General features: G+C 44.3%; 1 long non-coding RNA gene across 1 annotated transcript; it reads right to left on the bottom strand.

The window, feature by feature from the left end:
- Positions 1–2,418: 2,418 nt before the first annotated feature.
- Positions 2,419–44,127, bottom strand: LOC126268097 (uncharacterized). The gene is made up of 3 exons (XR_007549089.1): positions 44,043–44,127; positions 28,668–28,785; positions 2,419–2,655 (listed from the first exon to the last, which is right to left on the bottom strand). It is a non-coding gene; the product is annotated as an uncharacterized LOC126268097 (long non-coding RNA).
- Positions 44,128–60,948: the final 16,821 nt, after the last annotated feature.

Here is a 60,948-nt window from a genome sequence, read left to right as displayed (position 1 = left end):
CAATGAACTGTTGCAAAACGTCTAAGTAAATGTTACCGGCAATGGATTTTTCCGCGAAAAAAATGGCCCAAAAACCTTCTTATGTATGAGGCCGCACCAAACATTCACTTTTTCGCTGTCTCGCTGTAACTGTACAGTAGTATGTGGAGACTCTGAACCCCCATATACGGAAATTATGCCTATGTACCTTTACACTGACATGAAATGTGGACTCATCGGTAAAGCATATGCGACTTAAGAAATCATTAGCACCATCAATCCTGTTTAGAATATCAGCTGCAAATTCAGCACGTGCTGCAAATCATTCGGTTGCAAGGCCAGCACGATTTGCACTTTGTAAGCCTGCAACTTGAGCCTTTCATGAAGAATCTTCACCACACTTGCTTGTAGTATTTGAAGTTCACGTGATGCTTGACGAGTTGATTTAGAAGGACTCCATTGAAACCATTACCGAACACAATCAACAGTTGCATCACTCACACGAGGCCTGCCACTTCGAGGACGATCTTCAACGGTTCCTGTTTCGTTAAAATTTACATACCATTGCTTTATTGATTTAACGTCAGGAGGGATGAGTCCACAAGAAGCCTGAAATTTACGCTGCACACTGATAGGAGATTTCGTTGCCGGCTTTTGTGGCCGAGCGGCTCTAGGCGCTTCAGTCTGTAACCGCGCGTTCGCTACTGTAGCAGGTTCGAATCGTGCCTCGGGCATGGATGTGTGTGATGTCCTTAGGGTAATTCGGTTTAAGTAGTTTTAAGTTTTAGGGAACTGATGACCTCAGATGTTAAGTCCCATAGTGCTTAGAGTCATTTGAACGATCCTTTAGATTTCGTTTCGTGAAACCAAAGCACACATTGCGCTTTCTCCTGCTTCGACGCCATATCGCCGGCAACTAACGTGACCTAAAAGACCGCGACGGTATTTTGGAGCACTAGCGCCATCTATTGGTAAAAACAACTAGTAACACTAACTTATGTAACGGCATCAATTGTAACTTGTTATGTCAAACAGTTACTCTGTTATAGATTTTCATAATCAGGGCTAGACTTTGTGCTCACCCTGTATATAATTGTGATATGTACACGGACAAGATTCAAGAATTAGTAAATGTTATTTGATTGCTGTTACCACATAACTTCAGACCGAACAGCACCGAAATTAAGTACACCAGTCAAAACACCCTCTCTTCATCCAGACAGGAGCCACGAAACATTACAAGAGGGCACAGCCACAACAGTAACACTTGCAGCCATCGTCGTACATTTTCATCTGACAAACAACAGTTGCCAGCGTGCACTGCATAACAGTTACACGGTCGAATAACTCGGTAACTTGGCGTTTTAGGACCCTCGTTGATACAGCCATTTTTTTCTTCTTGTTATATTAGGAATTCATTCCCGAAATTTTGCTACTGAGTTTTGAAAAACCATGTATACATAATTTAGGTACTGTAGTTGTTCTTTTTCGCTTCCATTGTGGATTATAAAATTGCTAGTAAGAATAACCGTTCATCTATGCGCAATTCCATAACAGAGAGTGAGTGCCAAATGCTAAATGAAATCAGTATCAAACATTTTGGTAACTGAATTATTCTGGATTAAAGCAAGTCTTCAGTGTGTAAGACTCAGCATAACTTAAAATCATTCAAAATTTTAGCCATCACTGTAGATGGCTAAAACCCTGAACAGCTATTGACTGAACAATGGGCATCGAAACCAACTTTCAAATGCGTTGCTGATTTATTCAGACGGTCTTTGCAATTGGTCTTTTTGGTAAGCCAGCAAAATTTTTAGCGAAAATGAATTACTGTTCCGTAAAAATCTCTTGTTACAGCATAGTTAATTTTATGTGTTGGCGTCGAAGTGAATGAATCTGTCAGGTGTTTCACAAGAAACAAGTTTCTCTGTGCAGGATTATAAGTGTTCTAACTACTGCTTTTTACTGAAACAAATATATTCTATGACTTAATTGGTGATGAAGAGCGACACTTGGGCAGATTAAGTCCAGCCACCACTGCATAATCATTTCCCTAACAGAATACTGTATCAACCAATTATTTCTGAGACTACCATAAGTAAATTGATGTACTTATTTGGGTGCTAATATATATATCTGCAAAGTTCATTACTGAAAAGCTTTAAAAAACTAAATTAGAATTTAATTGTTAGTTAAGAATAACAGCTCATGTACTGACAACAGTGACATGAAAGCACTTATATTCTCGATCAAGTGTAACCAAGTTTTACGAACTTCATCTGTCCTTCTTATTATTTTCTTTGAACACTGTTGTACATTCTCACAAATTCAAGGAAGGAAAATTGGAAGTGATCATTTGGCTGTATGGAAATAGGTTAATGAAGTTTCATTTTACTGAACTTTGTCATTTCAATTTCATTTCAGTAAGACATGTTCACCTATTAGATTTCATTTTTAATTACAATAATGACAATCATTATATTTCTGTGGCGTTGCAACATTACCGAGATTTGAAAATAATGTCATAAGGTTTTGGTGCAAGAGTAACGCCCTCAAGACTAGAGTACTTCAGGTTAATACCATCAGCTGGAAGAAGTTGAAATTTTTGCAAGATTCCGGTAAACGTTTGAAATAAACAACATTTTGCCAAATGCTCTCCCAAACATCGACGACGACCTGAAAGAGAAATCGAAGCTGTCAGGTATTGATCACAAATTACTTTACCATAACAATTACATTGTCAGTAACTCACCAAGACCAAATGGTAAGAACGCATCATCGTCTCTAAACTTTCCAGCTTCAGTAATGAAACGCTCTGGTCGATACACTTCGGGATCACCCCAGTGGTCTTTATCCATATGCAGCGCCCATATATTTATCAGGACAACAGTATTCAGCATAAAAAAACAACAGTTGCTTCAAGTTAACGTCTGATTAAAGTTAGAAAGCAATATAAACTTCTGCTTTTAAGTACACATAAGAGACAGCACTGTTACTTTTGTTGATATTATTTTTCAGCCTATAAGTACCAGTATAACTGAATGTTTTGAATTTAAAAATTTGTACCCAACTTTCTTTATATATATACCCAACCTTCTTTGAAGGTATATCAGGACTCTTCCACACATTTCAGTTCAAAATAACGTTAGCACTGCACATTTACAGGATATGGTCTGTTAGAGGTAGGTCCATAGTTGTGTATTAGTAATGGTTGTCCATGGCTCAATGTAGCATAGCAGTAAGTTTGTCAGCAAGTGGTCCAATTCTAATTAATGAAGTTCCGGCGTGTTGACCTTCCAGGAGGTGTTTTATTATTTTAATGCTTTTCTGAGCATTGTAAAAGTGTAAATAGAACGTTTATTTTGCATAATTTCAACGGCAGGAAAATTTCTATTGAACCACATCTGATATTTTTCGTAAGAGGCACCGATTCATATCGTCGCCCACGAGCGTACACACGCACAAAGCAAAATAGAAACAGTACACTGACCAAGTGCGAGAAGTTCAATATAGAGCAGTCTGCAACATCCAAGGTGTCGTGATTGAATGGTTACGGTGTTGAACTGCAAAATAAGTGATCTCTGTTCAAAGCTCCGTCACCCTAATTTTTTCCCCCTGTTCGCTGTATTCAAATTTGTGTCTGTGTCGTGCTGTAACGTCCGTTTGTAAGGGTGAGGTAGGCCTATACGAAAGGGACCTACAATGAAAGTTGATTCTGCACAACTACTCGGTTAGCTGTCGAAAGAAAGTGGCTTTCGAACGGGAACTTCAAACTTTTGATGACAACGCGACAATTCAGCCGAATACTCCACCGGACAACACGTCTGATGTGCATACATGGCGTTAGTGACAGTACGTGTGTCACATGACAGAAGTCTCTTATCGAAGCACCTAATTTTTACGCCTGGTGACTAACTGAGATACGCCTCCTTGTCTGAGTTAGGTGTTCGTATGAATGTGAATGTGATCATTTTTAATGAAAATGATTAAAACATAATAGTTTGTTACATAAGCTGCAACAAACGAATGTCGCAGTTTCACAATCACAAAATTTCTCTCTGCGCTGTCGAAATATATGTTTTTAACGTTTTTGAAGTTGTATTCCGTTTTGGAAGTTTTGACTCTTGAATTCCTTTGTTGTAACATAGTTCACACCCGTCTATTTGTTGTTTTCATTTCTGTGAGGCGTCTGCGTGGTATCCCGCCTGTTCTCACTATTCATCACATTTGTTTGCGACGGTAATGTATTCTTACCACTTCACTCATATTCCATAACCAGTGTCTAGAATGACAACAGCCAAGTCCACAGAAAAAGAATAGATATCTGAATGACAGGAAGGACAGTTCATAAGATTGTGGGAAAAAAAAGAAAACAAATCGCATGATAGAGTTTCGAACACGGCTCGTATTCTTTTCAGTCCACCACCGTGACCCCTTAACCACGACGCCGTTGCTTTTCCAGTTCGCTCGATGTTTCACTTGTTAAGCTAGGACAGTTCACTGTTTCTACTTTGCTTCTTTTTACCGTTCAGTACACCTTCTTCCCGTTTTCATGCTTCACCTATTATCAGTTTTTAACGGACTATCCACTGTGCCATCTCACCTATAAATCTGAAGGAGATGGGAATTTTCCCTTGTAAGTATGGAATCAGGTGGTTAATTTTAACCTGTGGGAGATTCAAGAATCATTGCTCTTTCTCAACTTCCCGATGTCACATTTTATAAAATATTCCCCATTCCCTTTGTACAGTTTGAACGATTGACCCCTTAAGTTTAGAACCCAACAGTTCACTTTCCCTAAGTTTAAAGTGGTGGGGTATTCAGAAATGTAAATGTCCTAAATTTAAAATGGTAAAAAATTAAAAAAATCACTTGTCTTAAGTTTAAAATGGGGTGGAGCTCCAAAAGAATCACTGTATACACATATCGGTGGTGCAACCTGCACGCTTATCAAATAGGTGTAACTGTTTTTCAAGCATTTTACACTTGCGCCGGTCCGCTTACAGAACTTGCACTGTCAAGTCCACCAGGTGCCTCGTCTGCACAGTGCTGTTGCATCTCATGCCGAGGACAGCTTCCGGGGCAGTACCTGGACGAAATTTATCTTCGGGAGTCTAGTGTGGAATAACTGAAAGGTTACGAGAGCAGCCGATGCACCGTGTGACATCACGTGGAGCAAGCATACCGAGCCGATAAACAGGAGCTTGCCTATTGTGATGTGTCTATACCTGAAGTTTGGAATGCAGTGTCCGATATGGGCTGTTCCCCCCTACACAGTCGGTTACATGATTTCACACTCAGCCATACACTAATTGTAGAACAGGATGTGACTGTTGTGCTAGAAGGACATGGTGTTGCGATGAAGTCTATGCGACGTTTGTGGGAGCTAATTCAAATCTTTCAGTCCTCTGGAATGCGTCGCTATTAACGTTCCAATGTAGCAAATCTATTTCCAGCACCTGTCACACCATCACCTAGGAAGGGATTTCAAGGGGATGAAAATGCAGCATGAAAACCGTATAGTGACTGCTATGAGTAACTGCAGTTTTGGTATGCCTTTTAGATCCAATACATAGCTGAAGCCCACCTCGGGGAAGATCAGTTTGGATTCCGTAGAAATACTGGAACACGTGAGGCAATACTGACCTTACGACTTACCTTAGAAGAAAAATTAACGAAAGACAAACCTACGTTTCTAGCATTTATAGACTTAGAGAAAGCTTTTGACAATGTTGACTGGAATACTCTCTTTCAAATTCTGAAGGTGGCAGGGGTAAAATACAGGGAGCGAAAGGCTATTTCCAATTTGTACAGAAACAAGATGGCAGTTATAAGAGTCGAGGGACATGAAAGGGAAGCAGTGGTTAGGAAGGGAGTAAGACAGGGTTGCAGCCTCTCCCCGGTGTTATTCAATCTGTATGTTGAGCAAGCAGTAAAGGAAACAAAAGAAAAATTCGGAGTAGGTATTAAAATCCATGGAGAAGTAATAAAAACTTCGAGGTTCGCCGATGACATTGTAATTCTGTCAGAAACAGCAAAGGACCTGGAAGAGCAGCTGAACAGAATGGACAGTATCTTGAAACGACGATATAAGATGAACATCAACAAGAGCAAAACGAGATTAATGGAACGTAGTCGAATTAAGTCGGGTGATGCTGAGGGAATTAGATTAGGAAATGAGACACTTAAAGTAGTAAAGGAGTTTTGCTATGGAATGCTGAGGGAATTAGATTAGGAAATGAGACACTTAAAGTAGTAAAGGAGTTTTGCTATTTGGGGAGCAAAATAACTGATGATGGTAGAAGTAGAGAGGATATAAAATGTAGACTGACAATGGCAAGGAAAGCGTTTCTGAAGAAGAGAAATTTGTTAACATCGAGTATAGATTTAAGTGTCAGGAAGTCTTTTCTAAAAGTATTTGTATGGAGTGTAGCCATGTATGGAAGTGAAACATGGACGATAAATAGTTTGGACAAGAAAAGAATAGAAGCTTTCGAAATGTGGTGCTACAGAAGAATGCTGAAGATTAGATGGGTAGATTACATAACTAATGAGGAAGTATTGAATAGGATTGGGGAGATGAGAAGTTTGTGGCACAACTTGACCAGAAGAAGGGATCGGTTGGTAGGACATGTTCTGAGGCAGGAAGGGATCACCAATTTAGTATTGGAGGGCAGCGTGGAAGGTAAAAATCGTAGAGGGAGACCATAGAGATGAATACGCTAAGCAGATTCAGAAGGATCTAGGTTGCAGTAGGTATTGGGAGATGAAGAAGCTTCCACAGGATAGAGGAGCATGGAGAGCTGCATCAAACCAGTCTCAGGACTGAAGACAACAACAACAACAACAACATAGTTGATTCAGCGAGACACAAACACTGACGCATATGGCATAAGATGGAATTCACACTAACCTCTAGAAGTTGAAAATAGGTAGTCAGTAAAACGTGTTTCCAGGTTTGTGATAAAAGCACTGAATTAGCGCCATCCAACAATCCTTAGGTCGAAATGTTAAAGTAAAATCAACAGACCAGTACTACAATGGTCTGCTGGAAACACGCTTATAAGCACTGTAGAGGTATAGATATTATCCTCATAACATAGATGAAGCTTTGTGTGTGTGTATTTGATGTTTACGGGCGCTAAACAGCCTGGTCATCAGCGCCCAAGCACATAAAAACAGGAACACATGCAGTGAAGGGACTAAGCCGAAGAGCGATCCTAGGAGAATGGTTAAAAGACGCAGACCTGACGCAGGTCCAAATCCCCACATACAGAGGCAAAACAAGAGGGGAAGGAACACACTAAAAAAGGAAAGGAAACACAAGGAAAAGAGAACAGAAACCGAAGAGAAACAAGGAGGTAATCGTGACTGGCGGACCTCTTACCTAAAACCTGGGAGAGCCAGTTACCCAGCAGCACATTAAAACCCTCTCTCTAAAATCCGAGGCAACAAATTGGACAGGACACAGAATCCTAAGACCTTAACCACAGTCGTTACGTCGTCTTGCAAAATAGAGGGCCAATCCGGTGGAAAAGAAACACCGCCCTCTGGTAAGAGAATAAAAGACAGTCAAGTAAAATGTGGCGGACAGTAATCTGGACGCCACAAGCACTGCAGATTGGGGGGCCCTCCCGCCGGAGTAAAAAACCGTGCGTTAAGGGACTGTGCCCGATGCGGAGCGAGTGAGGAGAACCTCATTCCGCCTGCATGACTGGTAGGACGTAGGCCGCGTAGTGGCCTTGACCAGACGCAGCTTATTGTCACCAACTGCCAGCCACTCCTCTTCCCATTGACGCATAACACGAAATCGTAAAAGGGAGGTAACAGCATGGAGGGGGACAGCACATTCAACAACGTGAGGGAAGGAACATGCATCTTTGGCAGTCACATCCGCCAGTTCGTTTCCCCTAATACCCACGTGCCCCGGCACCCAGCATGAAGAAACCTCCTTCCCCTGCCGTTGCAAGTGGAGTAGGGCATCATTCATGTTCTGGACGACCGTATCCGCTGGGTACAAGTGTTGCATGGTCTGAAGGGCACTCAGAGAGTCAGAACAGATGAGGAACTTACGACTGGGAACACATCTCATCTGCTCCAATGCCCGCAAGATGGCAAACAATTTTCCATCAAAATGATAAAGCCGTAACTTGACGACTCGATCAGGGAAAACAACAGGGCAACCAACAGAGTCCCCCTGTTTAGTGCCATCCGTAAATACAGCTACATGGTCCGGATGCTGATGTAATAGATCGTAAAATAAGGAGGTAAAAACAAACGCTGGAGTGTGGCTCCTCCAGTACTCCGACAAGTCTAGAAGGATGCTGGGCCTCTGGAGCAACCAGGGAGGTAGGCGAGTAAGACCTTGTCGTTGGGGGGCCACACGCTCCACACCAAGGGACTCAAGTAAATGCTTCGCACGAATCCCATATGGTCTTGTTGCCCTGGGACGACTGCAAAAGAGACGTTCCATAGGCGTTCAGGCAACGGTAGGGTACGCAGGAGAGGTAGGACAGGGAAGGAAATGACACACCCGTCGCACCATGAGGAGTTTCCGCCGGATGGCGAGCGGCGGTTCCCCTGCCTCAGCACACAGGCTGGGGATGGGACTGGTACGGAAGGCACCAGTGGCCATCCTGATATCCTCATGGTGTACTGCGTCAAGAATCTTCAGATAGGAAGGCCTTGCTGACCCATACACGGTGCAAGCATAGTCAAGACGCGATCGGACGAAAGCCCTATAAAACTGCAGCAGACGCGCCCGATCTGCTCTCCAGGACCGATGGCTCAGACACTTCCAAATATTCAGTGCCTTCAGGGTCCGCACCTTGAGGTCTTTAAGGTGAGGCAACCACGACAACTTGGAATCAAAAGTGAGGCCCAGGAACATCACAGTGTCTCTAAAAGGAAGAACGGTGTCCGTCAGACGCAATTCAGGGGAGGTAACAGGACGCCGAGAACGATTAAAATGAACACACACACATTTGTCTGCAGAAAAGGTAAAACCCGTCTTTGCAGTCCATGCCTCTAAGCGCTTTATCGTAAGCTGCAACTGCCGACTAGCAGTGGCAAGACTGGAGGAAGAACAGAAAACAGCAAAATCGTCCATAAGCAAGGAGCACTGGACAGGACACCGGAGAGTGGACGTGATACTGTTAATGGCGACGGCAAAGAGGGTGACACTTAAAACGCTGCCCTGAGGATACACCATTCTCCTGCACGTGCAAATCAGATAGCACATTACCAACCCGATACCGAAAGAGGCAGTGAGAAAGAAAGGACCGAAGTAAGATGGGGAGGCGGCCACGAAAGCCCCACTTATGGAGTTGATTGAGGATAAGGTGGCGCCAAGTAGTGTCACACGCCTTATTAATGTCAAAGAAGACACCTAGATAATGCTGGTTACGTAGGAAGGTCTGCTGGATGGCCGCATCAAGCAGGGTCAAGTTGTCTATAGTGGAACGACATCTCCGAAAGCCACACTGAGAGGGGCTAATGAGCTGCCTGGTCTCGAGCAGCCAAACCAGGCGACGGTTGACCATGCGTTCCAACGTCTTCCCGACACAGCTCGTCAAAGCAATACTCCGATAACTACTGGGATGCATTCGGTCCTTCCCTGGTTTGAGGAGGGGAATCAAAATCGCCTCCCTCCACGAGTCAGGGTACGTGCCGGATAACCATATCATATTAAAATAGTTCAGGAGAACTTACTTGGATGGCAGCAACAAGTGCCGCAGCATGCTGTACGGGATTTGATCATGACCAGGCGCAGTATCATGAGCCACAGACAGCGCCGAATCCAGTTCCCACATTGTGAAGGGGCAGTTGTAGGGTTCAGAATTTAGAGACCGGAAGTCCGAGTGACCCCTCTCGATGGCAGTGCGGTAGCGGCAGAAATCTGGATCACAGTTAATAGTGGCGGTAGAGTCCGCAAAATGCATGGACAGTGTCTGGGCAATGTCTCTCGGCGCCGTGAAGAGACTTCCCTGATTTAGCAATGCCGTGACAGGTAGTTGGCTGAGTTTCCCGGAAATCCTCCTGATGGCTTCCCATACTTTCGTAGAACTAGTGGAGCGAGAGATGGAGTTCAAGAACGATTGCCATGACCGTCGTTTGCTCTCTTTAGTCACTCGCCGCGCTCTGGCCGCAAGATTGTCAGCTGAGGGACGGCACTTGAAGCGGCGCAGAGCTGCACGGCGGGCTCTGATGGCTGAGCGGCACTCAGTGGTCCACCAAGGGACAGGACGCCTCTTGGGATGACCGGATGAGGGTGGGATTGACAATTCAGCAGCATGGGAGATGACATCTGTAACATGGTCTACCCATTCGTGGACTCTGGCACGGTGTTCCAAAACAGCCAATTGGCTGAAAAGTATCCAGTCAGCTCTGCAGAGGTGCCACTGAGGCGGCACTGGTAATCCCACAGCCTCATCCAGGAGGCGAATCCAAAGGAGGAAGTGGTCACTAGAATGGAGGTCAGCAGGAGCCTCCCACAGAGCAGAATCCGTGAGTGCTGGAGAGCAAAAGGAAAGGTCAATAGCCGATGACGACCCGGAAGCAGTACACAAATGAGTGGGAGCACCAGAGTTGAGGATTCAGTTCTTCAGACATCATGAGGCTTTCCAGAATGCGACCCCTAGGGCAAGTAGTCGGAGAGCGCCATAAGACATTATGAGCATTGAAGTCCCCCAGAACAAGAAAGGGGCGGGGGAGTTGGCTAATAAGGTCTGTGAGAGCCTCAGAGTCTATTGCATCCTGAGGCGGTAAATAAACTGAAAAGACTGTGAGCCTCTGACCCACAGGAATGTCAACTGTAACAGCTTGCAAGTCGGTAACGAGAGGGAGCTCAGATGAGGGGTGCATGTCACGGACAAAAACCGCAACTCCAACCCTTTGCCCTTTTCCCCCTCAGATCATCTTTTCGATATACGGTATAGCCCCGTAAAGAAGGACCACCAGTGGCCCGAAAATGTGTCTCTTGGAGACATAAGCACAAAGGGCACTCTCGTACAAGGAGTTGTAATTCGGCCACATGCGTCCTGAACCCATTCAGGTTCCATTGTAATATGGGAGCCAGTGATCAGGGTGGCTGAACTTTCACCCTGCCTCTGTGCTTTGGAGGAGAGCCCGTACTGGAGGGAGATTTATTCCTGGGGCGAGAAGATCGCCCCAATGTCCATAAACTCCGATAACGACCCACGGGAGATGTCAGACAGTACGATGGCCTCGTCATCGGACCGACTAGTCTCCTCAGGTGGCAAAACCTTCACCTTCGGCGTCTTTGTCTTGGGGGGCTTAGAATGCAGAGCCTTGTCAACAGTTGGAGCTTCACTCGCCTGAAGAAAAGGCACCATATGGGGAGAGGCAGGAAGTACCCCAATGTCAGCAACCACGGCCTTGTCCAACGTAGTGGGGAGAGCCGCAGGCTGCAAAACAACCGCAGCAGCACAAGGGCACTGGCAAACGCAGGTATTAGTGCTAACACTAGCAACCTCCGTTTGGGTAGCAACAGTGGTCATTTGTACCGGTTTTTTCAGAGCAGAATCGAAAGATGTTGAAAACACAGGAGGTCGCATGGCCATAAAGAGCTTCTTGGCCTCACCATAGGAGATGCGCTTAGATGTTTTAATCTACTGTACCTTCCGTTCTTCGAGATAGATGGGGAAGATCCGGCTCCAGACAGGGTGACTCCCAGAGCAATTCACGAACTTCACAGGCGATGAACAATCGGCTCCGTCATGGGCAGGCTGACCACATTTACCACACTTGGCTATCCCATTGCACCCCAACGTAGTATGCCCAAAGCGTTGACATTTAAAACAGCGCATTGGTTTGGGAAAATATGGCCGTACTGGCAAACGTAAGAACCCCGCTTTAACATGCTCTGGGAGTTTCGGGCAACTGAACGTGAGAATAAACGAGTCAGATTTGACGAGGTCCCCATCGACTCGTTTCATAATATGCTGCACGTCAACAATACCTTCGTCAGTCAACTCAGATATTAACTCGTCTATGGGGATATCCACCAAGTCCCTACACGTCACAACACCCTTACTATAATTCAAAGTGGAGTGGAGCTCGGTCTTGATAGCGTACTCTCCTAGACAGGTTGCTTTCCGAAGGGAAGCGACTTGACGGGAACTAGAAATCTCAACTGACAGAGTCCCATTGCGCAGTCGCTTCACAGATTTCAGTGTTGCTGCAATTCCCTCAAGACCCTTGTGGATGTAAAAGGGAGAAACCCTCTCAAAGCTACACTTCTTCCGTTTAATAATCAAAAACACATTCTGATTATCAGCATGTGCTCCGTTACGACAGTCTGTTAAATCTCTAGCAACACCAGGCGCTGGAGGACTCTCAGCGCGTAGCCGCTTTTTCGATGGGGTGTGTTTTCCTACCCAAGCCACTGGTAGAGGGAAACGTAGAGGTCGAAGGGTCCATTGCGGTCCCACGAACAGCTAGGGAACGAAAGGTCCGCTCAGACAGAGCCCCGCGTGCCTGAGTAAGCCTTATACAACTGGGGTGTGGCAGGTGCCCCAGAGGTTGCCCGCTTTCGACTGTTCCACCGCAACAGCCATGCATCGTCTAGGCGCGGAGCACACCGAAAGATTGAGGTTTTTTTTATAGAGGTTGGCCTTCCTCGCAATCCAGGCGGTCAAGCCAAGATAACCATTCCCCGTAGCACACAACGTTCCACCGCCGCGCCATACGGAGGTTGCTGAAGCATATCCGGGGGTTACGGTGACAAGAGACTGGCGGCGCTGACCAGTCCTCAGCTCAGGACCCCGGGGTCGCCAAGCCCGTACTCAGCAAATGAATGCTGAGGCCTTGGGGGGATAGATGAAGCTACTTGACAGAGTACGTGGCTGGTTATACAGACACCACATGATGTCATTTGGTGCATTGGCTGCTGTCGTGTGGAACAGGAAAGCTGTTCTGAAACATGTGTTGTGTGAAGACTTGTAGCGCATCTATGTAGATTCGATTCTAAAATAGAAGCTGGTAGTGACACTGACACGAACGCACCTAACATCAAAAGTCAGAGCACATAAAGAAGACAACTAATATGGCAAAATATCGCGGGCAAAGTAGAATCTTTTGTACAGAAATCCGAAACCGATATATGCCTTCCACATCGCTGGCAACGGGTTCTACACAACGCTGGCGACTACTATGAAGCACAGTAACAAGTGCAAACATGTAACTCTTTTGTTTCGGTTGTGAATAAATAGTTGCCACTATTTAAGTACTCCCGCGGAGGTTCGAGTCCTCCCTCGGGCATGGTTGTGTGTGTTGTTCTTAGCATAAGTTAGATTAAGTTCGTTTAAGTAGGGTGTTATCCTAGGGACCGATTACCTCAGCAGTTTGGTCCTTTAGGAATTCACACATTTGAACATTTTTGAAATATTTAAGTGCTAGCCCTCGTATGTACATCCTCAAACCAATGTAACAAGATTCGATCGTTAAACCAAAGACACCGATCCTGCTGGAAGTATGGAGCATACATACAGTGAAATTTACTTTTTTATCCCACAACTGCAATGATGTTCTGTAGGTGTAAATAGCAAAATCTAAGAAACAACGCTATTATCACCAAACAGGGAGGCATCATTTGAAGACTGAACCTAACAGTATTCTGTCATATTGCCCGTAAGCTTATTAGTATGACAGACTCCAAAGTCAACAGGGAAGTAACTGGAATTTTCAGTTTGGTGCCTAAATCAAGGAATTTAACGTTGGGAAGTTTTTCCAGAGTTCTGTATCCAACCTAAAGCAATCACAGTCCGTAGAGCAGCATTCATAAGTTCACAGTTTGTGGCTTAGCAGAAGTAGCGTGAAAGTCTCACACTTACAGATATTGCAGGTAGTTCTAGACGAGACAGATTAGCATCTTTATGGGCAGAAGTCCTGCCCTGCCGCGAACCACAGTTGACAAATCATGGGATACCTCCTAAATCGTGTCGGATCTCTTTTTACTCGGCGAAGTGGAGGAACTCGACGTGGCATGGACTCAACAACTACAAATGGTTCAAATGGCTCTGAGCACTATGGGACTTAACATCTATGGTCATCAGTCCCCTAGAACTTAGAACTACTTAAACCTAACTAACCTAAGGACAACACACAACACTCAGCCATCACGACTCAACAAGAAGTTGGCAGCCCCTGGACAAGTATAGAGCCATCCGTAATTCCGGTGCATGATTCTGTATACGAAGTGACCTCTCAATTATGTCCCATACATGTTCGATGGGATTCATGTCGGACGATCTGGGTGGCTAAATCATTAGCTCGAATTATCCAGAATGTTCCTAAAAATGGCTCTGATCACTATGGTACTTAACTTCTGCGGTCATCAGTCCCCTAGAACTTAGAACTACTTAAACCTACCTAACCTAATGACATCACACACATCCATGACCGAGGCCAATGTTCCTGAAACCAGTCGCAAACAGTTGTGGCCTGGTGACATGGCGCATGTAATCAATAAAACTTCGATCGGTATTTGGGAATATGAAGTCAATGAATGGCTGCAAATGGCCTCTAAGTAGCCGAACATCACACGGACCCGTTCGATTGGACTAATACAGTCCATACGATTATGGAGCCACCACACCTTGCACAGTGTCTTGTTGACAACTGGTGTGCAAGGCTTCATGGGAGCTGTGGCATCCTCGAGCCCTATCAAACTGAAAGCGGGACTCATGTGACCAGGCCACTCTTTTCCAGTCGTCTAGGTTCCAACCGATATGGTTACGAGCCCAGGTGAGGCCCTGTGAGCGAAGTCGTGATGTTAACAAAGTCGCTCGCGACGATCGCCTTCTGCCATAGCCCATTAACGCCAGATTTCACCACATTGTCTTCACGGATACGTTTGTTGTACGTCTACATAGATATCTAGGGTTATTTCACCCAGTGTTGCTTGTCTGTTAGCACTGACAACTCTATGCAAACGCCGCTAGTCTCGGTCATCAAGTGGAAGCTGTCGAAGCTGCGTTGCTTGTGCTGAGAGGTAATCCCTTAAATTTGGTATTCTCGGTACACTCTTGACATTGTGGACATCCGAATATTGAACTCCCTAACTATTTCGGAATTTAAGTGTCCCCAACGTCTAACGAAACTACCATTCCGCGTAAAAAGTTTGTTAAAAACCATCATGCGACCATGACCACGTCTTCACTGAGTACAAATATCCGCTCAGCCAATGCACTGCCCTTTCATACACTGAAGAGCAATAGAAAGTACACTACTGACCATTAAAATTGCTACACCGAGAAGAAATGCAGATGATAAACGGGCATTCACTGGACAAATATATTATACTAGAACTGACATGTGATTATATTTTCACGCAATTTGGGTGCATATATCCTGAGAAATCAGTACCCAGAACAACCACCTCTGGCCGTAACAACGGCCTTGATACGTCTGGGAATTGAGTAAAACAGAGCTCGGATGGCGTGTACACGTACAGTTGCCCATGCAGCTTCAACACGATACCACAGTTCATCAAGAGTAGTGACTGAGGTATTGTGACGAGCCAGTTGCTCGGCCACCATTGACCAGACGTTTTCAATTCGTGAGAGATCTGGAGAATGTGCTGGCCAGGGCAGCAGTCGAACATTTTCTGTATCCAGAAAGGCCCTTACAGGACGTGCAACATGCGGTCGTGCATTATACTGCTGAAATGTAGGGTTTCGCAAGAATCGAATGAAGGGTGGAGCTACGGGTGGTCGTACATCTGAAATGTAACGTCCATTGTTCAAAGTGCCGTCAATGCGAACAAGAGGTGACTAAGACGTGTAACCAATGGCATCTCATAACACCACGCTGGGTGATACGCCAATATGGCGATAACGAATACACGCTTCCAATGTGCGTTGACGGCGATGTCGCCAAACACGGATGCGATCATCATGATGCTGTAAACAGAACCTGGATTCGTCAAAAAAAATAAAGTTTTGCCATTCGTGCACCCAGGTTCGTCGTCGAGTACACCATCGCAGGCGCTCCTGTCTGTGATGCAGCGTCAAGGGTAACTGCAGCCATGGTCTCCGAGCTGATAGTCCATGCTGCTGCTAACGTCGTCGAACTGTTCGTGCAGATGACTGTTGTCTTGCAAACGCCCCCATCTGTTGACTCAGAGATCGAGACGTGGCTGCACGATCCGTTATAGCCATGCGGATAAAATGCCTGTCATCTCGACTGCTAGTGATGCGAGGCCGTTGTGATCCAGCATGGCGTTCCTTATTACCCTCCTGAACCCACCGATGCCATATTCTGCTAACAGTTATTGGATCTCGACCAACGCGAGCAGCAATGTCGTGATAGTCTACAATCCGACCTTTATGAAAGTCGGAAACGTGATGGAACGCATTTCTCTTACTTACACGAGGCATCACAACAACGATTCACCAGGCAATGACTTCAACTGCTGTTTGTGTATGAGAAATCGGTTGGAAACTTTCCTCAAATCAGCACGTTGTAGGCGTCGACACCGGCGCCAACCTTGTGTGAATGGTCTGAAAAGCTAATCATTTTCATATCACAGCCTCTTCTTCCTGTCGGTTAAATTTCGAGTCTGTAGCACGTCATCTTCGTGGTGTAGAAATTTTAATGGCCAATAATGTAGTATACCTGCGTAATATTGTGCAGGTCCCCCGCGAGCACACAGAAGCGCCGCAACACGACGTGTCATGGAGTCGACTGAGGTCTGTAGTAGTGCTGGAGGGAATTAGCACCTTGTATCCTCCAGGGCTGTCGATAAATCCGTAAGAGTACGAGGGGGTGGAGATTTTTTCTAAACACCACATTGCAAGGCATCCCAGATATGCTCAATAATGTTCATGTCTAGGGAGTTTGGTGGCCAGCGAAAGTGTTTCAATTCAGAAGAGTATTCCTGAAGCCACTCTGTAGAAATTCTGGGCGTTTGAGGTGTTGCATTGTACTGCAAGAATTGCCAAAGTCCGTCGGAATGCACAACGGACATGAATGGATGCAGGTGATCAGACAGCATGCATAAGTACGTGTCACTTTCAGAGTCGTTTCTAGACTTTATCACGGGTTCCACATTACTCCAACTGAACAAGCCCCACGCCATTACAAGGGCCACCTCCAGCATGAACAGTCCACTGCTGACATGTTGGGTCCATCGATTCATGTCATACCCGTACACGTTCGTCCACTTCGTACAATTTGAAACGAGACTCGTCCGACCAGCAACATCTTTCCATCCATCAACATTCCAATGTCGGTGTTAACGGTCCCGGGCGAGGTGTAAGACCTTGTGTCGTGCAGTCATTAATGGTACACTAGTTGGCCTTCGGCTCCGAAAGCCGATATCGATGATGTTTTGTTGAATGGTTCGAACGCTGACACTGGTTGATGGGCCAACATTGAAATCTGCAGCTATTTGCGGAAGGGTTGTACTTCTGTTACGTCGAACGATTCACATCAGTTATCGATAGTTCCGCTCTCACTGGATTTTTTTTTTCGGCCATAGGGACATCGGAGATTTGAGGTTTTACCGGATTCCTGATATGCACGGTACATTCGTGAAATGGTCATACGGGAGAATTCCCACTTCGTCGCTACCTCGGAGATGCTGTGTCCCATCGCTCGTGCGCCGATTATAACACCACTTAAATCTTGATAACCTGCCACAGTAACAGCAATAACCCATCTAACAACTGCGCCAGACACTTGTATTATACAGGCATTGCTTGCCGCAGCGCCGTAGTCTGCTTGTTTTGATATCTCTGTATTTGAATAAGCATGCCTATACCAGTTTCTTTAGCGCTTCAGTGTACCTTGTGTACGCGATAATACTACCATCTGTATATGTGCATATTGCTGTCCTATGACGTTTGCCGGCTCAGTGTAGATGAAGAGTGACCAGTGTCATAAGATCGAAGAAAATGTGCAGATTTGTGGTCGATACGCATCGAGGGAATGTATCTCACGCAAAGACGAGAATGACCGGCGATGCGTGATGTCAGAAGACGAAGTTTTCTTCTGTCTCTGGAAGAATGTAGCGTCATTATTCACATGAAAGCGGTTGTCATACACGTCAGTAGTATGGAGTCTTGACCCAGTAAATGTTGAGTAAGGTTGAGAGACAATGCTACTGCGCATATGTCTACCAGTCGGATCAGAGTTGATACTACAACTGTCACTGAACCTGCCGCCGTTAATAGTCCATAATATATCAGACCTAACAGACATCAAGAAGGGTTAAATAGGAGACCATCGTCAAATATCTGCTACAGCCATATACAGATACTGTATCTAGTGTTATAGCAACATACACAGATTATAGGCGGATCCATATGTTTAATTTAGTACAAGAAGAATAACTGAAAATCACTATCACAGCATGCAGACAGACGCCCCGATACAGCGTCCGACGTATTGGAGTAGTGCACAGAACTATTTTCAGATAAGCACCATTGGAGGAGGACACTTGGAATTGTTTCCAGACTTTGAGTTTTCATTATCTCCAGCGTCAGACCACTGTTATTGCATAGTACACCAATTAATGTGGCGTTATTCTCTGCAACGTTAAATCCCTTCTTATGCGATGTTCTCAGAACGAGAGTTCGATGTACTGTTAATTTGTGAAAATCCACGAATTACTGACATGAATGTTGTGCTGAAAAGTTATGATTGAAATCAGTTATGTCAGAATTCAACGCAAATAAATGGGAATGTTCATCTCTCAACCACTAACAAAGATACTTTATTACCGTACCAAATATGTGAGGACGAATGAAGAACAGTGAAAATACACTTCAACAATGAGAGTCCTAAGCAGAACACTAATTTTCAGCAGTCTACATTCAGAAACATGATGTATGACAGCCAACGCATTCAAAGTGTGATGTCCTCACGTGTACGGATTTTATGGATCTATCTGGTGAACCCTTGGAAAGCTCACCCATCAGGAAACGACAGAAGAAGTATTTGGTACGAATTTCTTGCATTCACTCGCTACGAATGTAACATTTCAACACAACATGCTATGCTAAATATAGTATTATAGGACTTTCATGAAACTGAGAGTTCAATGTAGTGTTAATTTTTGAAAATCCACTAATTAATTACACGAACACGATATTCCATCACAGTAAACTGCTTAGACAAAGCATGCTCCGTTTTGTCTACACTTGCAGCTGAACTGCTTCCCCCAGTACCGCTTCATGCCTGCAAACGGGTTATTCACTAACCAGGAATGTAACACAGCAAACCACTTAGTTGGGTAATGATGTTTCTATGACAGTAGCCTACAGATGCTAATGTGTATGGACATATAACACATTTCGTCAGCTTTTTTAGTTTGTAAACATTGCATACCTGGTGCGGCCTGCACTGTTGAAAGTTTTCCTTCCTGTCACACATTGAGTTTTCCCTGCCATTACAGTGAAACTAGGCTACATGTGCTAAGTTTGGAATCCAAGACGACCACTTGTACCAAGTATAATATCCAAAATACTCGCTTATCATACTACATTCTCCGCCTGTGCGGCCCCCAGGGGCTCAGCATTCACTTGCTAAGTACGGGCTTGGCGACCCCGGGGTCCTGAGCTGGGGACTGGTCTGCGCCGCCAGTGTCCCGTCACCGTAACCCCCGAACATGCTTCGGCGACCACCGTACGGCGCGGCGGTGAAATGTTGTGTGCTGCAGGGAATGGTAATCTTGGCTTGGCCGCCTGGATTGCGAGGAAGGCCAACCTCTATAAAAACCCCTCAATCTTTCGGTGTGCTCCGCGCCTAGAAGATGCATGGCTGTTGGGGTGGAACAGTCGCAAGCGGGCAACCTCTGGGGCACCTGCCGCACCCCAGTTGTATAAGGTTTACTCAGGCACGCGGGGCTCTGTCTGAGCGGACTTTTAGTTCCCTAGCTGCTCGTGGGACCGAAATGGACCCTTCGACCTCTACATTTCCCCCTACCAGTGGCTTGGGTGGGCCGGTGGTAGGAAAACACACCCAATCGAAAAAGCGGCTACGCGCTGCGAGTCCTCCAGCGCCTGGTGTTGCTAGAGATTTAACAGAATGTAGTAACGGAGCACATGCTGATAATCAGAATGTGTTTTTGATTATTAAAAGGAAGGAGGGTAGCTTTGAGAGGGTTTCTCCCTTTTACATCCACAAGGGTCTTGAGGGAATTGCAGGAACACTAAAATCTGTAAAGCGACAGCGCAATGGGACTCTGTTAGTTGAAACTTCTAGTTCCCGTCAAGTCGCTGCCCTTCGGAAAGCAAATTGTCTAGGATAGTACGCTGTCGAGACCGAGCTCCACTCCACTTTGAATTATAGTAAGGGTGTTGTGACGTGTAGGGACTTGGTGGATATCCCCATAGACGTGCTAAAATCTGAGTGGGCTGACGAAGGAGATGTTGACGTGCAGCACATTATGAAACGAGTCAATGGGGACCTCGTCAAATCTGACTCGTTTATTCTCACGTTCAGTTGCCCGAAACTCCCAGAGCATGTTAAAGCGGGGTTCTTACGTTTGCCCGTACGGCCATATTTCCCAACCCAATGCGCTGTTTTAAATGTCAACGCTTTGGGCATACTACGTTGGGGTGCAATGGGATAGCCAAGTGTGGTAAATGTGGTCAGCCTGCCCATGACGGAGCCGATTGTTCATCGCCTGTGAAGTGCGTGAATTGCTCTGGGAGTCACCCTGTCTGGAGCCGGATCTGCCCCAGCTATCTCGAAGAGCGGAAGGTACAGGAGATTAAAACATCTAAGCGCATCCCCTATGGTGAGGCCAAGAAGATCTTTAAGGCCATGCAACCTCCTGTGTTTTCAACATCTTTCGCTTCCGCTCTCAAAAAACCGGTACAACTGGCCACTGTTGCTACACAAACGGAGGTTGCTAGTGTTAGCACTAAAACCTGCGCTTGCCAGTGTACTTGTGCTGCTGCGGTTGTTTTGCAATCTGCGGCTCTCCCCGCTACATCGGACAAGGCCGTGGTTGCTGACATTGAGGTACTTCCAGCCTCCCCCCATATGGCACCTTCTGCCCAGGCGAGTCAACCTCCAACTGATGACAAGGCTCTGCATTCCAAGCCCCCCAAGACAAAGCCTCAGAAGATGAAGGTTCTGCCACCTGAGGAGACTAGTCAGCGTCGGTCCGATGATGATGCCATCGTACTGTCTGACATCTCCCGTGGGTCGTCATCGGATCTTATGGACATTGATGTCGACCTGGGGCGATCTTCTCGCCCCAGGAATAAATCTCCGGCCAGTACGGTCTCTCCTCCAAAGCACAGATGCAGGGTGAAAGTTCAGCCACCCTGATCACTGGCTCCCATATTACAGTGGAACCTGAATGGTTTCAGGACGCATGTGGCCGAATTACAACTCCTTATACGAGAGTGCCCCTTGTGCGTATGTATCCAAGAGACACATTTTCGGGCCACTGATTCCCCTTCTTTACGCAGCTATACCGTATATCGAAAAGATGATCTGACGGGGCAAAGGGCAAAGGGTGGTGTTGCGGTTTTTGTCCGTGACATGCACCCCTCATCTGAGCTCCCTCTCGTCACCGACTTGCAAGCAGTTGCAGTTGACATTCTTGTGGGTCGGAGGCTCACAGTCTGTTCTGTTTATTTACCACCTCCGGATGCGATAGACTCTGAGGCTCTCACGGACCTTATTAGCCAACTCCCTCGCCCATTTCTTCTTCTGGGGGACTTCAACGCTCATAATGTCTTATGGGGCTCTCCGACTACTTGCCCCAGGGGTCGCATTCTGGAAAGCGTCATGATGTCTGAAGAACTGTGCCTCCTCAACTCTGGTGCTCCCACTCATTTCTGTACTGCTTCCGGATCGTCATCGGCTATTGACCTTTCCTTTTGCTCTCCAGCACTCGCGGATTCTGCTCTGTGGGAGGCTGCAGCTGACCTCCATTCTAGTGACCACTTCCCCCTCTGTATTCGCCTCCTGGATGAGGCTGTGGCATTACCAGTGCCGCCCCGGTGGCACCTTTGCAGAGCTGACTGGATACTTTTCATCCAACTGGCTGTTTTGGAACACCGTGCCAGCGTCCACGAATGGGTAGACCATGTTGCAGCCGTGATCTCACATGCTGCTGAATTGTCAATCCCACGGTCATCCGGTCATCCCAAGAGGCGTCCTGTCCCTTGGTGGACCACTGAGTGCCACTCAGCCATCCGCGCCCGCAGTGCAGCACTGCGCCGCTTCAAGTGCCGTCCCTCAGCTGACAATCTTGCGGCCTTTCGGGTGGCAAGGGCCAGAGCGCGGCGAGTGATTAAAGAGAGCAAACGACGGTCATGGCAATCGTTCTTGAATTCCATCTCTCGCTCCACTAGTTCTACGAAAGTATGGGAAGCCATCAGGAGGATTTCCGGGAAACTCAGCCAACTACCTGTCACGGCATTGCTGCATCAGGGATGTCTCCTCACGGCGCCGAGAGACATTGCCCAGACACTGGCCATGCATTTTGCGGAATCTACCGCCACTATTAACTGTGATCCAGATTTCTGCCGCTACCGCACTGCCGTCGAAAGGGGTCACTTGGACTTCCGGTCTCTAAATTCTGAACCCTATAACTGCCCCTTCACAATGTGGGAACTTGATTCGGCGCTGTCTGTGGCTCATGATACTGCGCCTGGTCATGATCAAATCCGGCACAGCATGCTGCGGCACCTGTTGCTGCCATCCAAGGAAGTTCTCCTGAACTGTTTCAATATGATATGGTTATCTGGCACGTACCCTGACTCGTGGAGGGAGGCAATTTTGATTCCCCTCCTCAAACTAGGGAAGGACCGAACGCATCCCAGTAGTTATCGGAGTATTGCCTTGACGAGCTGTGTTGGGAAGACGTTGGAACGCATGGTCAACCGCCGCCTGGTTTGGCTGCTCGAGACCAGGCAGCTCCTTAGCCCCTCTCAGTGTGGCTTTAGGAGATGTCGTTCCACTATAGACAACTTGACCCTGCTTGAGGCCGCCATCCAGCAGACCTTCCTACTTTGACATTAATAAGGCGTATGACACTACTTGGCGCCGCCTTATCCTCAATCAACTCCATGAGTGGGGCTTTCGTGGCCGTCTCCCCATCTTCATTCGGTCCTTTCTTTCTCACCGCCTCTTTCGGTATCGGTTTGGTAATGTGCTATCGGATTTGTACGTGCAGGAGAATGGTGTTCCTCAGGGCAGCGTTTTAAGTGTCACCCTCTTTGCCGTTGCTATTAACAGTATCACGTCCACTATCCGGAGTCCTGCCCAATGCTCCTTGTTTGTGGACGATTTTGCTGTTTTCTGTTCTTCCTCCAGTCTTGTCAGTGCTAGTCGGCAGTTACAGCTTACGATAAAGCGCTTAGAGGCATGGACTGCAAAGACGGGTTTTACCTTTTCTGCAGACAAATCTGTGTGTGTTCATTTTAATCGTTCTCGGCGTCTTTTTACCTCCCCTGAATTGCGTCTGACGGACACCGTTCTTCCTTTTAGAGACACTGTGAGGTTCCTGGGCCTCACTTTTGATTCCAAGTTGTCGTGGTTGCCTCACCTTAAAGACCTCAAGGTGAGGGCCCTGAAGGCACTGAATATTTTGAAGTGTCTGAGCCATCGGTCCTGGGGAGCAGATCGGGCGCGTCTGCTGCAGTTTTATAGGGCTTTCGTCCGATCGCGTCTTGACTATGCTTGCACCGTGTATGGGTCAGCAAGGCCTTCGTATCTGAAGATCCTTGACGCAGTACACCATGAGGATATCAGGCTGGCCACTGGTGCCTTCCGTACCAGTCCCATCCCCAGCCTGTGTGCTGAGGCAGGGGAACCGCCGCTCGCCATCCGGCGGAAACTCCTCATGGTGCGACGGGTGTGTCATTTCCTTGCCTGTCCTACCTCCCCTGCGTACCCTACCGTTGCCCGACCGCATATGGAACGTCTCTTTTGCAGTCGTCCCAGGGCAACAAAACCATTTGGGATTCGTGCCAAGCATGTGCTTGAGTCCCTTGGTGTGGAGCGTGTGGCCCCCCTACGACAAGGTTTTACTCGCCTGCCTCCCTGGTTGCTCCAGAGGCCCAGCATCCTTTTAGACTTGTCGGAGAACCGGAGGAACTGCACTCCGGCGTTTGTTTTTACCTCCCTATTTTACGATATTTTAAACCAGCATCCGGACCATGTACCTGTATTCACAGATGTTTCTAATCAGCGGGACACTGTTGGTTGTGCTGTTGTTTTCCCAGATCGAGTCGTCAAGTTACGGCTTCCTGCGGCGTTTACTATCCTCGATGCCGAATTTTTTGCAATCTTGCGGGCATTGGAGCAGATGAGATGTGTTACCAGTCGTAAGTTCCTCATCTTTTCTGACTCCCTGAGTGCCCTTCAGACCATGCAACACTTGTACCCAGCGGATACGGTCGTCCAGAACATCCATGATGCCCTACTCCACCTGCAACGGCAGGGGAAGGAGGTTTCTTTTTGCTGGGTGCCGGGGCACGTGGATATTAGGGGAAACGAACTGGCGGATGTGGCTGCCAAAGATGCATGTTCCCTCCCTCACGTTGTTGAATGTGCCGTCCCCCTCCATGCTGTAACCTCCCTTTTGCGTTTTCGTGTTATGCATCAATGGGAAGAGGAGTGGTTGGCAGTTTCTGACAATAAGCTGCGTCTGGTAAAGGCCACTACGCGACCATGGCGTACGTCCTACCAGTCATACAGGCGGGATGATGTTCTCCTCACTCGCCTCCGCATTGGACACAGTCCCTTCACGCATGGTTTTTTACTCCGGCGGGAGGACCCCCCAATCTGCAGTGCTTGTGGCGTCCAGATTACTGTCCGCCACATTTTACTTGACTGTCTTTTATTCTCTGACCAGAGGGCGGTGGTTTCCTTGCCACCGGATTTGCCCTCTATTTTGCAAGACGACGCAGCGACTGTGGTTAAGGTCTTACGGTTTTGTGTCCTGTCCAATCTGTTGCCTCGGATTTTAGGGAGAAGGTTTTAATGTGCTGCTGGGTGACTGGCTGACCCAGGTTTTAGGTAAGAGGTCCGCCAGTCACGATTACCTCCTTGTTTCCCTTCGGTATCTGTTCTCTTTTCCTTGTGTTTCCTTTCCTTTTTTAGTGTGTTTCTTCTCCTCTTGTTTTGCCTCTGTATGTGCGCATTTGGAACTGCGTCAGGCCTGTGTCTTTTAGCCGTTCTCCTTGTTCGGCGTCCGTCTTCGTCCCTTCACCGCTTGTGTTCCTGTTTCTATGCGTTTGGGCGCTGATGACCACGCTGTTTAGCGCCCGTAAACCTCAAACACACACACACACACACACACCGCCTGTGCGTGAGTAAATTTGGTACAATTTATGCTGTAAAATGGGGAATTTGTTGCAGTCTCACTGTAACCGGAGCATTGGGAACAGTTTCACTGTTTTTGTTGTAACATGACGGTGTAGGGTGGCAAGTGTCATGCAGTCAGCATTGTGTGATTAAGTTACCACTGTCACCAGAAGATGACAAACGATTTGTACAGTCAGTTAATGTCAATACCCTAGTTTGGAGACACTATAGTATTTGACTGACTGTGACAGTAATTGAATGTGGACGGCTTGAAGCATGACAATCCTCGCTTCGTACCTATACAAATGACTGTTACTCGTGTCCAGCATGCTACTTCATCAAAACCTGTATGGCAGCGTAAGTCAGACACTGACAAATGTACTTTAACGTATAAGTTAGAGCATTATTAGTCCCCGTGTGCGTTGTAACGTTGTATAACAAATATTCAAGTATTTTGATAAATAATACCTCAAACCGTCACAGTATATGTATGATCATGAGACGAAAGGTCTAAGAGATAGCTTTTCTGGTACATTTTCTCGCAGTTTCTCCCAACATACGACAATTGTCGAACATTTTGCTATCACATTCCTGCAGCGGTGGGAAGAGTCTGCGATAGGTCTGACTGTCATGATGGTAGCATTTATGACGAGGTAGCAAATAGATATTTGAAATTCTAGAGATAGGCTATAGCGAAAGAATGGTAATAAACAACATGTAGAAGATATAAGTTACTGAGAGAGATGCCTGGATTCGGGATTGAAAAGAGGTAACCAGAAGAGCTGCAGCCCTATCAACCTGTAGTTAAATATGTACATCCAAAAAGAACCGAGAGTTGAAGAGGTATTCCATGCAGTTGTACCGACAGAAAAGCCGTCTTATTAAAGTATGCCGATTTCACTTTTTATAGTATGGTCACGGGATGTTTAAAATGCTTCTTTGCCGATTTTACCCAGTATTTCTCCTGATATCACATTACAATTCTATGTAGGAGAAATGATGTTTATGCTTTGACGCAATCTCTCACGGAGATGAAGTTGGAGAATTTATCACGTAGATAGCTGTTAAGCGCACCACACATACTTTGAAGTTTTCCTCAGTTGGACTCGTCTTCCTACCATGAATCTGTCGGGTGTTAAGCACTTTATGGCTGAACAAGCACATAAAATGTGTGCCCAATGGGTGGCTCACAATATTCAACCACCACATGAAGTTTGTCGAATGGGACTCTCTCTTGAACATCTGCAGCACTGTACCAAGGAAGAAAGTGAGTTACTATCATGAGTGGTCGCTGGAGACGTGGTGTCATCACTTCTAACCCGAATCAAAACGGTGAAGTCTCCAGTGTAAGCAAGCAGACACCGCCACCCAAAAATATCCAAAGCCGTCCTCATAAATGGATGAAAGGTTATGCTCACCTCGTTCTTTAACCAAAAGTGCCCCTTCTTACCAACTTCTGCAGTGTTGTACCACGATGAATGTGCAGCCTTGGCCACGCTTCGCAAAGCTATGAAACCAAAACGGGCAGTGCAACACACAGTAGGAGTCATTGTGCTATACGAAAATACAAGGCAGCATACATCAAGTGTAGTCAAGGACCTCTTTCAGATATTAACATGCGAAGTCCTCAGTCGCCTTCCATAGGCGTGAGTATGCCGCTTTTGGTTAGCTGAAGAAGGCTCTGTGAGGCAAACGATTCACCTCAGATGAGGACGTCAAGCGGTACGTTCGGGTCTGGTTCCCAGCGCGGCCCCAGGTATTTTACGAGACGTCCATTCACAGCGGTGAGTCGCAATGGGACAAGTGCCTCAATACTGCTGTGCAATACTTATGAAATAAATGTACACGCTTCTGTTTAGAGCTCCCTGCTCTACGTTTTTCTTTTTTTGCTTAATGGTTCTCTAAACTATTTCATTGAAGAAGTCGAAAGAAACATAACCGTGCTGTGATCTCCGAATCAAATACGGTGAGGAGCAAATGGCATCATATTCCTTATTTTTAGAGAGGGTAATTTCAGCAGCGAGCAAGCAGCGTTGTTGCATGGCGGTAGCAGTCAATGTGGGCTGCACAGAACTCCTCAGTCGTTGCTACAGTGCAAATTAGTTTTGTATTTTGCTGTCCCTGTGAATACATATTGTAAAAACGAATATACCACTAGACTAGAATGAGATTTTCACTCTGCAGCGGAGTGTGCGCTGATATGAAACTTCCTGGCAGATTAAAGCTATGTGAAGGACCGAGACTCAAATTCAGGACCTTTGCCTTTAGCCGGCAAGTGCTCTACCAACTGAGCTACCCAAGCACGACTCACGGCCCGTCCTCACAGCTCTACTTCCGCCAGAACCTCGTCTCCTACCTTCCAAACTTTACAGAAGCTCTCGCATTGTGTTTTATGAACTTCAAAAAATTTTAGCTAACATAAGCTGTATAACAACATCAATCAACATCCACGTTGTATATTACATCCGTATTTGAAATCGCAAGGGGCAGGATTTGGCTATTACCAAAATAAATACTAAAGTAAGAGTTCAACATGTTCCAACAACCTATAATGGACAGACAACTTGGTTTTAACATTCAAATTAGATCATATTTTACGACAGTGTCTGCGGTTACTTTGATTACCATAAGAAATACATTGCTTTCTCTCGGCTCTACACTATCGTTTTTACACATCCTTCTATAGAAACGCTCTTCGTTCCTTTATTTGCTAGTAATGTTACGCTAACATTTTCTTTGGTTTGTGTTTTGCGCCAGTGATGGTTTAGGAAGGTTTGCACTTCTTATCAACGGTGGAAAAAATTTTGGCTTCGGCGATGGCATTTTCTTTTATTAACGGTTTCCAATTAAACATTACGTAATTTGCTATAATTTCTGTTTGGGCCTCTGCTCTGTATGGTGTGGCAAATAACATGTATGTCCAAAATTTGTGCATCTTAGAGAAGGAATATAGGAATTTTACTATAATAACAAAATGTTTTCTCCATGACTGTTCATATGTTTCAGCGTTCCTTGGAAATGTAGAAAGGAAATCTATTGGATTTCAATTAGTAGCAGACGGTAGAACAGACTGACAAGGCGGAACAATTTTGCTAACTGTATTAGACATAAAAGTACGTATAATCGACGGTGGTCTGTTCAAACAAAAGAACTTGACGGTCTCTGTAACCGCACAATTGTCTCCATGCTACATTGTCGTCGGGTTGCTACACTATACACGTACACAGAATCAGACGTCGCAACATCTCATGGTGAATCATTTCAAGGGTAGAAAGTCAATAGTGAAATGTCAGAGTTTTGTTTGAAAAGACTGGACACTCTGGGAAAAATTCTCAACAGTAAGTTTCTCACTTGTGTTTTAATGAATATTACACAATATGTGTACTAACCTCTGGAAGTCTATAGCCATGTAGCGTGGTGTCTTCGAGTACCCGTCGATATCCACGTGTTGGTATGACATGACACATTCTCATTGATTCCGTCAGCGCAGCTCTGGTGTAAACCAATCTACAAATAGTAAATGTTTTTGTCATTATTTCATTGATATGGATTCACATACATCGTTTTTACGCGAATTATATAAGAAAATATGACGATGGTTGAGGTCTCACTTGTTTACAAATCAGAAAAAATCAAATGGCTCTAAGCGCTATGGGACTTAACATCTGAGGTTATCAGTCCCCTAGACTTAGAACTAATTAAACCTAATTAACCTAAGGACATCACACACAACCTTGCCCGAGGCAGAATTCGAACCTGCGACCGGAGCAGCAGCGCGGTTCGAGACTGAAGCGCCTAGAACCGCTGGGCCACAACGGCCTGCCAACGATTATGTGAACATTTTAGGTGATCAGGTGCTCTCCCTGATTCAAATGTTATTCCCGAACAATGATGCCATATTTCAGGACGATAATGCACGCATTCACATAGCCAGGACAGTGCAATCGTGGTATGAGGAGCACAAAAACTGAACTGCAGTCTCTTCCCTGGCACCACAGTCCCCAAACTTGAACATTATTGAACACTTGTTGGGGGTATTGGAGCGCAGACTCTGGAGCAGATTTCCGCCTGCATCATCACTACAGGCGTTAGGAGAGGTTCCGATCAAAGAGTGGCAAAACATTCCATTGGAGACTATAGAATCCTTATATGCCTATATTACAAGGACAACAGCAGCTACATTAAGGGCAAATGGAAGTCCAATCCCATTCCAATAACCCATTCTCAACTAAGAACATGTGTTCACATTGCTTTGCCTAGCCACTGTATGTAAATAGGCTAAATCCGGCTCTGCGGTAGGCAACGCCTATATAAGACAACAGTTGTTAGATCGGTTACTGCTGCTACAATGGTAGGTAATTAAGATTTAAGTGAGTTTGAACGTGGTGTTATAGTCGGCGCACAAGCGATGGGACACAGCATCTCCGAGGTAGCGATCAATTGGGAATTTCACGAGTGTGCCTGATTATCAGGAATGCGATAAAACATCAAATCTCCGACATCGCTGCAGCAGGAAAAACATCGTGCAAGAACGGGGCAAATCACGAATAAAGAGAATCGTTCAACGTGACAGAAGTGCAACCCTTCCTCAGATTGCTGTAGATTTCAAGGCATCGCCATGAACAAGCGTCAGCATGAGAAACATTCAACGAAACATCATCGATATGTGCTTTTGGAGCCCTTGGTGGCTGGACGACACAGTGCCTTACGCCTCAAAAATGGTTCAAATGCCTCTGAGCCCTATGCGACTTAACTTCTGAGGTCATCAGTCGCCTAGAACTTAGAACTAATTAAACCTAACTAACCTAAGGACATCACACACATCCATGCCAGAGGTAGGATTCGAACCTGCGACAGTAGCGGTCGCTCGGCTCCAGACTATAGCGCCTAGAACTGCACGGCCACTCCGGCCGGCTTTACGCCTCACATGCGCCCTTCAACACCGACAATGGACTGTTGATGACTGGACTCATGTTCCGTGGTCGTACGAGTCTCGTTTCAAATTGTATCGAGTGGATGGACGTGTACGTGTATGGTGACAGTCTCATGAACCTACAGGCTCTGCATGTCATCAGAGTCTGTTCAAGCTGGTGGAGGCTCTGTAATTTTATGGGGCGTGTGCACTTCGTGTGATATGGAACGCCTGATACTCGTATGTCTAGTTACGATTGTGACAGGTGACACGTAAGCATGCTGTCTCATCACCTCCATCCATTCACGTCCATTGTGCATTCCGACGGACTTGCGGAATTCCAGCAGGACAATGCGACATCCCACACATCCAGAATGGTGATAGGGTGGCTGCAGGAACACTCTCCTGAACACTAGACTCCCCATTATTGAGCATAGTACGCATTATAAAAAGATTGATGTACACGAAAAATGCGAGGTGCGTTCAATAAATAACGCAACCATTTTCTGTTGTCCACCGATTTCGGTTGAAAGTAACCTTCAAAATAGCATCTGTAACACAGGCGTGTTCTAAACAGGGAGCCCTCAGTTTGCTTATGTTGGCTGGAAACCAGAGTTAGATCGGTTACTGCTGCTACAATGGTAGGTAATTAAGATTTAAGTGAGTTTGAACGTGGTGTTATAGTCGGCGCACAAGCGATGGGACACAGCATCTCCGAGGTAGCGATGAAGAGGAGATTTTACCGTATAACCATTTCACGACTGTATCATGAATATCAGGAATCCGGTAAAACATCAGCGCTCCGACATCGCTGCGGCCGGGAAAAGATCCTGCAACAATGGAACCAACGACGACTGAAGAGTATCATTCAACGTGACAAAAGTGCAACCCCCCCTCAAATTCCATCAGATTTCAATGCTGGGCCATCAGCCAGTGTCAGCTTGCGAACCAGTCAACGAAGCAACATCAATACGGGCTTTCGGAGCCGAAAGGCACACAAAGTTTTACGCGTTGCCTGGTCCTGTCAACACCAACATTGGACTGTTGATGGCTGGAATCATGATGTCTGGTCGGATGAGTCTCGTTTCAGATTGTACAGAGCGGATGGGTGAGTACGGCTATGGAAACAACCTCATGAGTCCATGGACCCTGCATGTTGGCAAGGGTCTCTTCAAGCTGGTGGAGGCTCTGTAATTTTGTGGGGCGTGTGCAGTTGGAGTGCTATGGGACCCCAGATACGTCTAGATACGATTCTAGCATGTGACACGTACGTAAGCCTACTGTCTGATCAACTGCATCCATTCATTGTGTGTGCCGACTAACTTCGCCAATTCCAGTAGGACAATGCAACGTCCACAATTGCTACAGAGGGGCTCGAGGACCACTCTTCTGAGTTTAAACCCTTCCTCTGACCACCAAACTCCCCAGACCTGAATCTTATTGAGCATATCTGGAATGCCTTGCAATGTGCTTTTCAGAAGAGATCTCCATCATGTACTCCCTGCAGAATTCATGATAGTACTGAGCCAAGTCCAACAACATTGGAGGGGTATCTGAAGGGAGGACAGACTAACGTATGGTTCCTGTAGTGGGCCAACAGCCTGGATGATTGACTGATTCGGCCTTGTAACATTAGCCAACGTGGCCTTGCTATGATGGTGCTGCAAGCGGCTTGCAGAAAGGGAAAGCTACAGCCGCTGTAAGTCTCAGGATCATATAGCACTACTGCATGGTTTAATGATAACTGCGTCCTATTGGGTAAAATATTCCAGGCTTTAAATAGTTCCTCTCTTGGGACCGGTCGGGAACTATTCAAGACACTATCAGAAAAAAAACAAGGCCGAACAAGTACTCTGTAGCTATCAACAAGCGATTTACAAACATCGATCATAGAGAAGTTGATTAGCATAGTTTATCCGCGAGAGACACATTGCGTTATGTCTTTTTCATATCAGAAAGCCTTTCATAAATTCGCACCACCACCTGGTAATTGAAATACGTGCTTTTCAAGTGTGGAACAAGTGTGTGATTACAGGAAGCATTTGCCAGCAAACAGAATTCAGTACGTCGTTATTAATGGATAGACATGGGCAGAAGTGAAATAGAGTCTGGCCAACCTGAAAAATTTATGACAGGGTTGCTAGTATTTGTGAACCACAACCCCACCGACAAATTGTCGGGAGTTGTTCAGGGATAATTACTGGATATTTTTGTATAAGGGACATGTGGTCTCCGGTGGTCCGTTACAGAGAACTGCATTTCGTTTCATTTCTTGTCCTCATTTATCTTCGTACCTTCATTCCACTGAAAATCTGTGCATAACACTGCAAATTCCGCTGGTATGCACTGTGTGTCTTGTTTTAAAACTCTTGTTCCATTCACTCATGGCACTTGTTGCGACAATAGTAAAGCCCACTTTACTCTTCGACCTCAAGACTGAATTCAGTACTGCTCGGTTCTACATCGCTTTCCTTTTTTTTTCAGTTGAGTTAATTGTTTATTACCAGTGATACAGTGCAGCACTGATAGGTTCACTGACGGATAATCTGCAACTCGTATATGGGCTGACTAATTGCGGTGGTCTCGTGGTCGTGCAGTAGCGTTCACGCTTCCCACGCCCGGGTTCTCGGGTTCGATTCCCGGTGGGGTCAGGGATTTTCTCTGCCTCGTGGTGACTGGGTGTTGTGTGATGTACTTAGGTTAGTTAGGTTTACGTAGTTCAAAGTTCAAGGGGACTGACGACCAGAGATATTATGTCCCATATTGCTCAGAGCCATTTTTTGACTGCAGCGAAAGGCCGGCACAAAGACGCTATACTGAGACGTTCTCCCATCGATGGCAACCCCATTACACAACATTTCATCTGTTTGGGGTTTTTGCATTATCTGCGTTTTGTGTTGTCGTATTATCTACCTTTTTGCTATTGTTAAGATTTTTCCCATAAAGATAGGTAATCTGCGTGGCAAACTGAATAAGTCGTAACTATATCATTACTCTGTAAAGAACCACTGGAGACAAGGTGTCCCTAATACCAAAACACTCAAAAAATATCCTATCAACAACCTCCGAAATTTTATCGGTGGCGTTCTGGTTCATCCTGTGTACTATATAAATTTCTTTCTGGATAACGTCTGTAGTTTTGTTAGGCAATTCAAAGAGAATACAGTTATTAACAAGAAGAAGATGTCAGAAAATTGTTACGAAATGCAGATACACGCCCAGATGATCACTGACCGGAGCTAAGACTGCCAGCTGATCCTAAACAAAAGTGATTGTTGCGTGATGCCTGTAATCAGACGAAAGGGCGTGACACTATTTAATTCAACTATTGTCAATCAGTCACTGATGTCAGTTACACCCTTCACATCCCTAGGAATAAATCTACTGAATGGGTAGCTGAGTAGTAGCGTAATAAGTATTAATTTCATTGGGTGATTAGTCACATGCTTCTATAAGAGCAACGACAAGCGCTTCAGGAGAAATGATATGAAAATTTGAAAATTAGGATTTTTCCAAAAATCGCAAGTAACCATTGGCTTATTACCATTGAGTTTTATACTTATTTTTAAACAAAAACATCCTTAAATATTCTAATGTCAATTCTGTCAGGACCATTTCACTTATGATCTTCGGAGGCAACAATGACATATCAGAAATTTTCTAAATATGTATTATATTGATTTGTTTTTATGATATGTTTCACTTCGTCTAAGATCCTTATAGTCTGCGGAAAGTACAGTGCGTGTTATCTAATAGAACTGTATTCCTCGTCTTTAGGTGTCTGTTTCTCCGTAAACGTGCTGAAAAATGCACGCATGTTTAAGCCAACTTTTCATCTCCAAACTCTCCGTTCAAGACCCTCCAGAAATCTCTATTATTCCTGCAAAAACACCTTGTGTTTCAAAGAGATACAACTCTTTACCACATCTATATTTCCCTTCATCAGATACGTTGGGTCTGGAATGATATAAGAAGCATTCTTCTGTCAACGAGGGTATTTTATCGGTTTTGTTTTTGCAATTATTAACGAATCAGTAATCACTGTAATGAAGTCAAACCATTGTGAGTAGAAACTTCCTGGCAGATTAAAACTGTGTGCCCGACCGAGACTCGAACTCGGGACCTTTGCCTTTCGCGGGCAAGTGCTCTACGATCTGAGCTACCAAGCACGACTCACGCCCGGTACTCACAGCTTTATTTCTGCCAGTATCTCGTCTCCTACCTTCCAAACTTTACAGAAGCTCTCCTGCGAACCTTGCCGAACTAGCACTCCTGAAAGAAAGGAAATAGCGGAGACATGGCTTACCCATAGCCTGGGGGATGTTTCTAGAATGAGATTTTCACTCTGCAGCGGAGTGTGCGCTGATATGAAATTTCCTGGCAGATTAAAACTGTGTGCCCGACCGAGACTAGAACTTGGGACCTTTGCCTTTCGCGGGCTCTACCATCTGAGCTATCGAAGCACGACTCACGGCCGGTACTCACAGCTTTACTTCTGCCAGTATCCGTCTCCTACCTTCCAAACTTTACAAAAGATCTCCTGCGAACCTTGCAGAACTAGCACTCCTGAAAGAAAGGATACTGCGGAGACATGGCTTAGCCACAGCCTGGCGCACACTCCGCTGCAGAGTGAAAATCTCTTTCTGAAAACATCCCGCAGGCAGTTTGGAAGGTAGGAGACGAGATACTCTCAGAACTAAAGCTGTGAGTAACTGTCGTGAGTCATGCTTGGTAGCTCAGATGGTAGAGCACTTGCCCGCGAAAGGCAAAGGTCCCGAGTTCGAGTCTCTGTCGGGCACACGGTTTTAATCTGCCAGGAAGTTTCATATCAGCGCACGCTCGGCTGCAGAGTGAAAATCTCATTGTGAGTTCCACTTTCAGACAATGTGTGCTGAGAACACTGGGTGAACGCAGCGGTGTTGCCAGCCGCAATATTCCAAGGGGGGTGGTTTTCCTTTTTTTTTACACAACCTGTCATCACTGTCGATTGCGTATACGTGCCGTATGAATGACTGTCATGAGTGATTGTCCATTATATTATTTGTGTCGCTGTCAATTTGAATGGAGAGGGAGAATGTGAAATGAGGCACTGGTATACAGTCTACCCTCTCGAATAGTACTTTCTTAAGGCCTTCGTTTGACAGACAACGCCAACGACATTGTCATATGCCCAAGAAATGCAAAGATGTTTGAGATTTAACCGAGGACATTGGTTGAATATCTAGTCATCAGGAATTTAAAATACCAACAATCACATACAGCCACCTTCGCGTAGGAGACTGGTTCTATGAAGAAATAGGCGTACACGATGATCTACATTTCCACATATAGCAGCTCTATCCTAAACATGATAGACAGCATGCCTGCCCTTTACTGTAATGTGCACCTTAATTCTCTCTCAACTCGTTAAGTCCACTAACGTCTTCAGGGAACTTTCATTTTTCCTTAATTTTTTGTTCCGAAGCTATTCGTAGGTTAAGAGTTAACAGGGGCGCTCAGTAAGTAGCATAATACATTTTTTTCTGAAAGGAAGTTGGTATTATTCAGGATTCCAATACAACATATTATTCTGCTCTCTCTTGGCTACAAAATCCCGCTTTTGAACATAATCGCTTTTGGGTGCGATGGCCTTATGCCATGTTAGTGAGAAGCCCTGTATATCCGCCTTTCTACAGATCGACGTCGGAACTGGCCACTTGTTGCATTAATCTCCCCCCCCCCCCCCCGCCCTCCCTCATCCTCAGATAATGCTTCGCGCGGAGTGGGCCAAAAATATGAAAGTCGGGAGGTGCGAGATAGGAGCTATAGTGTGTATGAGAAAGAACGGCACATTGAACTTTTATGAGCACCTCTCAAGTGCGCAGGTCTTGCGGTGTTACGGTGAAGGGGAAGTTCATGTGCAGTTTTGTGGCGACGAACACGCTGAAGTCGCTTCATCATTTCATTGTGATCCTTCTCTCACCTCGAATGAGAGGGTCCGCACGTTCCAAAATTGTAGGGGCCACGGCTGCATGCGGCTGACCGTCACGCAGGGAGATGGGACTGCTCTTCGCGATCTTATTGCTTTGATTGCAGACGCCTCTTTCAACGATTCACCGTTCTTTTGTTCACTGCCAGGTCTCCCCAGACATTCTGCAAACACCTATCTGCGTACTCTGACCGCCCGGCTAGCCGCCCGGTCTAACGCGCTGCTTCCGGAGCAGGACGGCGTGCCAGTCCCCGGCACGAGTCCGTCCAGCGGATTAGTGTCGAGGTCCGGTGTGCCCGATGGTCTGTGGATGGTTTTTAAGGTGGTTTTCCATCTGCCTCGGCGAATGCGGGCTAATTTCTCTTATTCCGACTCAGTTGCACTATGTCGGCGATTGCTGCGCCAACAATGTCTCCACGTACGCGTACACCATAGTTACTTTACCACGCAAACATCTGGAGCTACACTCGTCTGGTGTGAGACGTACTCAGTGGGGGCGGGGAAGGGGGGGGGGGGGAAAGGAGGGGTCCACTAGTAGCCGAACCGCACAGTAACCCCGGTTTCGGTGTGGGGCGGCGGCGGGGTGAGTGGGCTGTTGTGGGGTTGCGAACCACTGAGGGCTACGGCAGGGACGAAGCCTCATCGTTGTTTCTCGGTCCCCGGTTCAATACATACAGTCTGCGTACTCTGGTTTCCAGCCAACATAAGCAAACTGAGGGCTCCCTGTTTAGAACACGCCTGTGTTACAGATGCTATTTTGAAGGTTACTTTCAACCGAAATCGGTGGACAACAGAAAATGGTTGCGTTATTTATTGAACGCACCTCGCATTTTTCGTGTACATCAATCTTTTTATAATGCGTACTATGCTCAATAATGGGGAGTCTAGTGTTCAGGAGAGTGTTCCTGCAGCCACCCTATCACCATTCTGGATGTGTGGGATGTCGCATTGTCCTGCTGGAATTCCGCAAGTCCGTCGGAATGCACAATGGACGTGAATGGATGGAGGTGATGAGACAGCATGCTTACGTGTCACCTGTCACAATCGTAACTAGACATACGAGTATCAGGCGTTCCATATCACACGAAGTGCACACGCCCCATAAAATTACAGAGCCTCCACCAGCTTGAACAGACTCTGATGACATGCAGAGCCTGTAGGTTCATGAGACTGTCACCATACACGTACACGTCCATCCACTCGATACAATTTGAAACGAGACTCGTACGACCACGGAACATGAGTCCAGTCATCAACAGTCCATTGTCGGTGTTGAAGGGCGCATGTGAGGCGTAAAGCCGGCCGGAGTGGCCGTGCAGTTCTAGGCGCTATAGTCTGGAGCCGAGCGACCGCTACTGTCGCAGGTTCGAATCCTACCTCTGGCATGGATGTGTGTGATGTCCTTAGGTTAGTTAGGTTTAATTAGTTCTAAGTTCTAGGCGACTGATGACCTCAGAAGTTAAGTCGCATAGGGCTCAGAGGCATTTGAACCATTTTTGAGGCGTAAGGCACTGTGTCGTCCAGCCACCAAGGGCTCCAAAAGCACATATCGATGATGTTTCGTTGAATGTTTCTCATGCTGACGCTTGTTCATGGCGATGCCTTGAAATCTACAGCAATCTGAGGAAGGGTTGCACTTCTGTCACGTTGAACGATTCTCTTTATTCGTGATTTGCCCCGTTCTTGCACGATGTTTTTCCTGCTGCAGCGATGTCGGAGATTTGATGTTTTATCGCATTCCTGATAATCAGGCACACTCGTGAAATTCCCAATTGATCGCTACCTCGGAGATGCTGTGTCCCATCACTCACGCGCCGAGAGTAATACCACGTTCATACTCATTTAAATCTTTATATACTGGTTTTGTAGTAGCAGTAACCGATCTAACAACTACGCCAGCCATTTACTGTCTTATGTAGACGTTGCCGACTGCAGCGCCGTATTCTATTTATATAAATCTTAATTTGAATAAGCAGGCCTATGCCAGTTTCTTTGGCGATACAGCGCATTTCAAGTCTCTCTTTCTGTTGCCACGTATATTAACGGATTCTGGAAGCGTGGAATGCTGAACGTAACTAGCCCTATTTCTTATGTGTATCTGCTAGCGCGAACCTCAGCAATAACACTTTTTTCACGGATCACGATATGGCGAGAGGTTTTTCAGCGACTATGGCTGTCTGCACTGTCTTTACACGTCTTAATCCCCTACTAATTTCAGACCGCTGTAGGAAATTACCTTGAATAATATTTAGAAGCTACCCATGAAATGAGATGAAAGAAACAGGAACTGCAGTAAATAACCGTCAATAATTCCGCACAAAGCAAAATTAAGCTACATCTATAGCAAAGCAGTAGGCCTACTCCTTACTTCCAGTACTCGTATGATTCAAAGATAACTAAGGGTACTATATTAGAGTGACAAACTCTCACTCACTTTTGCGCTTGCGTTGTGAACAGTGTGTAGTGTCTTGATAACGTCTACAACATGACGCCATATGGACATTATTTTGCAGAATATAACATTCGAACATATCTGGAGACAGACCACATCTCAGCAGCACTGGAGGCGCCTCAAAGACTCAGGTCAGCAGTTTGGCAATGATCGTCTTCGGCCAGTACCAGATCGACCGGAAATGCGCATTTCGGCAGAGGCCTGGTATCTGGCCTTAAATGCACGATGAAAACCTGGAATGTAAGCAATAAAAATGCCTGCAAAGTTTACAGTTGTCTCGTGAGTAGTCCGTGAGTAAGATAAGCAACATCAAGGATACCCTGCGAGCAGTAGTGGCGTGGTCTCGTGGTTTGCGTGGGTAGCTCCGGAACGAGAAGTCCTTGGTTCACCTCTTCTCTCTAGCGAAAAATTTCATTTTTTTATTTTCAGACAATTATTTTGCGAAGCTGCCCAGGTACACAGAGCAGTATTGTGTCAATTATCAACTTTGCTCTCCAAAATTCCAGGACATGTTCAGATTTGCTTGGACATATGTAGGATTTGACGGTCTACACACGGAAAAATTTGAAAACGTTAAAAACATATGTTTTGACAGAGCACAGGGAAAACTGTGAGATTGTGAACCTGTTGCATGCATTTGTTGCAGTTTATGTGACAAACTCTTATGTTTTGATCACTTTTTTCGGAGTGATTATCACATCTACAAGGAAACCTAAATCGGGCAAGGTAGAAGACTCTTTTTACCCATTCGCCAAGCGTACAAGTTAGGTGGTTCGACAACATATTCCTGTCATGTGACGCACATGCCGTCTCGAGTGTCGTATAGAATATATCAGACGTGTTTTCCTGTGGAAGAATCGGTTGACCTATGACTTTGCGATCAAATGCTTTCGGTTCCCATTCGAGAGGCACGTCCTTTCGTCTACTAATCCCATGGTTTTGCGTTGCGGTCTCAAAACACAGACACTAAACTTATTACAGTGAGCAGAGACGTCAATGTACGAACGGACAGATCATAACTTTGCGAAAATAGAGAAAGTAAACTTTTCACTCGAGGGAAGACTTGAACCAAGGACCTCTCGTTCCGCAGCTGCTGACGCTAACCACGGGACCACTGCGCTCCTAAAATATTGTCTTTGATGTAGCCTATCTTCCGCATGGACTACTCAATTTGTATATTTTATTTATATTTTTCATACAACTTCTTCCTGTTTTCTCGAGTGATCTGTGTTCAGTTTTTCAAGGCCTATCCGCTTTGCCAAATTATAATTAAATATGAGGGGGATGCGATGGGGAGGTTCCCTTGTCGGTGAAACTCTGTCACGGACCATTCAAGCCTGTGACGGTATTTGCTGTCCCTCTTTGAATAAAGTTCGAAAGCCATATTTCGTATAGATCCCCAACACATGAGCAATACTCTGGGATATGTCGCAAAAATATTTTGTAAGGGACATGCCCGAAAGAAAGGACACCACGCATTCATGTAATTGATACGCGTCAATGGGCTACGAGTACACAACCGTCAGTTCAGACGCACATTTACCAAGTGTAGAAGTATGAAACCGGAATTTCCCTACAGATGGTAATAGTCATCACAGTAAGGCCCCGTGAGACCGTGTCTGCTGCGCCATCTGCTTCCTGTAACGGCTGACGGCGGATATCAGCACACAATAACTCAAGCTACTGTGTGTATCGCTGTCGAGGTTTGTGCCTAAGAACTACGATTTGCTAACAGCATTGGTTTTTAGTTATCATTCGAAGAAAACAGCTGCAGAATCGCATCGAATTCTTGTCTAAGCTTTCGGCGAACATGCTCTTCGAGAGGTTCAAAAAATTCATAAGTGGTGATTTTGACGTGAGAAACGATGAGTGTGGGAAACCACAGAAAAGGTTCGGCGACAATGAATTGCAGGCCTTATTGGATGAAGATTATACTCGAACTGAACAGGACCTCGCGGAACAATTGAATGTGACGCAGAAAGCAGTTTCTCTTCGGTTGACTGCTACGGCAAAGGTGCAGAAAATGGGAAAATGGGTTCCGCACGAACTGAATGAAAGACAGCAAGCAAATCGAAAGACCACTTGCGAAATGCTGCTCGCCAGATACAAAAGAAAGTCGTTTCTCCATCGAATAGTGACAGGTGATAAAAATTTATGTATTTTGAGAATCCTAAGCATCGTAAATCGTGGGTGATTCCACTGCAAGATCGAATCGCTTTGGAAAGAAGACAATGCTCCGTGGTTGGAGGGATCAGAAGGGTGTCATATACTATAAGCTGCTAAAACCTGGTGAAACAGTTAACACTGATCACTACAGACAGAAAATGACAGACTGAAGTCGAGCATTACGTGAAAATAGACCGCAATATGGAAAAAGGCAATACCAAGTCGTATTCTCCCTGATAACGTGCCATCACACACACACACACAGCAAAACGGGTCAGGGAAACGATAGAGGCGATCAGTTGGGAAATACTAGGGCATACGGCTTATTGTCTAGACTTGGCTCCGTCCGATTATCATGTATTTGCATCACTGGAACACGCTCTCGCTGAACAACGCTTCAGTTCGTATGAAAAGTACGAAAATTTCCCGCTGACTGGTTCGCTTCAAAAGAAGACCTTTTTTTTCTCGGTATTCTTACCTTGCCGGAGAGGTAGGAGAAAAGTGTAAATAGAAAAGGAGATTATTTTGAATAAAGTATTGTTTATCAGTTACAAACAACAGACCTGTGATTATTGCGACAAAATTCAGGGTTCCTGCTTCTACACCCGGTACGTTAAACCTCCAGCAGGAATCTGAAATTACGGAGCACGGAGGACATGCACGGTGACTGCGGATAAGTGCTAGCGTTAAGTGGGAGTGTAGGTCTGACGAGGAGGTTGGTGAGATACTTCGCTGGTTGGCAATAAGCAGTGTGTCCCGGTAGCACTGTGGTTAACGCTGTTTCTTAGTAAGCTGGAGATCCTGGGTTCGAGTTTTACCTCGTCGTCACTGATTCGGCATAAAGTCCTGAGGCAGCTCATATCATCAGTACCTATCCTTGCGCCCCCCCCCCCCCTTCCGTTTCCACCTTCAATTTATATAATGTGACTCAATATTCCAGTATATTACCAATAAATCTAAGTACGCCACCTGCATTACATGCAACTGAGAGTATGTGGGCAATTCATTTAACGTCCTGACAAATTTTTATACCCAGGTATGAGGTGGCTGCAGTTGTCACTCATTGATGGTGTAGTTAGTAGGTACTAGGTTCCTACGTTCTGTGAAGAACAAAATTTTACATCGATGAACGTCTAAAGAAATGGCTAATCATTGCTCCTCTTCTAAATCGTATCAAGAGCTCCTCAACCGCTCAACCTATACTTGACACAGAGACAGTAAACTTTGCAGATACAGACACCGCAGTCGCAGCGACTAGTGGTACTCAGTCGCAAGCGACAGACGAAAATATGTCAACTCTAGAAACTGTTCTGGATTCCGCAGATGTACCAGGTCCAGCAGAGCCAGGCATTATGCAGATGTTAAGAATAATAACAACACAGATAGGAAATGTAACAGTCCAAATGAATACACAGATATAAAATGCCACAGCACAGATAGGGAATGTAACAGACCAAATGAACAAGCTAGACAGTGATGTAAAAACCCTTACAGAAATGCACAATAACCTGACGACACATCTGGCAACACATAAACTGTACTTTAGAAACAGGGCTAAAAAAAGCTATAAGTAACTCAATGGAGCACGTATACACTACACAATACACATATGTAGTTAAACTGGAAACTGACATAGGCCAGATACAGAAAAATTTGACACAGTACTTACAAGTTGGCAGAATCAAATAGTCGAGCAACTACACGGAAACTTGGTACAATGAAAGAACGGAACCAACATGCAGCGGAAGAACTTGACAACATACCCACAGGTAAGAGCGATAGTGAGGTCAGTGAATATCCTACCCCTAATGTATTGCCTAAATGTGGTTGGAACAGCAAAAGATACACTATGTTACGGGTTATATTCAAGGCGATGGAGCGTTATGGGCGATGGAAATGTCAGAAACTTGTCAGACATTAGAACAGTTTGCAAATGCGTTTCTTTCAAATTATTGGGCACATGGCATGCAAGAGAGATTAAGGAAAGTCTTATTCAACGCTGAACAGTATAATCCAAAATTTGGATCACTCTGAAAGTACTTTGAGAAATTTTTAAATAAAACAAGATTCTGGGATGAACCAGTGACACACACGGACGTCCTATGCATTCTGAAAGCTAAACTACCGCTAAATATTCGGGAAAAGATAGTACAAGTACCCGACAACAATTTGAAGTATTTTCTATCTGTCTTGGGCTCTATTGACTTAATTAATGAAGACGCAAGACAAAGCCACATCAATCAAAATAATTTCCGTAGATTTTCTCCAATCCGAGTTGGAAACGTTTTGTGAAGAATTAGAGAAAAAAAGGACTTAGGTCCTGTTCGATAAATATATATATATAATTTACACGTCCCAGTGATACAATGATGCACACAAGTAAACATGAACAAACACAGACACAGACTCAGAAAGCAGTATAGCATATAGCGGCCCATCTTCATTATCAATCTGTTGTTCGTACGGCCTAACATTTTAATTTCTCTATTTATGTATGAATTTTAGTATAGTGACTTATTTATTTATATGTTCTTTTTATTTCTTTCTACCTGTTCTTGATTTGTACCATGCGTTGTTACAATCTTGAGTAACGTAAAGATGAAATTTTTCTCCCCACAGTAACTCGCGGGTAGTAGATGAACAGATTTTGCCTCATTTGGAGACAATTTCTATAAGCACGTTTCGTGCATTCATTTTTTGTAGTGTCATTTCAATGTGTAAGTGCGTCTATAGGACGATCCAAAGCTAGGGAAGTGCTGTTGTTCACGAAAAGGTGTTCTCTTATGCCCTGTGGGATGTCAGATAGTATCGCGATTGCGAACTGTAGTACTAGAGGCACGTATGTTCTGTGAACACATTCACCTAACACCATCTATAATGAGATATTTTGAGCAATATGTACCCCGATAAAGTTTTGAAAGAGAATACAGGAGCAAATAATGAACATGGACATAAACTACTAAAAAACATGAGCTACAACTTTTATTTTTATTTTTATTTTATTTTTTATTTTTTATTATTTTTTGGGGGTTCAGAAAGAAAGTCAACGGGACGGTGCATAGTTACCCAACGACAGTGAGTTATTGTGTCAGTGACATGTAGGATATACGCATAGGAACCAGGGAGAATACTATTATACTACAAGCTTTCTCCTTCTAAATACAGAAGACTTAGTAAATCGAGAAAGCCTGTTACGGCACGGGTGTTTGTACAAAGTATAGGACAGTGTGCCGTTGGCAAGCTAAATAATAAAGTGCAGTACTTACCTTCGTGCAGTGACCGTAGGAGGTGCCCTGTGGTCCCTTCTCACAGCCAAGGTGTACGAATAGTGGAAGCAGATGCAGTAGTTTCGTAAACGCTACGAACGCTGCACAAAACACTTCACGGAAATGTATTTATCAGCGCGCGCGACATCGCTATCCGGCGGTGTTTGCACGACTTCTGGACACCAAACGGCGCGTAGCGTGCCTACAAACTCATTGTTGCGCGTGCGGTTGCTTCTTGTAACTGACACATTATTGACTGACAGCTTGAAGCTGCAGGGCAATTCGAATGGGAATCAAAAATCTACGTTCAAATGGACGCTCACCATATTGCAAAGAGGCGTAGAGACTCAATTTCGTGACCTACTAAACAAAGTCACAAGACAAAACATAAAAAACGACACCCATGTTCACTGAACAGTACCCATGTTTGTGTATATGTTAGTGTTAAGCTAGAACAAGTACTAATCTATGTGAATTTCATTTGTTCCATGTTTATCTTGCCCATTGATGAGACAACTATGAAAAGGAAATCATCAAATAGATCCTGGTATAAAAGAGGGAGGAAGTGGAGAGCATAAGCAACTATAAGGAAGAATTTCTCCCACGTACTACTCCAAATGCCCTTGCAGCCATACAGCCTGAATCGATACATTAAAATATACGACGTTCTTGTAAAACTTTCTTGTTTCCAACAAAAACGTAACTGCAGAATCATTTAAAAGACTTGTGAAATGTAATGTTATCGTTAACGTGCGATTGAAGATGTTTTTGTACGTAGGAACAATGACACTGTGAATCGTCGTAAAGAACTGAACTGTAAATTTGATCTAAAAGACAATGTAATGTAATATCCATATATCTAATGTAAAGGACGATGTAGTAATTTTTGTATCTAGTATGTAAGTATTTTGTGTGAACTAGCGTGTACGTTTTGTTTTCCTTCCTAAGTACCAGTATCAGCACCAGAACTGCATAAACTTAGTGACGAAGAGAACTCCATTAAAGAAATGAACAATGCCATTTAAATACGTGTGTAGAGGAGTCAAGAACTAGCAGTGTGTAAAGTGGTTGGGCTCATTGCCCGGAATTTGACATTTCTTCGGACAATTCGCCCAAGGGAGCAATGTAAAGGAATAATATAATGTTTTATGAATATATAGACACTAGTTCAATTACCAGAAATTAATGCGTAAAGCATTTGCTGAAGAAAAGAAGCTATACGCTCTTCGTTTATTAGTTTTACAATAAGTTACCTTTCGCTGTTATCCTGTCCTAGTGTTAAGACGTGTTGTGCCATTTCTTACTAATAAAATTCGGTTAAGTAATGAAAGTGATGTTGAAGCCGAGTGACTTCGTCATTTGTGGTACCATGGGTTCCAGCTCCTGAAATTCTGGAAAATTATTACTATTATTTTCATTTTATGCAGAGAATTTAGATGGAGGCGACGATCTTCACGGCGACGCTGCTCAACAACAGACGTAGGTGAATGTGTTCATCTTTTTCCTTTCGTGGGCGCTACCGTCAATTTCAATATATTTGCCGCGACATTCAGAAGCTGCAGTCTTTCTTTTCATTTAATTTCGACGGCCACGCAATTACTTTCTAAGACGCATAAATGCATTTAACTGTAATTCTTTTTATCCAGGCCACGGGGGATGATTGCACTCAAAATGTACGTGCCTCTATCCCGTTCGTATCTTCGCATACATTTGAGTGTATACAAGCGTAACAATATTTAAGAATCATTTCCTACACAGTATTAAGTTTTAACTATATTTAAGACTCATTTCCTACAGAGTATTCAGTTTTTTTTGACCACTCATTCGCAAATGTACGTGCCCTCTTATTTGATTTAGCCAGTCGGCGGAATTCTTTAATAACATTATTTGTAATATTCAGTGGCCTAGTTTCCACAATTGATCTTTGCTTGTGTAGCAACAGCGCTTCACACGAAATATTTATTAAGCGACATTCACAATAACTTTTATTTCGAAATTTCGACGACCGACTGAATAAAGATTTTTCTAACAATAACAATAACAAAACTTAATAATATAAGAGGACGCGCTACATACCAGACACATACTTATGACGCTTCATGGCAGACCTTCGGTTGCTAGGACTCATGTAAGGCACTTGATCTAGAGCTCGGAGGTCGCATAGTATTATGCTTCTGAGGGCATGGATCATCAATGGGTCATAGCCGGTGGAAGCTTGCTGATATCCAGATCTTGTCACAGGCGCAAGGCATGCATCACTCATGACGTCTGTACTATTGCATACGAGTGTCTGCCTGTTCATGATTACATACAGCTGACACTTCTGACAGATAGATCATCGTCTGGTAATGCTATGTAACTTATCACTGCTGTAATAATCTGCCTACAATGTTTTATTTGCCTCAAATTAAGAATAACTGTAACCGAGGAACAAATAATGCTGAGTAATTTTCATTACGATAGTGGTGATGCAATTATTTTGATATTTTAATTATAGTATGGAAAAATATTTTTTTTAGTCGTTGTGTTTCGTAGTGGGTATTTGAAATTAACTAGTTACGACTGAAAACAGAAAATTTTATGAAAATAAAGTAATTGTAACGTACTTTGTTCACACTCCTGAATGTGGCGCTCCTGAACCATTTGTGTATTATTAATTTTTAAATGTTGCACTCTAGTTCCATTTTCTCGTAATTAATAAATATGATCAATCTTAATTATCTTTATCAATGGACCGCAGCTAAATCCGTCACTAAACAGTTACAGCCTTCGTGGATCTGCAAGTAAAATCCATTCTCCACAAAATCTTGAACTGCCTCATAGAGAAACTACACATACGTTAAGCATAACCTCGTAAGGGTTTTATCGTTATCTAAGACATTTCCGTTTATGTTACAATTTTAATTTGGAACGTCTACTGCTTATATCGAAACTTTTATGTTTCCATGTTAAGTTCGCTGTCGTTGCTAAATGTCTTCGGATTAAGTTTTACTTTGCTGTAGTTCCATAATTCAGTTCAGGAGAAGTCTCATTTCTTCAGGATGCTGACTTTTTGAAGGTAGTGTAATTCATATGTATGCATCACCCTTTTACGAGACATAGCTTAGCTTTTATTACTTGTCGAACACGTATTTTAACTGCACATAAAGACGGTAATTAGAAACAAATGTCTATAAGGCGCATGCTCCCCAAGTGCCTAAGATGAACGACCTAGAAAGAATGGACTGATGAAAACCCAAACAGGAATTCTAGTAATTTCTTATGCAGAAAAAGATCAATAGAGGAATCACTGCATTGTAAAATATGCAAAAGAGAGATAAAGATAAACAGATTATTATGAAAAAATGGAGGATCACGCTATTGGTAACAGAAAACAGAAAAGTAAAATTAGGCATGGAAATAAATTTCTTAGATGTCTGTGCAACAAGGATATTGTCGACATGGAAACAGATGAACGAGCAGCGAGACGCCTTTAAAAAATTAATTTTATAAACAGCTGTTGCTGGCTAGTTATCTGTATAGTTAAAACAAAACATTCTAACGAAAAAAAAACGAAAAAAAAGAACGACGCACCGCGAGGGAATTATCCGACTGGGGTGGAGATTGGTAGCTGTGATGTACTTGTAAAGACAAACAAATGATTACAGTATCAGCAAAAATTGATTATTGAAGACTAAAAAATCACAAATTAAGAGAGTCAGTAACGCGCTGGTCCACCTCTGGCCATCATGTAAGCAGTTATTCGGCTTGGCAGTGAATGATCATGTTGCTGCATGTCCTCCTAAGAGGTATTATGCCAAATTCTGTCCAATTGGTGCTTTAGATAGTCAAAATACTCAGCTGGTTGGAGAGCCCTGCCAATGATGCTCCAAACTTTCTCATTTAGGGAGGGAGCCGGTGACTGTGCTCGTCAAGGTAAGATTTGGCTAGCACAAGACAAGCAGTAGAAACTCTCGTCATGTCCCGGCGGGCATTAATTTGCTGAAATGTAAGAACAGGATGATTTGCCATTAATCTTCTTTTTAATTATTCTTAAATACCAAATTCATTTGTACTTCACTTCCCTATTGCATTATATTATTTGTAATTGTTTTAAAATGCTGCACCACAAGAAATAATAATTGTACGTACAGGAAGAATAAAGAGCCCGCCTCCACGTGGCGGGACATGGGCAACGGTGTGAGTGGGGTCTGGAAACGGGGTGGTGTCTTAATAGCCACTCTGGGCCCTGAACCCAGTCACAGCGGGCAAGTGGCATATAACGACCCACCATAAGCAACCAGAGAGTGGGTCAGAAAACATAGCTGCAAGTGAAAAGGAATGGGGTATTGAATATTTTGGACAGACCTGTGTGTTGTAATGGTCCTATGGATGATAACCGAAGAAGTCCTGCTATGAAATGAAATGGCATCTCAGTCTATCACTCCCAGTTGTAGGGCCACGTGGAAGGCAACACGTCTGCAGACAGTCTCATTGGCTGGACTAGAATTGTCTTCAGTGACGAGTCCCGCTTCGATCTGAGCCCCGATTACCAGCAAAGAAATGTCTGGAGACAATCCAGACCGCGATGAGACACCAACCTGGCTGTCATCCACCAATGTCCGACAGGTAGGAGTGATGGTCTGGGAGTGCCGTTTCTTCTCATAGGAGGACCCCTTTGGTTGTCATCTGCTGCACCTTCAAAGCATGGCGGTGCATCGACTATATACACACCCATTTTGTTGCCCTTCATGGAAAGCCATCCTGGCTTACATTTCAGCAACACAATGACTGCCCGCACACGGCGAGAGTTTCTACTGCTTGTCGTCGTGCTTGCCAAACTCTGCCATGGCCAGTTAGGTCTCTGGATATCTCTCCAACTGAGAATGGTTGGTGCTTTTTTGGCAGGTTCCTCTAACCATCTCGTGTTTTTGGCGATCTAACTCGCCAATTGGACATTGTTTGTCATAATATGCACCAGGAGGACACAAGAGGCAGGAGTGGACCAACGGGATATTGACTTATTCAATTTATGATCCATTTCCTTCTGAAATTGTTGTCATTTGTTGATCCGCATAAGTACATCTCATGTACCAATTCCTGTCACATTTGGGTAGTTCCTTCGTGGGTCATTGTTCCTTTCTTTTGTCTTGATATGTGTTAATATTAGTGTCTCGTAAACTGCTTGAAAATATTAAGATTAGTTGGTTAGATGCACCACAAAATTACAAACATCATCCAGCTGTCAAGTCTTAACATCTTTCTCCCATAAGTTAATCAGTATAGAGTTGATCTGAATACCTGTCTTTGTTCTCGAGAGTTGGAAGTCTGTCAGTACCAACTGCTTCCTTTATCTCTTTGTGCACTCGTTCCTGGACGTCAGGATGCCGTAACATCATAAGGAAAGCAAATCGAAGAGAGTTGCTTGTCGTTTTTGCACCAGCAGTAAACATGTCGTAACACAACATGACGAGCTGGCTTTCTGGAAAATAAAGAAAGCACTGAGAATAGGTTTCTCACTTCCTGCATACTCATTATTGTGTGTTGGCTTGATTCAAGGGAAGTAGGGAGTGAAGCAACAACACATGAAAATAACCAAACTAACTTTACCACTTAATAAAATCAGAACAGTCACAAAAAGAAAGGGAGACTGGTCGAAAGTGAACATCTTCTTTGCATATCTGCGAAATCAAAATATACTTCTCGGTAACTCTCAGTAGGCTACCGTACTGCTTCATCCAATGTATTGCAATATGCTCTGATCTATTTTGGTACGTTATCAACGAAGCCCTCGAGACCACTGGTGAATACAGCCGTTTTCCTCAAGGGAGGGGCTGGAGGGAAGGGGAAAAAATGGCTGTGAGCGCTATGGGACTTAACTACTGAGGTCATCAGTCCCCCAGAACTTAAAGCTACTTAAACCTAACTAACCTAAGAACATCACACACATCCATGCCCGAGGCAGGATTCGACCCTGCGACTGTAGCGGTCGCGCGGTTCCAGACTGTAGCGCCTAGAACCGCTCGGCTACTTTGGCCGGTGAGGGGAGGGAATATTAAGTTCACGGGGGAGGGAGGGGGAAAAGCTTACAGGCTTCAGATTTTATTGATAAAATAATAAATAGCAATGTTACTAATATGTAGAAATTTCCCTTAATACTTAATTAAATAATGTAAGCACCAGGTAGGTGTAGCAAAATTAATTACTTATCTTAAAGAATAAAATTATGAGAATCAATAAAACAATATTATTGTACGGAATAACGTAGGCCTACGTTTACTAAAAAGTCGAGTGTTCTTTACAGTATATCTGTCGTTATCAATGAAAATTTCTGTAGGTTTCTCATCCCCAGTATACTTGCTAAGATACACTGATGAACCAACACGTTATGACCGCCTACTTTAAAGCACGTTGGTCCACTACTGTAACGAAATTCAGCACTGATTCTGCGTGCCATGTGTTATAGAAGCACTTGATAGGTTTCCATACTTGACAGGTTTGCAGAAGTGTGCATTAGCATATGTTACTCACAGGTCACACACTTGCCGTAGTTTACATGCGGTTGGTTCGAGGGCGTGGAGCTGACGCCCGATAGCGTTCCATTTGGGTTTCGTCGGATTCAGATAAGTCGAATTTGATGACCAAGACATCAACGTGAATTCACTATCATGCTCTTGAAACCACAGCAGCACGATTATGGATTTGTGACACGGATAGTTATCCTGCTGGAATATCCCATTGCTGTTAAGGAAGACATCAAGGATAACGGGTTAAGGTGGTCCCTAATAATGTTCCCTTAGTTCACAGGTATCATGGTGCCTTCGATTACTACCGCAGCTTCCCTGGAATCCCAGATGAACGTTCGCATAACATAACACTGCTTTCAAAGGCCTGCGTCCGTGGCGCGCTGCATGTTTCGAGCAGCCATTCCCCTGGATGACAGCGTATCTGAGCTCGGGCATCCACCTGGTTGAAAAATAAATGTGACTCATCCGATCAGGCGACACGATTCCATTTATCCCCGGTCCTACTTGATGATCCTGTGCATACTGTAATCATGTCTGGGAATGTTGTTAGGCCAACAAGGGAACACGTACGGGTCCTCTGCTGCGGTACACCATGCTCAAGGCTGTTCACTAAACGGTGTCCTCCAAACCACTTGTGCCTGCGCCAGCACTGTACTCTATCATCAGATCTGCCACAGACCACCACATATCCTGCTTTAGAGAGTGGGAAAGCCTCCGATTCCAATATTCTGTGATAAGATATGGGTGATGAAGTTTGGGCGTCCAACTTCTCGTCGCCTACTCGTGGTTTCAGCGTGCTTCAACCTCTTTCCATAGAAGAACACCACAGCAGCACGCGAACAGCTTCGCCGTTTCCGATATGCTCGCTCCCAGGCACTTGGCCGCAACATCTGGCTTTTGTAAAAAGCTTAAGTCGGCTAGTTTGCGCATTTGCGCAACTTACCGTCGCTAGAATGGTTCCCCATTTGTCTCTGCCCAACTCACATATCTGTCTTACCGTGTCAAGTGCCTTCTGCGCGACCAGGCAGCACACGACCTCGTGATGGACAGTATTCATAATGTTTTGCTCTTCAGTGTATATGGACCTTTCACTCTGAAATTAACCCAGTTTTCAATATTAATGTAGCTTTTTAATACTATCTTACGAATTAGAGATTCCTCTTTTGTTGTGTGGGGGTGTTCTTCAATACTAAGGAAATACACATACGAACTGAAGAAGACATTACTTCGCGATTAACATTTGGAGCATTTAATATCTGTAATTTTCAGTTTTAAAGTGCAAAGGCCTTAAAACACGTCTCTGAAATTGCTTTCTTTTACAGCTTTTTCGTGCTTCCAGTAGCTTTTCTAAATTTAGTGAAAGGTACTTACTACTCACATTGCTTTTTGTAGAGTTTCGACACCGTTTTTAAATGCATATAACACACTTTGCACCCCGATCGTGGCCAAAGTACAGCCGACTGTACATACATTCCCATTTTTGTCGCTATTTAATCTGGCGTTCAATACTTTTTTTAGGTTTATAACTAAGGATGAGTCACAAATAGTACAATTGTCGTTCGAAAACTGAGGAAGAATAAGTGAAGTTTCAGTATGCAGTTCACCTTCACATTCACTAGCAATTCTTTCAGTAGACACACACTCATCTCAGCCATCTGCAGTACGCTGTCTTTTATTAAAAAAGAAAGTAAATAAAGTTCTTTTTTTCCAAATTGCTTTTCGGAAGTAACGCTTTTTTTGTACGAGAAATTGACGAAGACCGCACGCACATTGCATAATCATGTCACTTTCCCAAAGTAAGCTGTAGACTGAGTTACTTTCAAAACAGCTGTATACAAGAAGTTGAAATTCATTTCAACCATGGAAGCTGTGTAGTGCTGAATCTGCCTTCTTGCGCGTATCAGCATATGCAGAGTTAACACGCTGCCGGCGCAGTTGAATTTTGTCAAAACAGTGCCAGCTTATTAGTTGTTAGATTACTCCAGCCCAGACGGCAGTTTAAGTTCAAAATGGCTCAAATGGCACTGAGCACTATGGGACTCAGCATCTGTGGTCATCAATCCCCTAGAACTTAGAACTATTTAAACCTAACTAACATAAGGACATCACACACATCCATGCCCGAAGCAGGATTCGAACCTGCAAACCGTAGCGGTCACACGGTTCCAGACTGACGCGCCTAGAACCGCACGGCCACACCGCCCGGCAGTTTAAGTTCAAACGTTATTTTGACTTTTAATGTTATCCACAAATAGATTTGAATTTCTCAGGCGGAATTTTTATCTTCTAGGGGGTATTTTCCCTCCTTGGACCACCCCTTGAATTCATCACTGTTTTAGACGTTGCTGCTGTCATACAATAAAGGCTATCATTGCTGGGGTCTTAGCTGCTGCTGAATCTGGCGGGTTGTATAGTAGGCCAGAGATGCACTGCACATCTCCTGAGGTGCTCCTCGTTCTGCTGTGTCTTTCCAATCGACGAATCAGATATCGAAGAGCGACATAAATAGTGTGGGAAAGTTCGTAGTCGAGGATTACATGCAGTAGTATCGCAGTCTAACACATTACTGTCGCGACACTCGCTAATGTAATAGTTGTTACCGTCTGATAGAACCACACCAGCACCCCTAACGGCGAGAAAGCGAGCCGTGAGATTAATGAAATATTTTCGAATAAGTGTATAACTGCATCTTACTCATCTGAAATCAAGAGATCATAAACACGTATTTCACCCATGAGAAACATATTTCTGTTATTGTCTGTTCTTATTGTCATAGACACTTCCCTTGACACGTACCAATTTTGTACGGCGTCTCACGATTCGCATATTCTTATACTTCAGTTGAATTTCTAATACGCGAATAGTTTTTGTAAATGAAATTACTTTTGCTTAAAAAGCGACTGTGTTGAAGAATCTTACCATTTATGAACCTGGTTTCTTCTGTGCTGGGGAAACAGTTTTATTAGTTTTGACGTATTACGAGGGCTATTCGGAAAGTAAGGAACGATAGGTCGCGAAATGGGAACCACAACGAAAATCAAAACTGTTTTATTTGCAACCGTTAGCTACACTTTCCATCTATCTCTCCACACATTCCCCACTCAGGCACCTGCCGCAGACAACGTATTCCATACAGTGTTCCATTGTGCTACACTGTCTAACTTGACTGGAATGTTAGTGAACAAAGTTCACGTTTTTGAGTAGATACACAGCATCTTTCTGAACCAGGTCAGTCAAGACTTCTGCTGTTCACTCGCCATTCTCTTTTTCTTAAGAGAAAATGACTTTCTTCAGTAAATATATCTAGGTTATATGAAAGTCGTAAATAAACTGCCTTGTTATAAACCATTTCAAACCTACCAGAATCCTTTGTAAACTACAGAAGGATAAATGGATGTCATTCTTTAGCTATTGCCTATTTTCATGCTACTACGAACAACTGCTGTTGTAAAAACTCTGTTACGTATCAGTGTCAACAATACTGTTCACACTCATCTGATATCGTATGCAGAAGTGTGCTGTCGCAGTGTATAACGGAAATGAGCATAAGGGTCGTGACCATGGAGGTAAAAAAAAAAAAAAAAAAAAAGGACATGGCGCTACAGACGCTGTACTTTATATGGGCGCTGTATATTGTTTTGAAGCAAGAGTGGGCGGAGCCCGCCACCATTTCCAGTAGCCCAAAACATTAGTAGACTACTATTTGCATAAACAGCTACTTTAAATACAAAAAATTACAGTTCTTACATGAACGCCATAGTGTCAGGAAGGAATTTCACTCCTTTTTCTGATCTTGAGTGAGTTTTTGCTCTAGTAATACGACACATTTGGCCTCGTTAATACAATTTGTTTTTGCTGATATATTTTAATAACGAAGAGATGTATGTGATGTGAAAAGGATGCTTTCGTAATGCAGTTTATTCTAGTTTTACTTATTTATATCGATAGCAAATGAAGCTGGAACTCTGAAACTAATACTTGTTTGCTTACTGGCACTGCTTCTTGTTCGTGTCATTTTCAGCTTTCAATTCATAAACACAACATTTTTAATGTTCACTTGTACAAGAACCTTACTTACGTGTCATGCTATAGTACACTGTGCATCTCAACAAAGTGAACGACTATGGAAATGTCATAGAAACAGAACAGCATATAGGTATACCTCCATGCACAGTAGAGTTCTTGTTTCATTAGATAGTCAGAGCATTGGTCTCATTGTGGTTTACACATATTCTCGCTCTGAAATCTTACGTGATGTGTCTTTTAGTGTGTGGCCAATAATAGCAATTAAAGGGTAAGAAAAAAAGATATAATTTTTTTAAACGTCTTCCAGCGTTATGGAATGCTATAAATGTGATTAAGGGAATGGTCTCAAATCTTTAAGACCCTATAAAATGGACATCTGCTTCAACATGTATATAAGTATTTTTTTATTAGTGATTGCTTAACCTGTGTAAGATGGAGGCCTACCTTTCCAACAGCAGCCTATTTGTTTCTTTTCCCAAAATATTTATCGCCAGTAACTCTATCAGTTTTTCAAGAACAACCAAACGTAGGACAATTGGAATGTACCAGGTGATAAAAAAGTCAGTATAAGAATGAGATTTTCACTCTGCAGCGGAGTGTGCGCTGATATGAAACTTCCTGGCAGATTAAAACTGTGTGCCCGACCGAGACTAGAACTTGGCACCTTTGCCTTTCGCTGGCAAGTGCTCTACCATCTGAGCTACCGAAGCACGACTCACGGCCGCTACTCACAGCTTTACTTCTGCCAGTATCTCGTCTCCCACCTTCCAAACTTTACAGAAGCTCTCCTGCAAACCTTGTAGAACTAGCACTCCTGAAAGAAAGGATATTGCGGAGACATGGCTTAGCCACAGCCTGAGGGTGAGTCGTGCTTCGGTAGCTCAGATGGTAGAGCACTTGCTCGCAAAAGGCAAAGGTTCCGAGTTCGAGTCTCGGTCGGGCACACAGTTTTAATCTGCCAGGAAGTTTCATATCAGCGCACATTCCGCTGCAGAGTGAAAATCTCATTCTGGAAACCTCCCCCAGGCTGTGACTAAGCCATGTCTCCGCAATATACTTTCTTTCAGGAGTGCTAGTTCTAAAATGTTCTACAAGTCGGGGCGTTGAATGTCAGAAAATTGAACGTGGTATGGGAACTAGAAAATCTGAAAAGGGAAATGCAAAGGCTCAATCTAGATATAGTAGGGGTCAGTGAAGTGAAGTGGAAGGAAGACAAGGATTTCTGGTCAGATGAGTATCGGGTAATATCAACAGCAGCTAAAAATAGTATAACAGGTGTAGGATTCGTTATGAATAGGAAGGTATGGCAGAGGGTGTGTTACTGTGAACAGTTTAGTGACCGGGTTATTCTAATCAGAATCGACAGCAGACCAACACCGACAACGATAGTTCAGGTATACATGCCGACATCGCAAGCTGAAGATTAACAGATAGAGAAAGTATATGAGGATATTGAAAGGGTAATGCAGTATGTAAAGGGGGACGGAAATCTAATAGTCGTGGGCGACTGGAATGCAGTTGTAGGGGAAGGAGTAGAAGAAAAGGTTATAGGAGAATATGGGCTTGGGACAAGGAACGAAAGAGGAGAAAGACTAATTGAGTTCTGTAACAAGTTTCAGCTAGTAATAGCGAATACCCTGTTCAAGAATCACAAGAGGAGGAGGTATACTAGGAAAATTCCGGGAGATATGGGAAGATTTCAATTAGATTACATCATGGTCAGACAGATATTCCGAAATCAGATACTGGATTGTAAGGCGTACCCAGGAGCAGATATAGACTCAGATCACAATATAGTAGTGATGAAGAATATGCTGAAGTTCAAGACATTAGTCAGGAAGAATCAATACGCAAAGAAGTGGGATACGGAAGTTCTAAGGAGTGACGAGATACGTTTGAAGTTGTCTAACGCTATAGATACAGTAATAAGGAATAGCCCAGTAGGCAGCACAGTTGAAGAGCAATGGACATCTCTAAAATGGGCCATCACAGAAGTTGGGAAGGAAGACATAGGTACAAAGAAGGTAGCTGCAAAGAAACCATGGGTAACAGAAGAAATACTTCAGTTGATTGATGAAAGGAGGAAGTACAAACATGTTCCGGGAAAATCAGGAATACAGAAATACAAGTCGCTGAGGAACGAAATAAATAGGAAGTGCAGGAAAGCTAAGACGAAATGGATGCAGGAAAAATGTGAAGACATCGAAAAAGATACCATTGTCGGAAGGACAGACTCAGCATACAGGAAAGTCAAAACAACCTTTGGTTACATTAAAAGCAACGGTGGTAACATTAAGAGTGCAACGGGAATTCCACTGTTAAATGCAGAGGAGAGAGCAGATAGGTGGAAAGAATACATTGAAAGCCTCTATGAGAGTGAAGATTTGTCTGATGTGATAGAAGAAGTAACAGGAGTCGATTTAGAAGAGATAGGGGATCCAGTATTAGAATCGGAATTTAAAAGAGCTTTGGAGGACTTACGGTCAAATAAGGCAGAAGGGATAGATAACATTCCATCAGAATTTCTAAAATCATTAGGGGAAGTGGCAACAAAACAATTATCGCACAATCAGCTTGACAACTCATGCATCGAAGCTGCTTACAAGAATAATATACAGAAGAATGGAAATGAAAATTGAGAATGCGCTAGGTGACGATCAGTTTGGCTTTAGGAAAAGTAAAGGCACGAGAGAGGCAATGGTGACTTTACGGCTAATAATGGAAGCAAGGCTAAAGAAAAAGCAAGACACGTTCATAGGATTTGTCGATCTGGAAAAAGCGTTCGAAATTCTGAAAAAAGTAGGGGTAAGCTACAGGGAGAGACGGGTCATATACAATATGTACAACAACTAAGAGGGAATAATAAGAGTGGACCATCAAGAACGAAGTGCTCGTATTAAGAAGGGTGTAAGACAAGTCTGTAGCCTATCGCCCCTACTCTTCAATCTGTACATCGAGGAAGCAATGATGGAAATAAAAGAAAGGTTCAGGAGTGGAATTAAAATACAAGGTGAAAGGATATCAATGATACGATTCGCTGATGACATTGCTATCCTGAGTGAAAGTGAAGAAGAATTAAATGATCTGCTGAACTGAATGAACAGTCTAATGAGTACACAGTATGATCTGAGAGTAAATCGGAGAAAGATGAAGGTAATGAGAAGTAGTAGAAATGAGAACAGCGAGAAACTTAACATCAGGATTGATGGTCACGAAGTCAATGAAGTTACGGAATTCTGCTACCTAGGTAGTAAAATAACCAATAAAGGACGGAGCAAGAAGGACATCAAAAGCAGACTCACTATTGCAAAAAAGGCATTTCTGGTCAAGAGAAGTCCACTAATATCAAATACCGGACTTAATTTGAGGAAGAAATTTCTGAGGATGTACGTCTGGAGTACAGCATTGTATGGTAGTGATACATGGACTGTGGGAAAACCGGAACAGAAGAGAATCGAAGCATTTGAGATGTGGTGCTATAGACGAATGTTGAAAATTAGATGGACTGTTAAGGTAAGAAATGAGGAGATTCTACGCAGAATCGGAGAGGAAAGGAATATGTGGAAAACACTGATAAGGAGAAGGGACAGGATGATAGGACATCTGCTAAGACATGAGGGAATGACTTCCATGGTACTAGAGTTAGCTGTAGAGGGCAAAAACTGTAGAGGAAGACAGAGATTGGAACACGTCAAGCAAATAATTGAGGACATAGGTTGCAAGTGCTACTCTGAGATGAAGAGGTTAGCGCAGGAAAGGAATTCGTGGGAGGCCGCATCAAACCAGTCAGTAGACTGATGACCAAAAAAAAAAAAAAAAAAACGCGTAGTACGGACGTAGATGCTGACAGGCGTAGGCCGGAAGTGAATAGGGAAGATATGCAAGCCTTATTTCGAGCCTTAGCAGAAACTATACAAACAAGCATGAATGCAATGAAAGCAGACATAAATCCAAAAATGTCGGGTTTAGAGACTAAAATGTCAAGTTTAAAAATGGCTCTGAGCACTATGGGACTCAACTGCTGTGGTCATTAGTCCCCTAGAACTTAGAACTACTTAATCCTAACTAACCTAAGGACATCACACACATCCATGCCCGAGGCAGGATTCGAACCTGCGACCGTAGCAGTCGCACGGTCCGGACTGCGCGCCTAGAACCGCGAGACCACCGCGGCCGGCCTGTCAAGTTTACAAACGCTACAATCAGACATGACTAATATGAAAGCAGACATGACCACAGTAAAGTCCGAGATCGAGAAGGTTAATACAAACTTGTCTCCGCAATATCCTTTCTTTCAGGAGTGCTAGTTCTGCAAGGTTGGCAGGAGAGCTTTTGTAAAGTTTGGAAGGTAGGAGACGGATACTGGCAGAAGTAAAGCTGTGAGTACCGGCCGTGAGTCGTGCTTCGGTAGCTCAGATGGTAGAGCACCTGCCCGCGAAAGGCAAAGGTCCCAAGTTCGAGTCTCGGTCGGGCACACAGTTTTAATCTGCCAGGAAATTTCATATCAGCGCACACTCCGCTGCAGAGTGAAAATCTCATTCTCGAAACATCCCCCAGGCTATGGGGAGGCCATGTCTCCGCTATATCCTTTCTTTCAGGAGTGCTAGTTCGGCAAGGTTCGCAGGAGAGCTTCTGTAAAGTTTGGAGGGTAGGAGACGGATACTGGCAGAAGTAAAGCTGTGAGTACCGGGCGTGAGTCGTTCTTCGGTAGCTCAGATGGTAGAGCACTTGTCCGCGAAAGGCAAAGTTCCCGTGTTCGAGTCTCGGTCGGGCACACAGTTTTAATCTGCCAGGAAGTTTGAAGTCAGTATAAATTTGAAAACTGAATAAATCACGGAATAATGTAGACAGAGAGGTAGAAATTGACACACATGTTTGGAATGGCCTGGGGTTTTATTAGAACCAAAATAATACAAAAGTGTAAAAAATGTCCGACACATGGCGCTTCATCTGATCAGAATTGCAATAATTAGCATAAGAAAGTAGGACAAAGCAAAGATGATGTTCTTTACAGGAAATGCTCAATATGTCCACCATCATTCCTCAACAATAGCTGTAGTCGAGGAATAATGTTGTAAACAGCACTGTAAAGCATGTCCGGAGTTATGGTGAGGCATTAGCGTCGGATATTGTCTTTCAGCATCCCTAGAGATGTCGGTCGATCACGATATACTTGCGACTTCAGGTAACCCCAAAGCCAATAATCGTACGGACTGAGGTCTGGGGACCTAGGAGGCCAAGCATGATGAAAGTGGCGGCTGAACACACGATCATCACCAAACGACGCGCGCAAGAGATCTTTCACGCGCCATCTGTCGGACATTTTGTGAACTTTTTTTTGTTCTAATAAAAACCCCTGTCATTCCAAGCATGTGTGTCAATTTTTACCTCTCTATCTACTTTATTCCGTGTTCTGATTTCACCACTTGACACTCCATTTCCTAGCGTTCACAGAGCCACTCGCTATCTTCAAGTGACAAAATGACAGTATGTAAACTCATTTCGAAATAGTGAGCTACAAATCAGAAATGACAATCGATAAATAAGCTCATCGCAACTGGAATACCAATATGCAAAACAAAAACCCTAGGAAGGTATGCGCGAACCTGATACATGTGTATTGATAGGTAGGTTTAAATTTCATCCTCATTCGAGTTTATCTTCAACACTGAAAAAAGGTGTCTTAGATCTAAATACACTACTGGCCAATAAAATTGCTACACTACGAAGATGACGTGCTACAGATGTGAAATTTAACCAAAAGGAAGAAGATGCTGTGATATGCGAATGATTAGCTTTTCAGAGCTTTCACACAAGGTTGGCGCCGGTGGTGACACCTACAACGGGCTGACATGAGAAAAGTTTCCAACCGATTCCTCATACACAAACAGCAGTTGACCGACGTTGCCTGGTAAAACGTTGTTGTGATGTCTCTTGTAAGGAGCAGAAATGCGTACCATCACGTTTCCGACTTTGATTATCAAAGTCGGATTGTAGCCTAATGCTATTGCGGTTTATCGTATCGCGACATTGCAGCTCGCGTTGGTCGAGATGCTATGACTGTCAGCAGAATGTGGAATCCGTGGGTTTAGGAAGGTAATACGGAATGCAGTGCTGGATCTCAACGGCCTCGTATCACTAGCAGTCGAGACGACAGGCATCTTATCCGCATGGCTGTAACGGATCGTGCAGCCACGTCTCGATCCCTGGGGAGGTTTGCAAGACAACAACCATCTGCACGAACAGTTCGACGACGTTTGCTGCAGCATGGACTATCAACTCGGAGACCATGGCTGCGGTTACCCTTGACGTTGCATCACAGGCAGGAGCGCCAGCGATGGTGTACGCAACGACGAACCTGGGTGCACGAATGG

Source organism: Schistocerca gregaria, chromosome 4 (assembly GCF_023897955.1).
Source record: "Schistocerca gregaria isolate iqSchGreg1 chromosome 4, iqSchGreg1.2, whole genome shotgun sequence".
Lineage (NCBI taxonomy): Eukaryota > Metazoa > Arthropoda > Insecta > Orthoptera > Acrididae > Schistocerca > Schistocerca gregaria.
This window is presented reverse-complemented; position numbering and strand designations above follow the sequence as displayed.